The 71,570-nt window shown below is 35.1% G+C and overlaps 6 protein-coding genes across 9 annotated transcripts in view; all 6 read right to left on the bottom strand.

Moving 5' to 3' along the window:
* Positions 1-14,757: 14,757 nt before the first annotated feature.
* LOC133816790 (uncharacterized) lies at positions 14,758-15,899 on the bottom strand. The gene is made up of 2 exons (XM_062249101.1): positions 15,358-15,899; positions 14,758-15,037 (listed from the first exon to the last, which is right to left on the bottom strand). Exons 1-2 carry the CDS (start codon positions 15,893-15,895, stop codon positions 15,003-15,005), a joined length of 573 nt encoding a protein of 190 aa, XP_062105085.1. The 5' UTR covers positions 15,896-15,899; the 3' UTR covers positions 14,758-15,002.
* Positions 15,900-19,903: 4,004 nt separating this feature from the next.
* Positions 19,904-26,673, bottom strand: LOC133819759 (uncharacterized). Its single transcript, XM_062253092.1, has 10 exons — positions 26,352-26,673; positions 23,763-26,111; positions 23,333-23,668; positions 23,146-23,232; positions 22,485-22,637; positions 22,085-22,248; positions 21,850-21,997; positions 21,596-21,718; positions 21,408-21,495; positions 19,904-20,801 (listed from the first exon to the last, which is right to left on the bottom strand). The coding sequence occupies exons 2-10, from the start codon at positions 25,965-25,967 to the stop codon at positions 20,587-20,589; spliced, it is 3,519 nt and encodes a 1,172-aa protein (XP_062109076.1). The 5' UTR covers positions 25,968-26,111; positions 26,352-26,673; the 3' UTR covers positions 19,904-20,586.
* Positions 26,674-27,519: 846 nt separating this feature from the next.
* LOC133819758 (probable voltage-gated potassium channel subunit beta) lies at positions 27,520-30,529 on the bottom strand. Its single transcript, XM_062253091.1, has 4 exons — positions 29,887-30,529; positions 28,589-28,732; positions 28,096-28,260; positions 27,520-27,983 (listed from the first exon to the last, which is right to left on the bottom strand). The coding sequence occupies exons 1-4, from the start codon at positions 30,448-30,450 to the stop codon at positions 27,870-27,872; spliced, it is 987 nt and encodes a 328-aa protein (XP_062109075.1). The 5' UTR covers positions 30,451-30,529; the 3' UTR covers positions 27,520-27,869.
* Positions 30,530-35,811: 5,282 nt separating this feature from the next.
* Positions 35,812-39,297, bottom strand: LOC133819757 (purple acid phosphatase 23-like). The gene is made up of 7 exons (XM_062253090.1): positions 38,910-39,297; positions 38,624-38,815; positions 37,884-38,220; positions 37,228-37,445; positions 36,899-37,089; positions 36,437-36,718; positions 35,812-36,158 (listed from the first exon to the last, which is right to left on the bottom strand). The coding sequence occupies exons 1-7, from the start codon at positions 39,163-39,165 to the stop codon at positions 36,024-36,026; spliced, it is 1,611 nt and encodes a 536-aa protein (XP_062109074.1). The 5' UTR covers positions 39,166-39,297; the 3' UTR covers positions 35,812-36,023.
* Positions 39,298-56,036: 16,739 nt separating this feature from the next.
* On the bottom strand, positions 56,037-60,547 carry LOC133819755 (G-type lectin S-receptor-like serine/threonine-protein kinase At4g27290). 3 transcript variants are annotated; one of them, XM_062253087.1, is made up of 8 exons: positions 60,433-60,547; positions 59,025-60,280; positions 58,799-58,918; positions 58,121-58,266; positions 57,825-58,035; positions 57,483-57,720; positions 57,255-57,405; positions 56,037-56,562 (listed from the first exon to the last, which is right to left on the bottom strand). In XM_062253087.1, the coding sequence occupies exons 1-8, from the start codon at positions 60,453-60,455 to the stop codon at positions 56,251-56,253; spliced, it is 2,457 nt and encodes an 818-aa protein (XP_062109071.1). In that variant the 5' UTR covers positions 60,456-60,547; the 3' UTR covers positions 56,037-56,250. The 3 variants fall into 3 exon arrangements, 2 of the variants coding, with proteins under 2 accessions (XP_062109071.1, XP_062109070.1); XM_062253086.1 differs by lacking the exon at positions 60,433-60,547 and having other exon boundaries at positions 59,025-60,332; XR_009886449.1 differs by lacking the exon at positions 60,433-60,547 and having other exon boundaries at positions 56,490-56,562; positions 57,255-57,320; positions 59,025-60,332.
* Positions 60,434-71,570, bottom strand: part of LOC133819756 (purple acid phosphatase 23-like) — a 14,158-nt gene continuing 3,021 nt past the window's right edge. The window contains exons 7-9 of one of the 2 annotated variants that reach the window (XM_062253088.1): positions 71,302-71,424; positions 65,509-65,562; positions 65,160-65,405 (exon numbers count right to left, since the gene is read on the bottom strand). In XM_062253088.1, the coding sequence (XP_062109072.1) occupies positions 65,331-65,405; positions 65,509-65,562; positions 71,302-71,424 (252 nt within the window). In that variant the 3' untranslated portion in view covers positions 65,160-65,330. Of the gene's footprint in view, positions 60,558-65,159; positions 65,406-65,508; positions 65,563-71,301; positions 71,425-71,570 lie in introns of those variants that run through there. The other variant, XM_062253089.1, reaches the window with a different exon arrangement.

Here is a 71,570-nt window from a genome sequence, read left to right as displayed (position 1 = left end):
TTCTGATATCCCCAGAGGGGCATAGATTCCACTCGGCGCTGAGGTTCGGGTTCAAGGCGTCTAACAACGAGGCAGAGTACGAGGCCTTGTTAGCTGGACTTAGGATAGCTAGCGAGCTAAAGGCAAGCTCTGTCCAATGCTTCAGCGACTCCCAGCTCGTGGTGAATCAGGTTCTAGGCGAGTATCAGGCGCGGGGTCCCAAGATGGCCTCCTATTTGGCTAAGGTAAAATCCGAACTGTCTACGTTTGGGCAAGGGTCGATCGAACAGATACCTCGGGAGCAGAACGCCCACGCAGATGCTCTCGCCAAGCTCGCCACCTCGGGAGAGACAGAAACCCTGGGGTTGGTGCCAGTTGAGTTCTTGGAGAAACCCAGCATAGACGGAGATCGAGCAGATATTGAAATGATTGACATCAGGCCGACCTGGATGACTCCCATTGTTGAGTACCTCGTCGAGGGAAAGTTACCCGAAGGGCGCAACGACGCACGACGAGTCCTTTATCAAGCTCCGAGGTATACGCTAGTCGAGGGGGTGTTGTACCGACGTGGGCATTCCCTACCTCTCCTCCGGTGCGTTCTTCCAAGTGAAGCGAAGGCCATCCTGCAAGAAGTTCATGACGGATTCTGCGGAGATCACACTGGGGGGCAAAGCCTGGCCTTGAAGATCCTTCGACAGGGTTATTACTGGCTGACTCTGTCCAAAGACTCGATCTCATATGTAAAAAAGTGCGACAAGTGTCAGCGGTTCGCCGCGGTTGCACGAGCTCCTCCGACCGAGCTAAAAATGATTTCCTCTCCCTGGCCCTTCGCCATCTGGGGGATAGATCTAATAGGCGCCCTGCCCACCGGAAAAGGCGAGGTCCGTTACGCCGTGGTAGGCATTGACTACTTCACCAAGTGGGCCGAAGCAGAGCCGTTGGCGACAATAACATCGAAAAAGGTGCTAGACTTCGTGGTTAAAAGCATCATATGTCGATTTGGCCTACCCAAAAAGATCGTCTTCGACAATGGCACTCAATTTGACAGCGACCTGTTCACCGAATTTTGCGAAAGGCACGGAATTGTGAAAAGCTTCTCGTCCGTGGCCTATCCCCAGGCGAACGGCCAGGTCGAGGCTGTCAATAAAACTCTGAAGGCAAGCCTCAAGAAGAGGTTAGATGAGGCAAAGGGGATCTGGCCAGAACAGCTCCCCCAAGTTCTGTGGGCCTATAGGACCTCACATCGGACTCCCACGGGTCACACTCATTTCTCCCTAACCTTTGGAAGTGAAGCAGTCCTCCCCGTGGAGGTGAAGGTCCTGTCGCACAGGGTCCGGTCCTACGACCAAGACGGGAACCACGAGCTCCTATGCCACTCCTTAGACTTAGTGGATGAAAGGCGAGAGGATTCACAACTCCAGCTCGCCTGTTATCAACAGAAAATCACTCGCTACTTCAACACTAAGGTCAAAAGACGTGCCTTTAGCGTCGGTGATTTGGTCTTGAGGAGAGTTTTCCTGGCCGGGAAAGATCCCAAAGATGGGGTTTTGGGACCAAGCTGGGAAGGACCATACCAGGTCATCGAAGTCATCAAAGAGGGAACTTATAAGTTAGCTCGACTTGGTGGAGGGGCGGTCCCGCGGACTTGGAATGCTATCCACCTAAAGAAATATTATCAATGAGCCATTTGTAAGGCCTAGAAGGTCACCTTCCATGTATAAATAAAAATCAAATGTTTCTCGTTATTTGCAAGTGTAATTTTAAAGTAACAACGAAAGACCCTTTCCCAGTTACTTGGGGGGCATATGGTACCTGGATATATCCAGGTCTCCTTAACGACTTAGGTGTTAATTTTTATCTACGGATAAGAGTTATCACAAACTAAGTCCTATCCTGGTCTTAACCAGGTCATAAAACTTAGAAGTTAACTAAAATTTGTTGACCGTGGTTCTTCTTTAAAGAGCCCGGGATACGAATAAAAGTTGACGCGAACTAAGTTTTTTCAAAATAAGTTCCTGGTCTTAACCAGGTCATAAAACTTAGAAGTTAACTAAAATTTGTTGACCGTGGTTCTTCTTTAAAGAGCCCGGGATACGGATAAAAGTTGACGCGAACTAAGTTTTTTCAAAATAAGTTCCTGGTCTTAACCAGGTCATAAAACTTAGAAGTTAACTAAAATTTGTTGACCGTGGTTCTTCTTTAAAGAGCCCGGGATACAGATAAAAGTTGACGCGAACTAAGTTTTTTCAAAATAAGTTCCTGGTCTTAACCAGGTCATAAAACTTAGAAGTTAACTAAAATTTGTTGACTGTGGTTCTTCTTTAAAGAGCCCGGGATACGGATAAAAGTTGACGCGAACTAAGTTTTTTCAAAATAAGTTCCTGGTCTTAACCAGGTCACAAAACTTAGAAGTTAACTAAAATTTGTTGACCGTGGTTCTTCTTTAAAGAGCCCGGGATACGGGTAAAAGTTGACGCGAACTAATTTTTTTTTTTTCTCAAAATAAGTTCCTGGTCTTAACCAAGTCAGAAAACTTAGAAGTGAACTAAAATTTGTTGAACGCGGATCTTCTTTAAAGAGCCCGGTATACGGATAAAGTTAACTCGAACTAAGTTCATAAAAATAAAGAGATGAATTGTGACCAAATGCATAAAAATATATATGTAAAACTGGCTGAGCAAATTGTCTCGAGGCGGAAACGCCTCACATAAAAAAGAGAATTACAATAGAAAGAGTTCAAAGTACTTAAACGAGAAGTGTCCTAAGCCCCATCAGTTGGCCCTTTGGAGGTCGCGGTCTCATCCTGCTCCGTCGCGGCAGAGGCCTCTCCAGTCTCCGATGGAAGAACCTCCTTATTCAGGCGGGCTTGAAGCTGCGGCAACAAGAATGCCCAGAGGTCCGGCGGCATGAAAGAAAAGTCCGCGTCCGGATTGTGGGACCAGCAGTGATAGAACAGGTCTTGTAAGGACTGCTCCGATACGACTCGCTCGTCTTTCAGGGCGGCCTGGGAGGCCTGGGCTTCGGCCTTCGCCGCCTCAAGATCTGTCCGCGAGGCGGCCAGGGAGTTTTTAAGCTCTTGGTTCTCGGAGCGGATCTTCTCTAGCTCGGATGCGGCTAGGGAGTTTTTAAGCTCTTGGTTCTCGGAGCGGATCTTCTCTAGCTCGGCTTTAGAGGCCGCCAGAGCGTCTCTCGCCTCCTGAGACTCCTGGAGGGCGGTCTGGCGATCAGCTTCCAAACCCTCGAGCTGGGCCTTGGTCCTAACAATGCCTCTGTAGGCGGCAACAATGCCCTGCAAGAAAAGAATGATAAATTAACAAACTGGAAGGAAAAAGGCGGCGTGTGAGTGTTAAAGCCTTAAAAGAAGGGGGCACTTTACCGTTAAGGTCATGTCCATCGCAGACTCTATAACTCGGACCGGGCTCGTTGTTTCGATGGCCCGGAGCTCCTTCTCCCTGATATTGTAGAAATGGCTGACGGCGTAGCTAGCCGACTCATACACCGTACCCCGGAATGCTTCGGGCATCTTCTCCAGAGCCCGGGGGTCGACCGGGATACGCACGTCCGGGGCTGCCGCGGCCAGATTCCCGACCTCTATTACCCCGTCCTAGGCGGCTAGTGGAGATCGTTGGGGTGGCGGGTGCATGAGCCCTGTCCTGGCGACAGGGAGGTTCGCCCCCGCGACCTGGGATGGCGGGGCTTTCTCCTTCTCTTTAGCCGGGGATTTGGTGGAGGCCCCAGCCGAGCTCTTGGACTCGCGAAGCCTCTTTAACCTCGGCCCTGCTGGGTGATTCCCACCGAACACAACGCCCCGCAGACTATTCCCGGGCTGAGACATTTCTTCTGCCAAGAACAAAAAACATGGTTATTACAAGGTAGCAATCATGCAGAAATAAAGACAAAAGGTCCGAAGGCAATAAGAAAGAAAATACTAAGGGAGCCCTACCCCCCGAGCTGGAAGAGCCTAGGACGATTATCTCGCGAACTGGCGAAGGTTCTAGGTCCGGTTCTGACTCGGGGCTGGACTCTTCTACGTACTGCCTAATCCCCGGAGCATAGATGCCCCTCTGGAGCGCAGGCCACGTGCGTAAGTTGGTCCCGTACTCCTCAAAAATGACCGACCTAAAGGCTAGGGTATTATCTACTACTACGGTACCCTTAGGCCGACTCTCTTGGTTGTCCAGCACGAGCTGGTCAACGCAATGGAGCAAGAGTGTGTCCAGGTCCGGATTCCTTGAGTGACGATGGACGAGCTGCCTAGGGTTGAACCTAACCAGCCGGGGGTCTGCAGTGGCCCTATCTACGTTCTTAAATAAGTAGGAGTTACCTTGACCGGAAGGACCCGCGGCTGCTCCGGATTGGGCCCTCTCCTCGCTCATCCCCTGGGCGACCTCCAAGGTCCTCTTCCTGTTCCTCACCAGAGGAACTTCCTCACCTTCTTCCTCGCCTTCGTCGTCTGCGACCTCCTCCGCGACGATCGGTCTGTTGTCGCAGGCTGGGGGAGGCCCCCGGGGCCTTTTCAAATTCAAAGTCTGATTTGGGAAAATCAGCTTGCAGAATACCATCGTCTCGTCCGTTACGAGCGCGCGGTAGTCTTTCTCACTGGGGGGCAAGTTCGCCAGTGTATCGTATTGACCCCCGAGGGTCACAGACTTTTCGTTCCTCGCGTAGATGGCTGCAAGGTTGGTTGAAATCAGAAGTGGAATAAGGGACGAGCTAAAATAAGATAACCGTTAAAAGGCGAGCTAAATCAATGATCACTTACGAGGACGGTTGAAATAGTGATGATCGCAGTTTCGGAACCCAGTTGACATAAAAAACTGGTCTTTGAAGTCGTTTGGATGGCTCGGCAGCTCGATCATTGCTGCTGTGTTAGGGAAGCGGGTTAAGTAATAGAACCCGTCGCCTCGCCCCCGCTGGTCCGGGCTGGCTTTGAGGCAAAAGAAATATAGAATATCAGCAGGAGTGGGGACCTCCCACTCATGCTTTTGGAACAAATACCTCAATCCCGCCAGCAGACGGTATGAGTTGGGGGGGAGCTGAAATGGGGCCAACCCCACATAGTTCAGAAAATCAGCAAAATACTGATCCAGGGGGAGGAAGGCCCCTGCCTTGAAGTGTTCACCGCTTCAGGCCGCGAACGACTCGTCGAGCGGCGTGCAGCTCCGCTCCCCATCCGCAGCAGGTCGGGTGATCACGGAGGTCATCCCCAGAGGAATGTTGTGGTTGAGGAAGATTTTGGTGATCTTTGCCTGGCTGGTTATCTTCGAGACGATTCTCTCCGCCTCGAAAAACGCGTCAGGGGCCACCTCGGCTTGCTTCTCCACCGCCGGCCCAAAGTGAGGAATTGGCGAGCTGGCCACCACCGCCTTTCCTTTATCCTGCTGGGAGGACGAACTTCCCACATTCTACTGTGGCAGATTTCTCTTTGGAGCCATCTGGTCGCCTATCGAACAAAAGAAAACACTTTAGAAAAGGCGACCCAAGCAGGAGAGTGAAGCAAGTATTAAGTACACGAGCTGGGGTAAGCCCAGCCCGTGGAGAGTGGTGCCACGCGTTCCAAGGAACACGCGCCTATGCCCTCAACAGATCCCAGATTACTCGGAATTCGTGTGTCAGAGGACTCAGAGTAAAAAATTGCCTTGGGAGGAAAGTTTCAACAGGCAAGGCGTGGCAAAACCGCTTTTAAGGCGTATTCCCTAAGCTACCCGGTTTTTGCACCCAAAATTCCTAAGGATCCTACCCAGAAATTTTTCCTAAGAAAGAACCATGGAACCCATATTCTAAGACGATGTCCCATGGCAAGTGTGCCCTAATCTAAGAAGGGCTGTCACCCTCCATATCCGTGCGACCCAGAAAACCTCTGCATGTGGCTACAGTAAAAAATTTTACCTAAGCTACAGTGGCATGCTCTCAAAAATAAACAGGGACAGAAGACTTACAGTATATGGTTAGATGGTGAGCGAGGTTGCTGCGCTGGTAGGAGGTTCGTTGGCACAGTGGTCTCCAAAGTTTTGAAGGAACTCGTACGCTTAAGCTTCGTGAACGAAGAAGATGAGAGCAATGGAAATGAGGGTTTTGTTCTTCGGAAGGTCAGAGAAAAGAAGGAAATTTGAGAGGTTTTGAATGGTAAGGTGGCCCGTGCGTGGGATGACCACCCCTTTTTATACACGGGAAGGATCACGTGTAAAAGGCCCTTGGGAGACCCTCCACTCGAAATGTGAAACGACGGCTGGACAGTAGGCTAGGCCATTTAATGCAGTTCTCGTAGAGTGTACCGTCGCCACCCACGGCGTTCCACGTATCAGACGCCTGCGAAAAGCATGGAATGCGAAGGGTTGTGGGAGAAGTCTAAAAGCCCCTACTGTGGTCTCCCATATCTGACGTCATGAACCACGAGCAGGAGCTTGGGGGGCAGATGTACGCCCTGGTTTTCCCACGGGCTGTTTAGCAGGACGAGCCTCGGACTAAACATGATTTAGTCCGAGGCTCCCACAGGCCAGAGGCTCTATTTCCAGGACGGGCCCTGTTTAGCTCGAGGGGGTCCTGTTTCCAGCTCGCACTTGTTGCACCAGGAGCTGGGAATAACATCCGGCGACCACGGACGGATGAGCTCGGGTTATGAATTGCTCTAGTAACGAGCTTCTCAGGAAGCTCTGACCCTATGGGAAGTCAACACACAAGATAAACGTGCATAATCCTGCCATCACGTGTCTGATATCCCCCTGACTTCTCGGACACGCAGCAGGAACGTGCGTATTCAGACACCCACGGACGAGTTGGGCCGTGCGGCCCATTATCTCCTTCCATACTGATTAGACCACACTTGTGTGTCAGGTTTAGGAATTAATCATGAATATCACAGATTTGATATGACAAATGGTAAGGTCACGGGATGACCTCCCTACCAACTTCCAGGTGCCTTCTCCTATAAATATGGAGACCCTGGGAGTTGATAGGGGTTGGAAAAATAGTCTTTTAAGAACTATATACTTTGTAAACCAATTACCCAGAGAATATCAATAATATTGACTAGTGGAGTAGAAGGATTTTAACCTTCGAACCACTTAAAAACGTGTCGGGAGTCACCTAGTTCTTTCCACAAAGATTTCATATCTGTGACGGTTCTACTTTTAAGTACTAATCTCTTTCTCTTCTTCTCTTAATTATCTGTTGCCGAAGAACCGCGTCAACATCTTTTAATTACCTCATAATTTCCCAATTAATTCTAATATCCCAAAATAATCACCAAATAAATTCCCATTACCCAAAAATACCCGGTATTGTACTAAATTACCAAAATACCCCTGGGCTCACCCCGAGCTAGGTATTTGACCCCGTTGTGACTAAACCTCTACTTTGTTCGCTAGGATTTCCTCGTGTCGAACAACATAAATATATCCACATAATAATGTGGTTTCAATCAATATGCACACATATATACAAACATGCATTCTACGGGCTAAAATTACGAAAAATGCCCTTCTGTTAAGAACAGGCCTACATGCATGCTTAATACACCTAAACATGCAAACATAGTCATATTATAATATAACTCACATAATAATTCAATTATTTCCCTCCTGCACCCCCCCCCCCCCCCCGCCCCTAATCTAGGCACAAATTGATCTTTGTATTGTAATGAGTTGGGATTTTTATGAGAGGATATAGCAAGTTTATCATCTAGTTTTCCTAAGACTTTCCTAATTCATGCATGTCATTCAACCAATAAGACCGATCATGAATTGGTTGTGTGTGCACTCTGGGTGAATGATAAACTTGAGTGGATGGAAGATTTTTCATCATTTTTATTAGATGCATTACGGTATATTTATTTTCAATGAAATGTTCTTAAAAATAAATAAATAAATCATTTATGTTAAATATCATATTTAAAAAGTTATTTAAAGTCTTTCAAAATTTACAAAATATTTCAAAATTGTCCATATGCAAATTATTTTATTATATTTAATATAATCTAAATTAATTTATTATATTTTTATTTTGAAACTAAAACTAAAATAATATTAAATTAATTAATTGTAATAATATAAAATTAAAAATGTCTTACTCAATTTTCTTTTACCAGATAGTATCAAGGATTACAGAAGCTCCAATCATGAAATCTTGGAAAGGGAGATTACCTAGTATGATGAGATCTTCCTTGAAAAAAGAAAGCCAAGTGTTTCAGGCATTGGGTTCAAATACCCTAGAAAGAGGAGAACCAAAAGGAAGATGCCCAAGAAAAATCCCAGAAGAGGTGCATAGAATTTTCCAGTGCCTCCCCACAGAAGGTGCACAACTGGCTTTCCTCCAATTGAAGAAAAGGGAGCCTAGTTTTCGTTTTTAAATTATTGGACAGGATATTCCACCAGAAATATTTGAATCTATTGTGGATTTTGGAACCCTAAATTAGTTTCAACCGGTATCGGTAAGATGGACTGAGTCTTGAATCCCCTAAGCTACACGACAAGCAGATTTTACAAAGAATTAACCTGATTTTTCAAAGTTCCAAATCCAAGAATCAAGTCGGGGTGACAGGGGCAACACTAGATTAGTAATGCGACTTACATCCTCCCTCGCAAACTAGTCCCAGAGTTTGGGGATATCCAACGCAAATTCGCAATGAAATTCTCCACTAAACTAACACCTTGAGATGCATCTCGCAACAGAACAAGTTTGGGACTCGGGATAGGGACCCAATTATCAAACCAAATCAAATTTGAGCGCCCATTCCTTATTTTCTTACATATCCCTTCCGACATTATATCTCTTGTTTTTAAAATGCCCTTCCACACCAAGGAACCATGCTTATTGATCTGCAGCACCTTAAAAGGCTTACCCTTAATATACTTCGCATCCACAACCATATTCCACATCCCCTTTTGTCTATCACTATAAACCAAGCTCATTTAGCTAGGAACGCTCTATTTAGCACTGAATTACTTCGGAATCTGAGCCCCCCCCCCCCCCCCCCCCCCAAGAGTTTAGGCTTACATAAAGAGCTCTAAGATGTGAGATGCAGATTCTTTTTCTCTGAACTACTTCCCCACAAAAAATCTTTCAGAAGCCCATCAATTTTGGCAGCCACAAAAGAAGGAATAACATCCCCGGTGGCCACAAAATAGAAGAGCCCACCAAATGAATGAGGGTTGCGTGACCCGCTTGTGATAATAACTTCACCTTCAACCCTTGTATTCGAAGGAGAACTTTATCCACTACCTTGGCGAAGTCTTGGGTTCATTTTTTTGAATGAAGGAGTGGAAGGCCTATATACTTGACTTCATGGTGAATTCGCCTCATTCCCATCCCATTACAAATAGAAGAAGCTATAGCCCCTCCCTTTTTTGGGGGGGAAAATTTCAAATTCGGCAATACTAGTTCATTGGTCTGATCACCTTTCATATTTATTTAGGCACTCAATCATGCAGTTGGCTTCTTTTACCGAAGCATTCCTGAAAAGGATAATGTCGTCAGCGAAAAGTAGGTGAGAAATTGTTGTGTCAGTCCGATTGATCTTGAAGCCCACAAGATTCTTAGCTTCTTCTTGTTTCAAGAATAGACGAGGGAGCACTTCTAAAGCCATGATGAAAATAGATGGGGAGAGGGGATCCCCTTGTCTTAGCCCCCTCGCTGAGATGACCTTACCACATTGTTTCCCATTGATAACAAGTTTCAACTCTTTAGTGAAAATACAATATTTAATCCACTTCACAAAGGTATAGTTAAAGCTGAAAGCCTGAAGCAACTCAATGATAAATTCCCACTCCATGCAGTCGTGTGATTTTTCCATGTCACGATTAACTACCATGAAGCCTTGAGCGGATTTCCATCTTTTCATAAAGTGAATGATCTCCCTAGCCACTAGAGAATTATCATGAATAACTCATCCTTGCACGAAATTAAACTGAGTAGGGGAGATGAGAGAGGGAAACACACTTTTAAGTCTTGAAGCTATAATTTTGGAGATGATTTTATAGGAGACATTACACAGTGCGATAGGCCTGTAGTCATTGACTTCCGTGGGACTATCTTTCTTTGGAATAAAGACCAGATTAGTACTATTAATAGACATGGGAAGCTCACTGTGAGAAAAAAAAATGTTGCACCAACATAATCAAATCCTTTTTTACTGTCCCAATGATGTTTATAAAAGGCCATCATCATCCCATCGTGCCCTGAAGCTTTATCCATAGTCATACCCTTTACGGTCTTTCAAATCTCTTCGATATTAGGGATTTCTGTGAACCACAAATTCTGGTCCTCCGAGATAATCTTGGGTATCAAATCCACTAAATATGTCGCCTCTCTATCTCCATTATGGCCAAAGAGTTCAAAAAGACGATCCCTGAATATATATGCATTATGGGACTCTCATCGACCCACATTCCATTAGAGTCTTTAAGGTTCAAGATTGCATTCCTTCTTCTCACTAGGGTTGACACATGAAAAAACTTAGAACTCCTATCCCTTCTTTGAGCCATTAGCTACGGGATTTTTGTCGCCAAAATAACTCTTCTCTAAATAGAGCTTCCCTTAGCCTTTCTTTTTCGAGCTCAAGCTTAGAGGAGTGACAATTTTCTATCTTCTCAGCTTCATTAACCTTTGCCTTCGCCTCAACGACCTGTTCAAAGATGTTGCAGAATTGTCGTTTATTCCACCAAACCAAATCCGTTCTAGTTCGCATAATTTTCTTAAGGAAATTGGTCATTAGACTGGGGCACAAGTCCAAATTCCAAGCTTTCCTAACCACCCAAACACAATGCCTATCCCACATCAACATATTGAAATACTTGAACGAGCTTCCACCTTTAGAATTTTCCCCCAACGTGTTAAGGACAATCGGGTTATGGTCAGAGTACAGAGAAGAGATATTTGTGACCGTGGCCTTTGGAAACTTAAGTCTCCAGTCAACACAGAACATAACACAGTCCAATCTAGCTTTCTTGACCACCTTGTTGTTCTCAACTTCCTTAGTTTTTTTCCTCTAAGTAAAAGGAGGACCTTAGGCTCCCATATCAAGCAAGTCGCTCCTAGCAACCATATAACGCATCTCATAGGAATAAGTAGAAGAGTTACCCATTTTCCTGTAATTGATTGTTTTGTTATCTCTCAAAGTTCCATTGAGGTCTCCGATTACCAGGCACAAATTAGTGTTGTTGAGAATTTCGTTACCAAACACAGCCTAGAATTGTTGTTTGTCTGCATAAGCCGGAGGACCATACACCCCAAAGATATTCCAGCATTCCCCCGGAGGGTCGAAAGAGATTTTTCCACATATAAGGTTATTATCCTTGCAAGATATGTTGCAACAAACACCATCCCTCCAACACTTGGCAAACTCACCCAATTTTCCCTCGGGCTCTACATAAGAACAATGAGAGAAACTGAATTCGCGGGCCAAAGATGAGAACTTACATTTTGCTAGTTTAGTTACATAAAGAAGTAAGACATCTGGTTTCCAACTCCTGAGAAGGTCCGCCAATTCACGAACTACATAGTGCCTTCCCAAACCTTGACAATTCCAAGCAAGGACGAGCATGGTTGCTGTGGAGACTTTTGAGGGCAAGTCTCCATAGCTCCAAACCGAAAAACCAACACATTCTTTCCCGATTGTTGTGTCGAGCCCTGAACTTCTGAGACCACATCAGCTTCTTTTATTTCTTCAATTTGAACATTGTGTTGAATTTGTTTTTGGGCATTCATGAATTCGGTATCCAGGTCCACCGTGACATTAAAAAGATTTTGCTTCTGGTTTCTTTTGATTCGAGTGGATGCCTTTCTACTTGTGCTCTTGCAGATCGCATCTCCAGCTGGAATAAAAGAGTTTTCCTTTATTACGTAGAGAATGGAAGCAAGAATACATGAGAGATTGTAGGAGAAAAAGAAGTCTGTTTATTGAATATAAAATCGAATGATACAAAAAGAAGGCATATGCCTTTTTATAAAGCAGAGTAACAGAATTCTACTTAAGATAACAACCTGTAACAAACTTTTCCTAATTGAAAAAATATTAAAAATAACAATACAAAGTATCGTGTAAAAAATAAGAAAAATAAAATCTGATAGCCCCTCCTCAAGATGTACTGTGTATGTCATATACAGACATCTTGGAAATATGGGATAAAAGAGTGGATGAAGGAAGAGGTTTGGTTAAAGAGTCTGCAAGTTGGTATTGACTACTAACGGAGATGAGTCTGATTTTGGATGCTCGAATCTTCTCTCTAATGAAGTGACAATCAAGCTCGATATGTTTCGTACGTTCATGGAAAGTCGGATTGTTGGCTATGTGTACCGCTGAGTTGTTGTCACAGTAAATAAATGCAGGAGATGGTTGAGGAACTTGGAATGCAGCCAACAAATACTGGATCCACGTAATCTCACTTGCTGTGGCAGCTAAAGCCCTATACTCTGCTTCAGCGAAGCTTTTTGAAACAGTGGGTTGTTTCTTAGATCGCCAGGAGATTAAGCAATCTCCAATGAAAACACAGTAACCGGTTGTGGAGCGCCTAGAGAGTGAGCAAGAAGCCCAATCTGAATCTGAGTAAGCACGGAGGTTAAGAGAAGAAGAAGATGGATATAACAGCCCTTGTCCCGGTTTGCCTTTGAGGTATCACAAAAGATGGTGAATGGCCTGCAGATGTGGAGTTCGAGGTGCTGACATAAATTGACTGAGGCAATGGACCGCATAGGTTATGTCTGGTCTGGAGAGTGTGAGGTATAAGAGACGGCCAATGAGGCGACGGTATTGTGAGGGATCAGATAGAGGCTGTCCTGAAGTAGCATTCAATTTATCCCGAGGATCCATAGGTGTAGAGGTGGGTTTACTGCCTAAGTAGCCTGTGTCCTATAGGAGCTGAATGGTGTACTGTCGTTGAGTGATGAACTGTCCAGTAGGTGAACGAGCAATCTCAAAACCAAGAAAATACTTGAGTTTTCCTAAGGTTTTGAGTTTGAACTGATTGTTGAGAGAATGTTGGAGCTGGTGTAGAATAGAGATATTTGGTCCCGTAATTATGATGTCGTCGACATAAACTAGTAGAGCAACAAAGGAATCAGCCGAGCCTTTAGTGAACAATGTATAGTCAGCTTGTGATTGTTGGAAACCGTCATGAATAAGTGCCTCAGATAGCTTGGTGTGTCATTGTCGAGATGATTGACGGAGGCCATAGAGGGATTTGTTTAATTTGCAGACAAGTGGTTGACCTGTAGAAGGAAGAGAAGAAATAGTAAGGCCCTGTGGGATTGACATATAAACATCTTCATTCAAATCACCATTTAAAACAGCATTGTTAACATCTAATTGAAGTGTATGCCAATTTTTAATGGATGAAATGGCAAGTAGAAGCTTTAATGTAACCATTTTGGCTACGGGAGAAAAAGTGTCAAAGAAATCAAGGCCTTCTTGTTGAGCATAGCCTTTGGCAACTAAACGAGCTTTGTATCGTTCGATAGTGCCACCGCTATGATACTTGATTCTGTATATCCATCGACAACCTATAGGTGGCTTATGTTTAGGAAGGGTGGTGATGGTCCAAGTATTGGTTGCTTGTAATGCCGCAAGTTCTTTGTTCATTGCGTCTACCCACTGACTTTGTTGAGCAGCCTGATTATATGTGGTGGGCTCAGTATGTGTGGATACTGCAAAAACAAAATCTTTGTGAGCAGATGACAGTTTAGAATATGACAAATAATTAGATAAGGGATATGGAGTAGAGTAAATCTGTGTAGATGTGGAATTGCACTCAAAATCTTGTAAATAAGCTGGAGGTCTTGTTTGTCTAGTAGACTTGCGGATAGGATGATTGGTTGAATCAGATATAGGGGGATGAGTTGGAGGAACAATAGTTGATTCTGTAGTTGAAGCATCAGGAACAGAGTAATGAGAAGCATCTGTGGAATAGTTAGTATAACTTGGAACATTAGCAGGAGCCGAAGAGTTACTGTCATGTTGTGAGGGGTTAGTGTATAAAAAAATTTCCTTAGATGAAGTAGTAGTATTATAATCTATGATAGGAGTGTGAGAAATAGAAGTAGCAGGCAAAATAATTTGAGGAAAAGGATCTGAAATAACATCAGTATTATGTAATTTAGAAAAAGGAAATATAGACTCATGAAACACAACATTTCTAGAAATGAAAAATTGTTTTGAGTTAATGTCATATAATTTATAACCTTTTATACCTGGAGGATATCCAACAAGAATGCAAGTTCGAGCTCGGGGTTGAAATTTGGTTCTATGTGCAGTGAGTGTAGATGCAAAAGCAAGACACCCAAAGACTCTAAAAATGTTGTACTCGGGTGGTTTTCCATACAAAATTTCATAGGGAGATTTGTTTTGCAAATTAGGTGTTGGTGTTCTATTTATAATAAAGGTAGCAGTGAGAGTACAATCAGACCAAAATGATATGGGAGTATGAGCTTGAAAATGAAGGGCACGAGCAACATTTAAAAGATGTTGATGTTTACGCTCAGCTACAGCATTTTGTTGAGGTGTTTCAGTAAAAGGAAACTGATGCAGAATTCCTTTTTCAGCAAACAATTTAGTGAAAGTAAGCTCAGGCGCATTATCGGATCTAAATTGTTTGATCACAGTATGAAACTGAGTTTCAATCATAGAAATGAAGTTAGGAACAACAGTTAAAACGTCAGATTTGTGTTTTAAAAGATAAAGCCATGTAAAACGAGATTTATCATCAACCAATGTGAGGAAAAATCTGTGGTTAGAGTGAGATGGTGTGTGATGTGGTCCCCAAATATCGCAATGTATAACATCAAAGATAGCATTAACAAAGTGATTATTAGAAGGAAAAGACAAACGCCTTTGTTTAGCTTTAGGACAAATGAAACATGCTGAATTTTTATGTAGAGTAGCAGTATTACATGGTAAAGTAGAACTAATAATATCTAGGCATTTGGAAGATAAATGTCCTAATCTAGAATGCCATATATCGGCAGAAACAGAATTCACAGTAGGAACAGAAGAGTTGAGGTTTATGTCCAAAAAATATAAGCCATGCGCAGAGTTACCCTTGCCAATCACCCTCTTGGTTAGAGGTTCCTGGAACAAGAAAGAATTGTTATAAAAAGTGATTGATAATTGTTGAGAAAGGGTAAGTGAGCTAATTGATATGATGTTATATCGAAAATTTGGCACATATAAAACATCATATAAGGTGAGATGTTCACTTAAAATTATAGTACCAGAATAATGAACAAAAATTGTAGAACTATCGGGTAAAAATAACTTTGTGGACTGAGTTGGACATAAAGAGTGAAAAAGTTTAATGTTAGAACATATGTGCCTTGTGGCACCAGAGTCAATAATCCAAGAATTATGGAAATTGAAAGATGTATCATGGGAAGTAGATAGAATGATACCTGGGGTGTCATCTGAAGTAGTTGAGTTAGAAGGAGCAATACCCGAATATTGATTAGCTAGAAGATTCAGTAGTTGTTGATATTGTACAGCATTCAATTGAGGGAGAAATGTGGTGCTCTCACCATTAACAGTAGCAGGAGTTTCAGAACATTGGACTTGATTTGCGGAAGCAGGAGTTAAGGTGGTATTCCGAGGTTTGTTATAACCGGGAGGGTAACCATGGATCTTGTAACATTTCTCAATAGTGTGTCCATGTATATTGCAGTGAGTACAAAATGGACGGTTCTTGCGAGGTGGGTATGACCGAGGAATATTAGGCCCTTGTTTGTGGTTTGAGTTTTGAGAACCTGAAATTACAAAGGCCATTGAAGGGTTGGAGGTAGGATCAGATTGAGGTGTTATAGTTATGGTGCTGCGTTGGTGTTCCTCTTGAGTAACAAGGTTAAAAACCCTGCTCAAGGATGGCAAAGGGTCCATAAGCAGTATGTTACCTCTGACCTGAGAATAAGAATCTTGAAGTCCCATTAAAAAGGACATGATATACTCCATATTGTAATGTTCTAGAAGAGATTTTACTCCTCCATAGGTACACTTGTTGCAGGTACAAGAAGGGCGATAATTGGAGAGTTCTTCCCACAGAGATTTCAGGCGTGTATAGTAATGGCTGACTGACTGCAAATCTTGTTTAAGATTCATGAGGTCACGCCTCAAATTGAAGATACGGGGACCATTTCTTTGCTGAAATCTAACCTTTAGATCTTTCCAGATTTCAGCAGCTGATTCATCATAGAGAATGCTTGCTGATATGTCTTTAGACACAGAGTTAAGGATCCAAGAAATGACTATGTTATTGTTCCTAAACCATGCATTATACAATAAAGAATCAGAGGAAGAGGGTTTAGAAATGGACCCATCCAGAAATCTCAATTTGTTCTTCACAGAAATTGCCAATAGCATTGCACGACTCCAAGAGGCGTAATTGTCTTGACCAGTTAATGGTTGAGAGACCAGGACATTTCATGGGTTATCCGCATGATGAAGGTAGTATGGGTCTGAAGGGTCGTCAATGGCAGTTCGGGATATCGGGTTCTGGGCAGAGACCTGAGGTTGAGGAGTATTTGCAGTATCGCCTGTGGAATCGGCGGAGGGTGGAGAGGAGTCAGCCGTAGTAGCTGTCGACATGGTGAGAAAGCAGAGCGATAAGAATTGGAAGAAGAAACAAAGATGCGCGGGCAGAGGAACGCAAAGGTGTGTCGGCGCCGGAGATGGAACGCTGCCTCACCGGAGAACAGGGAAAGCAGGAAAAGAAAAGAAGGAGAAGAGGATGAAAGGGAAATGCCTAAGTGTCCCTCTCTGATACCATATTACGTAGAGAATGGAAGCAAGAATACATGAGAGAATGTAGGAGAAAAAGAAGTCTGTTTATTGAATATAAAATCGAATGATACAAAAAGAAGGCATATGCCTTTTTATAAAGCAGAGTAACAGAATTCTACTTAAGATAACAACCTGTAACAAACTTTTCCTAATTGAAAAAATATTAAAAATAACAATACAAAGTATCATGTAAAAAATAAGTAAAATAAAATCTGATATCCTTCTTCTTTGGTCGACCATGTCTTGTTCTATGAAGTGTAGAGGGGGTATTCGAACCAGAAGAAAAAAGAATTGAGGAAGGCTCCAAAGGCAACGCAGAGTCCTTGGGTCCCTTTAAGTCGACATTGGGAGGAGAAGGAATGTATTCTTCATCGTGCGAATTACGATGGGCCTTACTAAAATTAGAGGGAGGTGGGATCGGCACAAAGACTATAGACACCTTCCTTTTTCGTGGGCAAATTTGATACATCACGGTAGATCTCAATCACAAAATTTCGGTCGTTTGTGAGATCAAGAATGGTTGTGTTGGTACATACGTACGTAGTATAATGTTGGTTGTGGGGTGACAACTAAGAATTGTTAGCAAATTTGCGTTCTTTAGATATATATATTTTTTAGATAATCTCTTTCTTGAAAATTTCTAATAAAGTGTTTGAAATTTAAAAGGTGTCGAAAGTATTTGAAAAGTTATTTTATAAAAAAATTGTCAAAATAAAACTAGTGTACAAAATATCTATAAAAAAAAAAAAGCTATTTTGCCAAATATTCTTATTTCAACATCTTTTGGTGAAAATTTCGAAGAGGTATTTAAAAGTGTAGTGAGGAAAGCAATTTTATTTTCCCAATTGCAAATTAATTTTGAAGAAAAAAAATATATAAGAGGTGAACGCTCGTGTTTGATGCTCATTCCAACCTTATATGTGGTGATCAAACTCTTTTCTTCTTTTTTTTAGAAACGCTTTTCTTCTTTAGTTATTATTATTATTATTATTATTTGTTAGATTCAATGGGGTGAGTCGGCAGATGACAAGTGGAAAAGCCATATATGAAGGGTTGACTTAGAAAATAAAAAGGGGATATATATATATATATAAAAACAAAATAAGTGCACAAAACATCATTAATAAGCTTTTAACATTAATAATAATCAATAAGAAAGAAAACAAATGATGAGAGTCAAATGCTTTTTTGACTGGAAATTTATAAACACCACATTAGTTTAGGGTCGTAGTAATTCTTAGGTCCCAACTTCAAAATTCTGACACTTGTTAGTCATATTGGCATACCTAGCCTATCCAAAGCTAGCTGTAAAGTATGTTATATATATATAATCAAAGTTTTTAATCATTTCAAATGAAAATAATTAGGTACCTAGTAACACATGTCACATTTATTAAACTTAATAGATTAGTAAACACCCATATGATCGAATAATTCTTTCATATATATATATACAATTTTTACTCATATAAATTCTTTAGTAATTAATTAGCTAAATATTTAAACCTAATAAAGAGAATTTTCGTCTCTAGCTCTGCATGCAAATTTAACATAGAGAAAAGCTTAAGAATAATGATAACTTTGATTATATATGCTTGCATATTAGAAAACATTTTTCAACAATTATAGACATATATATATATGAGAAACCATGCATATACAAACTAATTAATATTTCATAAATGTGTATATTTATTGGTAAATATTTAGTTATAGGAGAGAGAGAGAGAGAGATGGGACATGATGATGTTTAGAATGGTTGGGTTTGCTTAGTCATAGGGAAGCTTTCATATATAATAATGGGGAGACAATAATGGTCGGACGATAAGGATAGGGTTTAGCCACTAATAATTTTCATGGATGGAGCTTTTTTTTTTCTGCACAAACCCATTTTCAATGGACAAATGGGAAATACTAGTCCATGCATGCCTAATATATATATATATATATAAGTATAATTAATTAATTCTACCTATATTCTACTACAATTTTAATTTGATCATCTTAACCATGATAAAAAAAAAAGTAAATTGTTGTCTTGGATTTATGGCACTAATATTTTCATACAAGTGTTTAATAAGTAGTTTGGATCATGGATTTTAATTTGCAAAGACAAAAGAAAGGAAGAAAATATTTTCATATTAGTTTTTATTTCAATATAGGAAGTTCTCTTTTTTAAAGTTGATTTTTTTAATGATGATTCAAGTTTCTCTAAAAAAATTTAATCCAAACACTAAAATCTCCAAATTTTGTTCTTTCAATTCAAGCAAAGAATCAAGTTTAGGACTAGGAGAATCAAAAAGTAAGTCAAAACACTTTTTTTTTCTTGGTTATTTCTGATCTCTATATGTATTTCTCTTTTGCTAAATCAAGCGAGTGCCTAATAATTTTAGTTCAATTTTTCATAATGTGAACACATCATAATTATGGATTAATTGAGAATATGGAATGTTGTTGAGCACTCACAATTTTTATATTATGTATTGGAAAAATGTTATTATATATACAAAGTTAAGTTAACTTGTATTGAAAGTAAGTGTAGCCAAGAGAGTTGGTTTCAAGGTGGGTTTGGACTATAGCTTTTGGGCAACATCTATATCCCACTTAAAGTAGATAATGGTACGATTGGTTCGCAATTAGAAAATTGTATTTTTTAAAAGTGGGATTCTGAAATGAAAATCTGAATTTAGTAATTAAAAATATGTTTCTGAAAATGTGATTGGTTCAATGTCAGTAAACTGTTTTTTAATTTTAAAAAACTGAATCTGTGATTGATATTAAATTTGAAAATATAACAGAAATTAAATGTGCGATTTTGGAAAATAATTTCACAAAACTGAGAAAACGAGATTTTCTCGTTTTCAATTTTCCTTAACAAATTTTGGATACAGATTTGAATTTGATTTTCAAAAACAAATTTTTATTGAAAGAAAAAAAAACTAAACATTAGTAACTTTGTGGTTCTAAGCACTGATATTTCTCTAAGAAAAGAACAAGAAAACTATTGCATTATAATATATGAACATTTTTAGCAACCAAACAAAATCCTTCAAAGTTAAAAAAGGGAAATTTTTGAATATTTTGTCTATAATTTCTTTCTCAAATACATAAGCTCTCTAAAATTGACATATCTATCTAAATTATGTCAAACAAAGCAAACTAAATCAACTCAATAATGGTGTGGCCAACTAGTGCTGTACTCAAAATATCAACAATTTATGCTCCTCACATGTCCATTATATATATATATATATGTGTGTGTGTATAAATATTCTGTAACATATGTTTATATAGCAAAGTCAACCCAAAAAATATCAATGAATGATAGGAAATTATTGAAGTTAAGACTATAGCAGCTTCAAGTTCAGCTACAAAGCAAAGCACTTTAGCCTTTTGCAAGGTGAATGACATGCATTATTTTCTGCACTTGATCAACTTGCTAGCAGACACATCTGATCACCATCACACTTATTTGATTTCAGACTGGTCTAAACCATTCTTCATCATTTTGCTTCTTCTAATTTTCTTTTTCGCTTTTAGTTCATGGATTCCATCTTTTCTTTCGTGTACTTCCACTTTCGCAGAAGTCAAACACAAATTTCCAATCTCAAAAGGACTTTCACTTGCTTTAGAGTAAAGATTTCAATGAAATGATACAAGGTAAAAGAAAAAAGAAAGAAAAAAAAAACATTCATAACAGATCACTACATCAACTTTATAATTTAGTAGCATCTTGTAATCGATTATGAATCTATTCACGTATTCATCAATATACAAAGGTCAAATTCTTACAAAGAGTTCTTTTTGGTTTTGGAATATAATTAGCTATCTATATGTTTGTGTGAGTAACATTACTTACATGAGGATTCTAGGACTCGTCTAGTTGAAGGCTCCTGTCTTTTATTTTTCTGAAGTGATGTTGACATGTCGCGCAGTCTTTCTGTTATGTCTGTAAACGATGGCCGAGCTGCAGGATCAGCAGACCAGCATTCTTCCATTAGCCTTTTCCACTCAGAATCGCAACGTTTAGGAATAGCAGGCCTCAGTGTGTTATTTACAATCCCCCCTTCAAAAAAGTTAAGAAAAGCAAATGTTCATATCCGAATTTGTTTATAGATTATGCCATCTGAAAGTATACTAATGCAATAACAAGGAAACATGAAGCGAAGAAGTTGATAGGAGACAGCTTTCACGACAAACAACATTGTAGAACATGTCTAATCATATGGTAGAAACATAAATTGTCATATCAATTAAAGTAGTAAATTCATGAACTGGATACTTGTCATTTAGATTTAAAATCAAAATTATTTATCGATTTCAATTTAGAATAAGGCCATGGTCAATTGAGATTCACCAACTTCCTTATGATTTCAGACAAGATCTTGTAATGTGGCCAAAGATGGCTGTGTGCTAGAAAACTTAGAACAGGGGTAAGCCTTTTTTTTTCATATTCAATAGATTGAGGACAATGCTGATGATAATGCATCTTTAGCATTGTCTGATGCTAGTTCTCCAAGGAAAGCATTCTTAATTAAGGTATTTACCAAAAATAACTTGGATATTCTTCAAAGACCATACAAGTTTAAGAGAGTTTATTGAAAAATTTCGACAACAGAATTAGATGAAAGAAAAAAATTCATTGACCCAGCTACTACTAGAAAAAGCTTACCTATTATAGCACCACAGTGCATGTCAGCATAAGGTTCCTCCCCAGTTAGTATCTCCCACATTACAATACCAAACGAGAACACGTCAACCTGAGAAAAGAAACAACACAAAGGAATCATGTTTAAGCATTTTTCAGATTTGGGTTTCCATTTTCTGGTGTCTCAGAATCCATGATAAATATTAGATAACCTTCTCAGAGACCCGGCTGCTGCTTCCATTTAATAGTTCTGGTGCCATCCACGGAAGAGTTCCACGAACACCACCAGATACGAGTGTGTTTCTTTTGATTCTTGATAATCCAAAATCTCCAACCTACAAAGCAGAGAATCAATGTCAATGAGCTTTCAAAGATTTCACATTATAAGAAAACAATTTCCAAAAATGGTTAAGGGTACAATATAAATAAAATAAAAAGTGTTTATGCTCATGGAAATTCTAATTACCTTGCATACTGGTCGTTCAGGGTCCCTCAAATTGACAAGCAAGTTGTCACATTTCAGATCAAAATGAACAATATTTTTCAAATGCAGATATTCCATGCCAAAAGCTGCATCCATTATAATTCTGAGCCTCTTTCGACGATCAAGCACTCTGAATAAAAATTTAAAAAGAATTGGTCACTGTGCTCAGCTAAAAATGTGTCTGCAGATTGAACAAGCAAGATATGGATCAAACTACCTCTCCTTTTTCAGCAGAACATGCCTCAATGAACCATTCACCATAAACTCAGTTACAGTTGCCAGCGTTCCCCCCGGCCCATCAGGAACTACTCCATAGAATGCTACCACATTTGGATGGTGAAGAGTTGACAGTATCCTTGCCTCTCTCCAGAAGTCCTTAATCTGAATAAATGAGTGGAACTTCAATTTTCATTCATACATTTTACAAAATGTAACATATATATTCGAAACATAGTTATTCTAAAAATGGAGATCTCATTGAAAAACCATGCACAGAAGCGAATAGCTTTGCTCTTCATTTTCTAGTTGGAGAAGTGAGCAAACAAAACAAAATACAGATATGACTAGTCTGATTGGAATTGGAAAAGCTAGGAAATTCAGATATGCAAGCAACTCACCAGCCGCTCTTGTTCTGATGATCTTCCAGAGAAACAACTCTTTTTAATTCTCTTAATAGCTACATCCGTGCCTCGCCACTTCCCATGATAGACAGTTCCAAATGTACCAGAGCCCAACTCTCGCTGTTCTTCAAGATCAGAATACTTTATGATCTACATATTATCCAACATGTTGCAATCAAGTTTCTTGATACTTTCCCCTTTTTTCATTTCCCAATAGGAAAAACAGTTATATGGGAGCTTTAAATGGAGAAAAGAAAGATCAAAGAAATCATTTGCACATGAACCATACGAACACCAATTGTTTAATGATGAACATAAACAAAATGAAAGTAAATTATATTGATATACATCATAGCTAAGCATAGTAGCCTTGTAACCTACAAACTCCTAAGTTTCTAAGATTAAATTGACAGAAAATTTCTGATGCACGCATATTCTTTTGGCCTTTAAAGAAAAAAAAATCAAATTCAAAATGGTAAAGGCAGGTGTTCACTTATGTTTATGAGAATATTAAGCACAAATAATAAGGAAGTTGGGGGTGATTTTGCATATAATAAAAATCCAAATGTAAATGAAAGTCGCCAAAACTCTCAAGTTAAAGAAATAGATCCAGCATTATGAGAAAGAAACCATCAATATAGGTATGATTGTATTGAACCTGTAAACCATAGACGCCAGCTTCAATCTCAGCTATTGTAGCATCACTCATGGAGTCATTCCTATCTGTGTCACTACCATCTTCATCCTAAAAAATGTGGGAGGAAGATCAAATAGACCGCCTAATACTATAAAAATAAATAGAGTCGACTGTGAAACATCTAAAAATTAAAAGCAAACATGTTTACCTCACCATCTGACACCATACTCTCTACCTCCCCGTCTTGAATAGATTTACATTCATCTGTAGCTTCATCTTCTACATAGAGGAGCGTGTTAGAAGAGGAAGGAATGTCATGAGGTATACCATGAGTTACATCTTCAATAACAACTGTCGTTGATTTTCTCGCCTCATTGTCATGATCAGTTTCAAAGGACCGCGCAGAGACAGCATCATCAAACCTAGTCATCTCATTGAATTCTCTGCTAAAACTTGACTTTCCAATTTCATGATCTGTACAATTCAGCTGATCTTTATCAAGGCGAGATACTTCATTATCTGAATAAAAAAGTGAATCTGATTTCTGAAACAAGGATCCAAAGTGAGAAAGGTTACTGACATTAATACAAATTTTGGATCATATCAAATAACAACTCCACGACAAGATTATTACTTACAGTGCTTTGGAAAAAGGATTCCGTGCCACCAAGTTCATTAGATGCTACAGGTAAAAGTTCATGAATACCATCAAGAACTGGTTGACTGCTTATTCTCTTGATTGTAGGACAGAACTGAACCTGGTTAGAAGGTTGCCTCGTGGTATCAGCAGAGAATTCCATTGAAGTGACGGGTGAAGGGGACACCAGTCCTTCAAGAACTTGTACACAGTTGGTCTCTGGTGAATCATTAACTTCCGCAGTTTTTGTATAAGTTGAAACTTCAACATTTTCTCCAATTTCTCTCCTAAGGTGATCATCAAGAGCTTTATTCGTGTTTGTCCAATTCAGTATCTCCTCATGTTCTCTTCCATTATAACAATGTGGCGCCCTGGCCGACAATTGAATCTCATATTCATCCACTTGGGGCAGATTGTTGGCTATCTTATCCTGTTGAGTTGGCGAATCTTTCGAAGAACCAGATGCCAGATGTAATTTTTCTCTTTCAATATTCAATAAAGGCAGGGTGAAGACTCCCTCAGAGGATCTCTGGTGAAGTTCCTGCAACTTTGAATCAGAAAGTGCATGCATTATTTTGTTCCGAGAACCATCTTTACCATTTGTTGCAGGCAACAAACCAAGAGGGTCTTCAGGGTAAGAGATATATTTGTCACAGCAGAAATCACCTTCCTTCATCACTGGTCTCCAAGATTTCATACCACTTTGAACATTCATTGCAGAAAAGTCATAATCTCCACTTCTGCTGCGTTGGTGAAATCCCATTTGCTGGGGTCCGCTAGGCTGCTCAGAATCCACCATATATTTGTTATAACCATGGAAATTCATCTGTGAAGGCCCGTTATAATAGTAGTCATTAGCATCAACATAATTGGAATCTTGACAAGAGAATTTTCCTGTAACAAAGGGATTAGTCCCTTCACCATTACCAACATTATATGGTTGATCCATATAATAGTGCAAATTAGAATTCTCAGGTTCCAAGTGCTGAACTGGAAAATGTGACATGGAAGGGAGATGATTGTAGGACTTGCTTGGAGGAAGTTTAGGAGAAAAGTGAGAAACAGGTCTTCCAAAAAATCCCACTAAGTTTGAAGAATTTGGACTGTTACATTCCTTATTCTCCACTGCATATGCTGCCGTAGGAGAGCCTCTACAACAACTTGGACTATAATCAGAGTTATTGCCAAATTGGCTAGATTGGCTTGCCAAACTTTGCCCGCTGGAACTCTTCCGTGGACTCGGGTCCAGCATGCTATTGACAGCAATAACATACTGATGATAATCACTACCGGTTGGCTGCATTGCCCTTGCTTCAGCAGAACCCGGGCTCTCAGTTTCATTTAGAGATACAAGAAAGATCCGCAGCCTTTGAGAACACCCATTTCTCTCTTGTTCTTGATACTCCTCAAACAAATTATGAAGGTCTTCATCTGAACAAACAGATATAAGCGAATCCATATCCTCTCCAGGAAGTTTGTACTTGATTGTGTGAGGTTGGTTGCAGATTGCAGAAGTCTTCTTCACCAGTTCCTCCCATGTCATGTTCTTCCTGATCGATAGAATCCTTGTATCTCCGCCAACATATCTAAGCTTCCCATCATTCGGCCTATGTATAATTCTTCCCCCAAAACTGCAAAGAAATTTCACCTTGCCAGATTTTGGAGCTTCACAAAATCCAGGAACATACATATGGTATGACTGAGGTGATTCTGCATAATAATGTGGAGTATTTGGCCCTGCAGCAATTCGATCACGATTTAAATCATCACCAACATTGCCTGATGATCCCTTTCCTGCAGCACCATACTCCCAATGGTATCTGCTCAAATTGTTAGGATAAACCTTATGATCTAATTCAGCCATATATCCTGGACTAGAACCAAAATCTAAGGCTTCTGAATTGTAGTCAGGATCCATTCTCCTAGGATCAAAAATGTTCACCCGATCCTCATAAACTGGTTCATGATTTGTTGTATTAAGATTAAAACCAACTCTCCTCGAGGAGCGCTGATTAACATTAGTATTGACCGGCGTTAATCTTCTTAGTGTAGCAGGATCCTGCATAAACTCAGCTGAGAATTCCTCGCCAGTCTGAATCGAAATGTTGTTAGCATTTCTGTTCACAGCAGCCCTTTCTCCTGACCCAACATTTGCTCTGCCTTGACAGAAATATTGGTCAGAAGTATCAGAAAACTCACCGTTCATGGTCTCAAATGAAGTTGGCCCTCATTTACAGAAGAAACCAATGAACAATCTGTCTTTTCATTTCATGTAAATTTGCAAAACAGAAAAGTCCACACAATAAAACTTAGTAGACTTTCGATTCTGCCTCCTCTTCTCACCTCTTAGCTGCATAATGAAAAATTTAGATCAAAATTTGTGCAATCAAATCAATAAATGAAATATCAAACCAATAAAATAACCTGCAGCGTTATGTTATGATCCTATAACATTTCTTTTATTGCATTAAATTTCATGACAACAAATTAATCATCATATAGAATGAACACAAAAGATAACCGAAAGAACCCAAAAATACAAATTTATGCAAAAATATAAAAGCTTTGCAAAAAGGGTATTGAGAAGAACCTTCGAGAAGAAATGTGGTGAAAAGGGTGTCTGTAAAATCGTTCAGCTCAAAAGAAAAACATTCAGATTCTGTGTTCTGTGAAAAAATGAAGCTTTTTTTTCTTCTTCTGTTTTTTGCATGGAGATTCTGAGATGGAATAAGCAAAGAAAACCAAAAGAGGAAAACGGGTTTTCAGTTTGGGTTATTAGTTTGTGAGATATATGGTTGGTGGGAGAAGAAGATCAAAGAGTGGAGGGCATCCCATGAGCCTCGGAGTTTAAACGGTACACGAACACAGTCTTATATTACGCGCCAACAAGGAGGCAAGATTTGGGGGCCTAACTGCAAAAACATAACTAATTTATGAAATAATATATATATATATATAAATATATCAGATTGATACTGACTCAAGTTCACTACTTTCATAGCTATAATAAATAATGTCCACTAAATATCTCTGTAAAATTAATTTTGGGAATATGGATAAGCAACTTAAATAGTTTATAGCAGTAGGGTTTCAATTCAAAAATCAAAACTTTCAAGGTAATTTGTATGCTTAAAAATTTATTATAACTTTTTTTTCTTTTTTCTTTTTTGAGGGGGTAAATTTATTATAACTTCACTCGGAAACATTAACAACGTTATGAGATTCTCCAAAATCTGAAGAAAATAAAGCTTTTAAGCTTTGGCTGCAAAGATCTCTATGGCAATAATTCCACTGATTAGGATTTCTCAAAGAAGCTTTTTTTAGACCATATTTATTAAAATAAGTATTTATACTTTTTGGACCATATGTTTTATTTTATTACCTATATGTTTTATTTTATTACCTATTTGAACTTGTGTCTTGATAAATTACTCATCAAAATTAAATATAACAACACAGTTTTTAAACAGAATAATTTTATTTTTGTTCTAAATTATTAATTTGATAAATTATTTATAATTTTAGTTAAGAAAACATTAACCAAAATCGGATTTAGGGTTCTATTTTAACTATTTTACAAAACATAAAATCCAAAAAATAATTTGTCAAAACACAAAGTCCAAACAGGAAATGAGAAAATAATTCCATTAGGTACAGCCACATTTTCATGGTTTCGTGGGAATTAATTATCAAGTGTACGACATGTCGTTTTCTGTGGTTTTACTAGAAGAAAAAAGTGCAGTCACCAGAGTGATATCTAACACAGAAGCCAACAAGTCCAATATCCAAATCAATGAGAGGGAAACAGAAAAAGGGAAATACAAATGATTCATTACAGTACAGTTCAACGTAGATCACTGGTCCACTATCAACATGCTCTTCTTTCCCATTGTCATAATACCTCAAGGGAAAGAAGAAAACACCATGAAATTGGAGAGAACAAGACCAACCATGTGTAGTCCAAAGCAAAGCAATGTGAAAAGAACAAAGACCATACAGCATTACTAATAGAAATGGCATGAACTTTCTATTTCCTAAGATGTTGGAAGAATGGAGCCTGCAATGTGCAGAAACAAACAAAGGGACTCGAACAAATATGATCATGCGTCTACCTATACGATTCTGGGCGCTTCGGCTTGGTTTGTACGACGGCCTCAATCTTCTCCATCACAGCGGGAGTCAGCAAAGGGATCACGTCAACAGCTTTCATGTTCTCTTGAATCTGCGTTGAGAAAACCGTAACTTGGATGAGTGACAAAAGATATTCCAGCTGGTAGCTACAAAAATTATATTGATGACATGTGACAACGATGTTGTATAGGTTGATAACTAACCTGAGATTCCTTGGTTGCACCCGTGATAACCGATGAGACATTAGGGTTTGCAGCGCACCATGCAATTGCAAGTTGAGATAATGGAACACCTAATTCATCTGCAATTGGCTTCAGACCATTAACCTTTTTCAGGACATCATCCACCAGTGACCTGTTGGCAAGATTCTACAAACAAGGCAATGATAGATGTGAGCCCAGAAACTGAAAGAGCAAATGTTATCAATACTGTACTATAGAGGCACCAGAATGAGCTCAAAAACACAGGATCATATAATCTAATATCAATTCCTGCTATGTAGGGGCATCTACCCCACTACATTTTACAGGCAATGTATACTATTTTTGTTAGGAGAAGAATCCACACTAATTTTACATTGAGCAATGACTTCAGCGGCACAAACAAACACGCGCACATCACATGATGCAACTTGTATAGCCAAAACAAACAGGTATGAGAACTAACACAGAATGCACAAAGTCAAACGAGTATTACTTTGTAGTTCTCCAATGCAAATCGACTGTCGGGAGGAATAGTGCCCTTGTTGTATTTTCCAGTGAGCACTCCAGAAGAGAGTGGACTCCACGTGGTGAGACCAATGCCATAGTTGGTGTAGAGAGGGAGGAACTCAGACTCAACCTGCATCCATAAAGCACAAGGCACAACAATTTCTAATTAGAATTCATGCCTAAACAAAACCCATATCACAGCTGGAAAAGGGGAGTTAATGCTTATTTAAATAAGGGGTTATAACATTTTGGACCATGTATTTTTTCTAATGTAAAATGGTTCAAATATACTACAAAACTCAATTTTGATTAACCAAAAATTGAATATAACAATTTGTTTTGAGTTGTTAGTTTGTTGAATGATTTGTGATTTCATTTATTTTAGTTAAAAAACTTTCAACAGAATCAGGTTCAAATGGTCCAAGTAATGAGACTGTCATGTCCAAACAACAAGTAACAAGCCAAAACACATGACCCCAAATAGTATTAAGCCAAATTCATTGTCAGGAAAACAGTAATAAGAGAGGCTATGAAAGAAGTTAACAACTCTAATCGAAGGGTCTGACTAAATCATGTCCCTTGATATATTTGTTAGGTTAAACATATAGGCCTCTAATAGACCTTGTAAATCCCAAAAAGCAGATCAAAATATGTGATCAGCAAATAAATCAGAACTACCCCAAAATCTAAGGGAAGCGATTTCCAATGGTACCATCATAAAATTGATTCGAATGACGTACTTCAGCATCAAAACAAACCGTACCATCCCCTTTCACCCATTAAATATCTGTCCCATCTAAAAACAAATGATTCAAATAGCGCAAAAACATTTGCATTAATGAACTATGAATCACATAACAGATTCATAACTGGATCAGGTATAACCAACAAGTTTGCCCCTTTTAACAAAAGCACAGGGCCAAATCTCATATACCAGATTTCCACTTACAGGAAAAGAAGAGAAGTATAAGAAAAATACTCATATGAGTACATAAGAAAGAATACTAAATCTCTAACAAACAACCCCAATTCACATCCCTGGAAGAAACGAAAACTATCAACAAAAAACAAAAACCTAAATAAAAATCTAAAAGCCCAATTCTTGTATACCAAAACAATCCAAAAATGTACAGTGAAAACTAAAAAACAAGAAACCCAATTCCAATTTCCCGAAAAGAAAACATATAAATTTCACACAAAAGTTATTCATCTGGGTAAACAGGAAAATTAACAAAACCCATAAACAATTATAAACATATCAAGGTAGAAAATGAATTGGCTGACCTTGTGCCTGGACAGCAAATTATACTCAGGCTGCTCAACAACAGGACCAACGAGATCTAATCTATTGGCGACCCCCCAAGCCTCCGTGATCTGCTGTGCAGACCACTCACTGGTACCCCAATAGAATGCCCAACCCTTATCGATGACGTGGTTCATGGCCCGAACAGTCTCCTCGATCGGAGTGGAGGAATCTGGGCGGTGACAGTAGATGATGTCAACATACTCCATATCCAATCTCTTGAGCGAAGCCTTGGTCCCTTCGATGATGTGCTTCCTCGAGAGACCCTTGTCGTTTGGGCCCGGGCCACCCCAGAAGATCTTGGTGGAGACGACGATGTCGGAACGGCGCCACCCCAGTTCACGAATAGCCTGGCCCATGATCTCCTCTGCCCGGCCGTTGGCGTAGACCTCGGCGTTGTCGAAGAAGTTGACTCCATGGTCACGGCAGCACTGGAGGAGGGACTTGGCCTCTTTCACGTCGAGCTGGTTCCCGAAGCTGACCCATGAACCGTACGAAAGCTGGCTCACTTTCAGACCCGAGCTTCCCAGGTTCTTGTACTGCATGGCTACTTCTGATCGAACCTCTGCTCTGTTAGCTCCGATTGAAGATAGATAGAGATGGAGAGAGAGTGAAGCTTAGAAAAATGGTGGAAATCTACTATGCTGGTTATATAAAGTTAAATACCATTTTTAGCCCTAATAATTATCCAAATTACATTTTTGGCTCATACTTTTAAACTATTTCAAAATTGATCCACATATTATGACTTTAATCTCAGTTTAGCCCTTATTAGATATGCAACTTGTAATGTATGAGGAGATGTACAAATGTCACTTAATGAATATAGTGTGTTTATGGACAACCCTATTTTATTAAAATTAAAAATAATCAATATAACTACGGTAGTGTTGTTTGATAATATTTTTAAAAAAAAATTATTTAATTAATTAAAAAGTTGACAATTAAACATGTATTTGGTAACTCTATTTTTATTATTATTTTTAAAAATTTAATTAAAATTCATTAAATTTTAAAAATAAAATTTTCACTTTCAAAATTTTTTTAAACTATTTTTTTACTTTTCATTTTTTTTTATATATTCTTCAAATCAACAATTCATTTTATATGGTTAAATAAAAATAAAAATTATCATACGTATTTATTATTTTTTATTTTTAAAAATAAAAGATAAAAATAATTACCAAACATATATTATTTTTTTAAAATAAAAAAATAAAAATAAAAATAATATTTCCAATTTTATATTTAAAAGATTCAAAAACAAAAACGTTACCAAACATAATCTATAATTATCAAAATTTTCTTAATTTAGATATCAAAATTGAAATTTATATCTAAATTCATAGTAAATCAAAATAATAATCAAACAAAATTAATTTGTAATGTCTTTATAAAATTTTAAATTAAATGTAATATGTTAGGATACTGATAAATTGAGTTTGTAGGTCAATAATCTGTAACACTTATTAAACTTTTTCAATGAGACACAGATTGAAAATGAAATATGTTTTGAAAAAGTAGACAAAAATGTAATTTTTATTTTATGAGGGATTGAAATTGAATTAGAAGGAATCTGGTTTGTGATTAAAGTTGATCGGACGGGCCAGAGCAAGAGAGAGAGTACTACAACTACAACAACTACAAGCAGCTTTTTCTGAACGAACATGTGTGTATCAGTGGATTTGATTACGTGGCTTCTTCTGCGATCGACACGTGTCATAAATATTCGTAAAGTCTCTGGCGGTGATTACAACTGGTATGTACGTTAAGAACAACATGTTTTTATTATTATTATTTTATTTTATTATTTGAAATAATTGATGAGAGAAAAACTGAAAAACAATAATGAAAGAGTGCAATTGAATTGAATGAAAGCTGATTTTCCCACTGCTGTTTTTGAGGTTCAATTTTGAAAATGACTAGCCTATTTATTTAGTTTAAGGGGTAAAATAGGAAAATAAGCACAATATAACATTCACATGCCTAACTCATAAATACGTGGAACCAAAATATATAATTAAACATGCAACCATTCATAATTATCAAAATTCTAATTAATTACTTAAAAAAATAATATTATTTTATAATATTTAAATGCATGTTCAATAATCTAATAAATATCATACCTTTAGAATTCTAATTTTTTAACAATTATTTTTATATATTTATGGGTCATTAGATAAAATAGTCTATTTTTTGAAATTATTTTATACTTTCGTCTAGTTTTGATAATTTTTTTTGTAAAATAGTCTCCGACACTACGGATAGTTAGTCAAAATTTTAGTTAAATATCATTTTATAAAATATTATCAAAACTGGCCAAATTGCATAATAATTTTTAAAAAAAAAGAGTACATTTTAACTAATAACTCTTTATTTATTTATTTATTTATTTTTAAGCATAATTTTATTGTTCATTTTATTTATTTTTCGGTTACAACTGTACATCTCATCTGGTTTGTCCCATGTTTTTATTTTCAGTCAAGTTTGGTGGGTCCGAGATTGAGTGTGAGGGGATTGCCACGTGTCACTTCTCATTAAAATTGGGAATAGATTTCAAATTCAAGCAGTTTTGTCTTTTTTATTTATTATTTAAAAATTTATATTTGACCTATTTATTACAGATAGAAGTTTAATACTAAACTCATTTTTTCAACAAAAGTACACGTAGATGTTGTGTGGATTGAAAAGATACTTGTTGTAGTTGGTCTAGGTGGTAAACATTTTTAAAATAACATAAATTAATTTTAAAATAAAAATATATATTTAAAATATAAAAATAATTTATTACCCGAAATTCCTCTAATTTAAACCTAGAATTCAATCTTCATCATCCTATAATTTAAACATGAATTTCAATATTTATCAAGAACACTTGAAATATAAAATGTTTGTGGCGAAGCTACTTAATTTTTAAAATTTTAACAGTTAAATATTCAAAAAAAAATTATTTTATTTGTAGTAAAACTATTCAAAAACTCTAAAACATTACTTTCATAGCTACCCAACCAGCTATTAATAGTGTCAAATTGTGCAACGTGACACTAAAATCGACAGTTATTATTGGGCTTGTTTGGCGGGACTTCTATTTTAATTTTTAACTTCTTTAAAAGTTCTTCTATGAGAAGCCACTAAAACTAATTTATTGCAAAAAAAAAAAATTAGAGCTAAAAGTCAAATTACACTGAAAATACAACTGATTTTAGAATTTCAAAAGCCCAACCAACCAGCCTCTTGTCTAATTAATCCAACTTTTCAATTATATTTACAATTTCGACCCACAAGTCTTTATTTCAATGAAACACAAGATAACAAGTTTTTATTTCGCTAAAACACAAGATACCAAATGAGTATTTACCCTTTGAATAGAGTCTTTATATAGTTTTTAACCTTGTGTTTTACTTGATTATCTGTTTAGATCTTGTATTTTGAAAATTTACATTTTGGACTCTATATTTTGTAAAATTATTCAAATAGATCCATAAATTTAATTTTGATCAGAAATTTTTGAACTAAAATCACAAATAATTTACCAAACTAACAACTCATAACAAAGATATAATTATTCTGTAACAGTTGTGTTGTTATATTCAAATTTTTGTCTACCAAAATCAGATTTATGGTTCTATTTGAACTATTTTACAAAACACAAGATCGAAAATATAATTTGTCAAAATACGGGCTCCAAATAAGAAATGAGACAAAACACAAAATAAAAAAAGTATAAACCAAAGTAAATATTAACAAATTACTATGGTCAATGATGAGAACTTTCTACTTATTTGATATAATAATGACCCATTAAAAATTGTTAAAGATGAACATTATGCAATTAAATATGGGTTTAAACCAAATAATTGATTGCTTAATTATCCTAATATTGATTATTGTCAATGAACTAATTAAGTAGAAGTTGCCATTTTACTTATCTATTTTGTGTCATGTTGGATGAATTTGTAGTATGTATTAATTAACCAGAAGAGACATCACCATTCATTTTTTATGGTAGAAAAAAAAAACTCAATTCATGATCTTAACACTTGATATCAGAAATTACTCAGCAAGATTTATCTATTATAATTTTTTTTGATGAAATTACAACAGTGTTATCTAATTTTTTTTATTAATTAATTAATTATGAGAGGTTGATGTTTTAAAATGTGTGTATATACATCAAGTGGGATTAATTTTTTATTAGAGTACAAATATGTATTATTATACACACATGCCCAACGGTACAATAATAATGATAAATAATTAGTAATATAACTATTTTCCAAAAATCAACACAAAACAAAAACATAGGATCCCTAGTTAGGCATAGCCAGCCTGCAATCAATCAGTGTGTGTATATATAAATATATGAATTTTTTTTTAGGTATGAGCATCACTTTTGGTCGTATCGAATGGATGTTTTTTATTTTTGGTACTTGGAGAAATTATAACCTAATTTTTTTGAATAATAATGTACATTATAATTATAACATGCTTTTAGTCAATTTTCGAAAAATTCTAAATAATTTACGGTGCCGAAATCAAAGTTCAAATAATTAGTTGTACTCGTGCCTAATTTTTTTTATACGCCTGGAAAACAAACTATTTAAACTCTGATTTTGACACTGCAAATTATTCAGAATTTCCAGAAAATTGACTAAATACCTACTATAACTATTATGTACGATATCATACAAAACAAATTGGATTATAATTTTTTCAAGTACAAAAAAAAAAAAAATATCCCTACAATATGGGCAAAAATAATACCCTCATCTAAAAAGCTCCCTGTAAATATATATACATGAATTAATCGATTATAGTGTGAGACTTCTTCATATTTAAATAGCACAATAATAAATTTTCCATTTGCAAGGGTATAATATTTCTCACCACAAGCTTCATCATAAATTACATATTAAAATGGCTTTACATTTTTTAAGCTTATTTTGAATGTACAAGTATAACTGTAAATTTAGTTTTTTCATTTTTCCGATTATTATTATTATTATTATTATTATACGAGTAATGCTAATAAAGAGCTAATGAGTTTTGTTAGACATATTATAATATAGTGATAAGACTCAAATAAAAATAGATTATCAACTTAATATATAAGTGGGGCAATAGAAAATTGGTATTAAGTCCATACATAAATAATAATTTTCAAGTTTTAAGTCTTCAGATAGAATTTAAAGATGGAAAAAATTTATTCAGTCTCAATTAAATGGAGAATGTAAGAATTTCTTTAAATCATTAATGCTAAATTAGGTTGGAAAATATCCAAATGAGTAACAAAATATAAAAGAAAGAAAAACATTTAAAATTATTGGGAGTATACCATTAAAGAAAAAAAATGATCAATGGTCATTTTTTTTTTTAAAAAAAAACTACACGCACCAAAGGGAAAAAAAATTGCTAAAGAGCTACTGGTGTCTAACACCACAAGGAGGTGACATAATGCTATTGGTGCAATCTAATATCGGGTCCCACACATTTAAATTTAATAAGTATTATGGGGTATCGCTAACCAACCATAAAGTGACAAATAGCAACACTCAAAGAGAAAATAGATTTGCCAAAGGGCATGAGAAATATGAATACTAAGAATGGCAAGGAGAGAAATCCCCTCTGAAAAAACAAAAACAAAAACAAAAAAGTTGTAAAATTAGCAAGGCTTCTTTCCCAATACATAATAACATTTCAAAAAGAGAAGAAAAGTGAGGGAGCTTACCAGAGAATGACAGTAATTCACAGACAATGTAGGTAATGAGTTAGTCAATGGGGGCTGTTCCAATTGAACAACTTCAACTAAGAAATCAATGGACATGCAGAGATTTTAACTATATTTCTGATCAAAAGTTTAACTATATGGTTGGTCTGCAGAACTTTTTATAATTGAAACTCAATACAGAATTAGAATTTCACTTATAAAAATAAATTAACATTGTTATGAAAAAAGAAGAAAATAAAAAGATTAAAGAAGAACAAGTTTGAGGACCAAAACAAATTATGGTCTTTAAGAACCAAAACAAGACTTTGCTGGTCCTAGAGAAATTCTTTTGTAACTGGTGTCATATATATAGTAAAATCTTGTTATTCAAAAGGGTCAATGTCAAAACTAATAACTTACTATTGATGATCTAGAGCACAATTCAGGCTGTCGAACAATGTATATTTGATCACCACAACTGTTTTCCTTATATATATCTTGATTTCTATGCCAAGTCCATAATGCATATGTAGAATTCACTACCTACACAAACCAGTAAAAAATTTCAATGAAGAGAAGATGACTGATTCAGACATTCAATAAGAAAGTTTAGTTTTTCATGGTTTGTTTCAACTTGGCATTATTAAATATATAGATAGTGATTTGTGAAGCTTCACCATATGATCATGTGGAGTGCTTGAAGGACTTTGATTAACTGAAAGTTGTTTCAAATCTAATTTGAGAGCATGAGAACTTATTTCTGATTATGAAGGATTAGCTAATACAAATCACCACTGGTTCAAAAGAAGCTTAGAATGTACCTCAAGTATTCCATGACCAAAGCTGCTCTCTCTGAAAGCACTCCATTCCGGCTGTTTGTCCCAACAGAACTTGCCTTTGGCTGGACCTGAAGTAAAGTTCAAGTGACATACACCTCCAAATTCCGGTACATTATCGCTTGCTGATGGACATTTCCCAGGGTCATCAGCATAGTCAACAACAACTTTCTCAATGTTTCCACCATCTCCAACAGTTATGTAAACAGGGCCACATGGATCCAAAGTATAGTTAAAAACTCTGTTCATTCTCTCATAAGCATGCACCTGAAAAGTAAACAACAGGTTACTAATTCATCCAAATCTGAGTACAATTTTGAAGGAAATGAATATCCCAAATTCCTGAAGGCCACACAGACACATAAGCACCTAAAAAATAAGATTATAATAAAACCATATGCTGATATGGTATGTAAGTTGGAGAAAACAGAATAAGCTTCAGCTTACATGACCCGAGAAAACTATATCGACGCTATACTGATATAGAAGTTCTTCCATTTCCTGCCTCATGCAATCAAACTCCTGATAGTGAGAAGCATAACTGTTGTACCAAGGTGGATGCCATGCGGCTACCAGCCATGGGGTCACAGACCGATCCACGTTATCTAGATCTTTCTTTAACCAAGCATACTGAGCACCTGAAACAAACATTAAATGGTAAACACTAGTTGCAACTTTCTATAGTGCTGATAACAACAAAGCTAAAACTGTTAACATCAAAGATTTTGGTTTCCAAAATGATCCATGAATAAATAAAAGGAGAGTATATAAGTTACCAGTGGCATTGTAGTCAACATATGCTCCTAACATGACAAAATGTACTCCTCCAGCATCGAAAGAGTAGTAAAAGTTGCTTTTAGAGCCACTCTCTTCTGAGGGGACTGCAAATCTAGTTTGATATGACTTGAAAGTGATTCCAGAAACTTGAGGTTCAATCTCATGGTTTCCTTCGATGACCATCATAGGAATTCTTGAAATTAAAGGCTCCATGAACCTGAAATTTCATTACATCAATGTTGCTCGTAAAAATCCAGTTTTGATACAAGTTAGATAGACAATCACAATTCTTACACTCGTTTTTATCATTCACCTTAAGTTCCTACTGCTTTGACATATATTGCTAGTGACTTTGGTAGTCTCTTTACGTATTTATAAGGGAATCTTCCCTTGATTAACTGTAATGAGCATATCAACATATTACCCTCTAAACATCAGAATAAATGCCCCCACCCCACATCAAAGGATAAATCTGTCATTCTTACTGCTAAGTAACAAGAAATATTTCTTTATCAACATTTAACTTCATCTATAAAATGCATCAAAGGAAAATGAAAACAAAATCCTTAAAAGTAGAAAATTTGATCAAGGTTCATAAATCACCATTCTCAGTTTTTAATCTATTTCACTTTATTGGAGTTCCTAGCAAGGTTACCTTCCCCACCCATCCCAACGGGGTTGATATGTCTCTCGAATAGGTGCGTCTGGAAATGCACATGAGAAGCATGATGCTCCTTTGCCGCCAGTTGTACGATACTGATTGGCATAACTAAGGTCTCCCACCATTAAGATCATTGAGGGATTGTTTTGAACCAAATGATCAATGGTTGTGGTAGTATTGCTGGTCAGTCCCAAATCTCCAACAACAGCTATCCGGTGAGGATATGCATCTGGGCTAGGCTTTGGTAAAGTTTCAAACATGTGCTCCTCACTCAAAGCTGGAAAAGAGCTATCCCCACACTTGTAAAAATATTTGGTTCCCGGTTCAAGACCTACACCAGAGAAAGATAAGTCCCCACTTTTCTCTTTTCTTTCACTAATCATCTCTTAGGTGTTCAAATAATCTAATAAACAAGTCCCATGCTCTGACTAATTTGTAATTTATCACATGACACTATTCTTTTTCATATGCATACAAATTTCTCTCAGTGTCACTGTTCTAAATATCATATACAGATACAATACATATCATGAAGTGAAATAATTTAGAAGAACAAATTTTCATTCCTAGTAAATTAGATAGATAAGAACTTGTGAGTGCTTGCTTACAAGAGTTTGAATGATCAGCAAGCAGAACTTACTATGTCTTGATTATTATTAACCATGAAAAAAAAACTCCTTTTTTGAAGAATGTAGTGAACTAGCTACCATAATTATACACACACACACACATACCCTCAAGTTTGACATGGTGAATGATCCCAGAGGTATAATTTAGTAGTCCTTCAAATGGATACAATTGACTGTAAACAGTGGAAACCCCTTTCTGTACATTTGTATACTTGCCACTTCTTTTGCCATACCACACTTCACTGGCAACCAACGAAGGATCAATAGGTGTCACATTCAAACCAATCTGTGCATCCCCTGAACCAATTCAAACAAGCCCAGTTCACCAAATTAGCTAAACTACACAAACCAACAACAAAAAAATGGCAAGACAAGAGATGAGAAGTAGTACCAGTAACCCAAGAAACCCACATGGAAGTTGGAGAAGACAATGCAATAGCAATCTGTTCTGGGAAATTTGTGGTGACATTTTTCTTCAACCTGGGATGATCCATGGGCAAATCATCACTACCCCTCCGAAGTGATGAATCAAACCGTTGAGTAACGGGCTCAAATGGGCCTTCTAAAGTGGTGGGAATATGGGCTTTAGTCACCATTGTTACCATCAAAACGATGCTTAGGTGAATCCATGAAGTGGAGTCCTTCATGGGTTTCTTCTGATGAACTCTCTTGATATGATTATGCTTATGATTTGATTTGCTAAAGATGAATTAAACCCAGTTGTGGAAAAGCTCATAAAAATCCGGACTTGTTTTGGTATCTTTGTAATGAAAACGGAATATGGCACCGTAGAACTTTAGTTTGATGAGATTCGAAATGTGGTAGATTATTGACATTATTTATTATTTAAATTAGGAGTATTTATTTGCAGTTAAATATATGTAGTTTTTGGGATACTACATTTTTATACCGGGTTTGTCTTACATAAAATTCAATTAGTGATTATGTGACAGGTGTCACATTATTATTGGTCCACCTCATTATTTAAAAAAATCGTTATTAATTGATTTTAAAATGTAAAAGACTAATTAAAACTATTTTATTAACAAAATAATTGAATAAATTTTTTTCTACAAAATATAACATTGGTCTATTTATTATATATAAAAAAATTGATAATTTTAGAATTTAAAAATCTTTTATAAATTAAAATAAAATAACATCTTTAAACACTGGATAAACTTTTTAGCTAAGAAAGAAGTATTTTGGAAGCAAAGATCTAAGTATTGATTGGCTATAAAGTAAATATTTTTACAATAAATAAGAGTCTTACATTATACCTTCTTTATATATTTCTCTACATTATTTAAATATTATATCTTTAAACATATTTTATTAATTAAAGTAAAATAAAATAATTGAAAAAGAAATAATAAATATATTCTAAAAAGGAGAGAGAAAGCTTATAAAGAAAAATAATAATATTAAAATATTATATAAATGTAATAAAAGATATGTAAATGTTATGTAAATGTAGATATAAATTAATTGGAGTTTGTGTATAACTATTATAAATATATGTATAAAAGAGCTGATAGAATATGTTTTGTGAATTTTATCTAGATATTATAGAGAAAGTGTATTACAAAATACATCACCAAACATAACTTTTTTATAATTTACATCAAACTTTTACAATATATCATACATGAGCTTATCTATGTTTTCTCTGCATCATTTAAATATTATATTTTTTGAAAATATTTTATTCATTTTAAAAAATAAAATAATTAAATATATTAGTATCACACTCATATATATATAAAAGTTTATAAGAAAATAATAAAATATTTATAGCTTGATGAATAGTGTTTCACTACATATATGGAAATACTATTCATTTAGGTAAAAAAAATATAAATTTACATTACCCGTTGGAAGATGATTTAACAATTTTTTCTCTACATTATAAAGAATAAGACATTTTACATTTTCCATTGTGAGTGCTCTTGTAAACCTACATTTATATAAATATATAAATTTAAACGTTATATTGGATCTCAGCCATTTGAATCTTGTAGTTACATATAGGTGAATACTATGGATCATATAGTAATTACTATTTAAAGTTAAGCATCTTATTATTATTATATATAAGCAAAATATTCACTAAATTATTCATTGTCTCCTAAAGACAGAGACGACTTTTTTTTTAATATATTACAATGTCTTTTTAGGGGACTTTGGCTAAACCTTAAAATGTTCAAATTAATTATTGATTTTTCTTTTCAATAATCACGTGGCCACTTTATGATACCCATTTGGAGGTTTTAAAAGCAATCTTTTGATATTTTAAAATGTATGTTTAGATTAATTATATATTATTATTTTCAAATTTAAGGGAATAAATTTAGTCTTCATTTACATTCTTGGTGATAAACCAAATTTAGTCTTGTTTAATTAATTATTGTATCGACCCCCCAATCTTTAAAATGCTCTTGCAGCCACCCACCAAACGAGATGTCCCCTATTGCAACAACTGGTAGACCAGCAAGACGCCAGCAAGCCATGGCGAAAGAGCAGCCCACCAGACAGTGGGGAATGGTTTCCACATATCGCGAACACCTTGGACATAAAGAAGAAGGGAGCGTTATCTTGCGACAGCCAAGTTGGAACCGAGTTGGGAGGCAGTTTGAAGCAGCCCTCCAAATAAGGTCCTTCACTTTGGGTAGAATTTTTAGATTCCATAAGTCCCTCCAGAAACCAGAATTATTATCTCTATGAACAACCCCTTTCAGCTCCTGAGTAATGCGATAGACACTCTTGACTGAGTAGATACCCGAGTGTTCACCCTTCCATTGCCAACAGTCTTCCATAACAGAATCAAACAAGGGGATATTCATAATTAAATTTTGTTCGTGTACCGTGAACATGTCTTTGATTAGATCTTCATCCCAAGCTTTTTGCTCAGTCTTCATCAAGCTATTAACAAACCTCCCCTGTAACCCCGGATGAGTAGACAAAACAAACGGTTGAGCACTATCCGGGAGCCAAGGATCTCCCAGAATACTAATGTTATCTCCTGAGCCAACAGCCATTGAACCACCCTTCCGAATCAGTTCTTGAGCTGCATGGATAATTTTCCAGATGAAACTAGGATTATTTCCCAAATCCGCTCCAAGGAAAGAGCCTTTAGGATAGTAACGAGCCTTAAACACACAGCTGACCAACGAGTCCTTCCGAACATGGAGTCTCCACCCTTGCTTCCCTAACAGAGCAATATTAAAATCATGTAACCGTCGAAAGCCAAGTCCTCCAAATATTTTTGGTTCACATAAACAATCCCATCTCATCCAATTTATTCCCCTGCTTTGTTTGGAATTTGACCTCCAATAGTAACTGCACATTAGCTGCTCCAACTCATGACACATTCCTTTAGGCAACAAGAAAACACTCATAGCATAATTCGGAATCGCTTGAGCTACTGTTTTTATAAGTATTTCTTTCCCTGCCCGAGATAAATATCTCCCATTCCAATTTTCTATCCTTTTCCTCAATTTATCCTTGAGAAAGCCAAGCACAACAAACTTAGAGCGACTCATCGTGTTAGGCAGTCCCAAATATAGACAGTGGGCATCGGCCTCCCTCATACCCAAGATGGAACACAGCCGAATTTTAACACCCTCCTTGGTGTTTTTGCTGAAAAAAATAGAGGATTTAGAGAGATTGATCTTCTGGCCTAAAGCACGTTCAAAACACTTGAGGAGACTCAAGACCTGAATAGCTTCGTCCTCCAACGCACGATAGTACAAATAACTATCATCCGCGAAAAACATATGGGATATACTGGGTGCACCTCTAGCAACTCGACACCCATGAATCAATTGTCTATGAACAAAATTATTAATAAGGCCAGATAAACCTTCGGCACAAAGAACTAAAAGATAGGGGGATAATGGATCCCCTTGCCGAATCCCTCGAGTAGGAATAATAGGTCCCACTGAACAACCTCCGGCCTGAATCCAATACTTCACCGATGTAACTGAACTCATGATCAGTCTGACCCACCATCAATCAAAACCCAATTTCAATAACATAGCTTCCAAAAAAGGCCACTCAATCCTATCATAAGCCTTGCTCATGTCGAGCTTCAACGCCATCTGACCAACTTTTCCAGTGCTCTTTCTTTTGAGATAGTGCATGATCTCAAATGAAACCATAATATTATCTGTAATCAAACGACCCGGGATAAATGCACTTTGAGAAGCCGAGACAATAGTATCCAGCACCTTCTTCAGTCTATTTGCAAGAACTTTAGAAATTACTTTAAAAACCACATTGCAAAGAGAAATAGGCCTCAAATATCCCATAGTGATCGGGGTCTTCTTCTTAGGGATCAAAATCAAGTTCGTATCATTTAAACCACTAGGGACTTCGGCTGTTTGAAAGAAGCGTTGCACTAGTTTAACAACATCAGTACCTACCAAGGACCAACACTTTTGGTAGAAGCCCAGGGTCATCCCATCTGGACCTGGGGACTTATCAGGGTGCATCTGAAACAGAGAAAGGCGCACCTCTTCCTCAGAAACTGGACTCAACAACTCTGTGTTCATATCAGTGGTAACAGAGTGCTCAATACAGTTAACGACATCAGAGCAATCCGTAGCAGAGGCCGAAAACAAAACAGAGAAGTAGCAGACCATAAGCTCTTTCAACCCCGAATCCCAGTTAAACCACCGACCCTGTTCGTCTTGTAACTTATGAATTGTGTTATGTTGTTTCCTAGTACTCGCAGAGGCATGAAAGTACTTACTATTCTGATCCCCTTCTTTGAGCCACAGCTGTTTAGATCTTTGTTTCCAGAACACTTCACGCTTGGTCAACATCTCAAAAAGCTCTTTCTCAGTCTCTTCATACTGCCTCAATCCATCTTCATCCTTCCTCCCTTTGACACGCTTCAAGCTAGATTTGCAATTAGCAATTTTACTTTTAAAATTTCCAGTGACTTCCTTTCCCCAGACAGCAAGAACTTCACCACAATGGCGAATTTTCCCTTGAATACTTGCATCGATAGCCCAGCAATCCTTCACAATTTGGGTATAAACCGGTTCTCGCAACCAAGCATTCTCAAAACGAAAACTCTTAGTTCCAACAAAAGTATGTTTTATAACAGGTTCTAATAAAATTGGGCAATGGTCCGAAGAAGAAAAATCAAGATTAAACAGCCTAGCAGATAAGAACACATCGGCCCAAGACTGAGAAGCTAAAGCTCTATCCAATCGAACTTCTATCCAACCAGGGGTACCACGACCTTTTTCCCAAGTAAAAGGATAGCCACTCAACTCAAGATCAACTAAATTGCAGTCCAAAATAACCTGGTTGAAACCTTGGATAAGACTGTGAGGATATGGTCGTCCACCTTGTTTGTCATTCTGGCTAGTAACATTGTTCATGTCGCCTATAGCAATCCACGGCCATCGACTATCCTCCGCACAAACTCGTATTAGCTGCCAAGTGTGAGAACGCAGGCTCCTCTTTGCTTCTCCATACATTCCTACAAGTTTCCATGCTGGCAAACCAGGCACGCGAGTGAGAATAAAGATATGCCTTGTAGAAAAATCAATTAACTCAGCCTCATCCTTCTCTTTCCACATCATAGCCAACCCACCACTATGACCTTGGGCATCCACAGAAATCAAACCCTCATAGCCCAATTTAATTCGGGCCCTTTCCACAGTGTCTTTATTACAAAATGTTTCACATAAAAAGATAAATCTGGGCTTCTTTTGGATAATTAAATCCGCAAGGAATTGTAGAGCCCGTGGGTTCCAAAGCCCACGGCAATTCCAACTTAGTGTAGTCATAATCCCTGGCGGGCTTGGTCGCCAAGGCCCGCCTTGCTCAAGTTTTTTGAAAGATCAGTACTCGAAACAACATTGTCCACTGACTTGTTTAGAGGAATACTACAATCCAACGAAGAAGGTCTACCAATGGGCTCTGCATTAGCCATCCGTTTCCTCTTTAATTCCATCATAGTCAATTGGAGATTCGATCCCCCAATCACGTTATCCTCTGAGCTGTCCATAATCATAGGGATATTCTCCACATTATCATCCACAAAATCAGGGCCATGTTTTTTCACTAGAACGGTTTCTTGATTCCCACGATCTCCTCCACTACTATTAACGTTTAAACTTCCCGCTGTAGGACTCATCGGAGCCCTCCCTGAACCGTCACCCACTGTATCGGAACCACTGCCCGAAAGACTACCGGCACTGAGATCACCTGTTTTTTCCACCCTTCCCGACCGCAACCATTGTGAGCCAATAAGGTTCTTCTGTCGACGAGGGACATCCTTCATGAAGACCCCATATGGTTTCTCAATTTCGTCTAAAGGAGTATCAAAGAGCTTCCCACAAAACCGCTAAGAGTGGCCAATAATCCCACAGATGAAACAGAATGTTGGGACCGACTCGTACTTAAAATTTACCCAGAACCAATTGCTGCTTGCGATCCTCCGGATCGTCATCCATCGTTTTGATGGTTTATCAATTTCCAAGGTAACTCTAGCTCTCAGATACTCACGCCAAACCCCAGAAAAATTATTAATATCGGATTCAACAAATGTTCCAATATAGTTCCCAATACTCTGCACGACAGAGAAAGAACGGAACCCATGTTGGATGTCAAACAATTGAACCCATAAATCCAGTTTATTAAGGACCACCGTTCGTGGATTATCCCCCACCCTCAGACGATGGAAGATAAGTTGTTTACGCTCATAGGTCCAAGGACTCCCAGCAATAACTCTTTGGATATCAATCTCATGATAAAATTGAAAAAGAAACAGGTTTTTGCCTAATTCCTTTACATAGATTCCTTTACCTGGCTTCCACAGAAAAGCCATCATGTGTTGCATTTCTTGAACATCGATAATCCCTGCATTAAGAAAACGACCCAAGAGACACCAACGCACGTCGAACCCATCGTCTTCCTCCTTTGCCGCCAGTGACAATCCTCCCACCTCCTCATCTTCCAAAACAATACCCGCAAAGTCATCTTCCAAACCTTTATTAGTGCTTGACGAAGCCATAAGGAACAAACGGACAAAGTTACACTTTACTTACAGAGAGAAAGTCTGGAAGGGTTCAAATAGATCTGTGACAGATGTTATTGCATTGGCTAGAGGTAATTTTGATCAATGGAGATATGCTCATGATAGAACTTTCATCCCCTCTCTGTTACTGCTACATCCAGGGGAAGGGGCTGAGCATTGGTCCGCACCAGAAGCAGACAAGGTCAAAGTCAACGTTGATGCTGCTATCTTTCCTGATCTAAATAAGTTTGGTTATGGTTGGGTGGTTAGGGATGCCTCTGCTACTCTCCTCAGTGCTCATACAGTTAGCAAAGTTGGGAATATTGATCCTACTCTAGCTGAGGCGATTGGTGTAAGGGAGGTTCTGAGTTGGATTAAAGACACTGGCCTATCTGATGTAGTTGTCGAGACTGTCAGTTTAGTCACAGTTCAGGCGTGCAGAAATGAGGTTAAGATGCATTCCATGTTTGGTTTCTGTAATGATGAGTGCAGGGCACTAGTCTCTAGTTTACATAATGTTTCTTTATGTTTTGTTTAGCGATCTGCTAATCGTGTTGCTCACCATTTGGCTCGAGCCTCATGTTTGAATGCTGGTTGTAGTTATTCGTTAGCTTCGGCGCCGAATAATTTGATTGATGTAATTTTGCTTGATATGGCTTAATGAAATTGCCGATTTACCATTCAAAAAAAAAAAAAATTAATTATTGTATAAATAATTTGTGTTTGTGTTCATACTTGCTATCAACTATTAAAATAATTATTTTATATTAGATTTTTATTAGAATAACGCAAGCTGCTTAATAATGAATCATTATTTTAGATCCACAAACTTTAATATTATTATTTTATATTTGATACTTAATAAGACTATCTTGCTCATAAATTCAGATCCATGTGTTGCTTTAAATCAGAATTTTGAAGTCAACTTCCCCCCCCCCCCCCCACCAAAAAAAAAAAGCAATTGGAACTAATATTTATTGAAGACTCGATTGGATCCTATCGCTTAAATACGAAAGTTTTTTTTATGGCAAAATTACATTCTCAACACAATTTGTTATTTCGTAAGTATTGATAATAGTAATTTTAATTATATATTCTTAATTTTGTTATGCATAAAAATGGTTAGTTTTTAGTTATGTTAATGATTTTAATTTTGTTTTTGTTATTTTGTGATTTTTGAGTAATAAAAATTTTTATGAGTTAAAATACACATTTATTATTCTAAAATTAGAAAATATAATTGTATTTTGCGCAATTTTTTTTTGTAATAATTAAAAAATATATATTTTTTAGATTGTATAGTTGAGATTCATTTTTATCCTACTCGTACAACATGCTTCTTACATGAACACATGAGTATGTCCTGACCATAGTTTTTTAATGATGATGTTCATTGTATAGCAAATCTATTGTATGTTTTCGAAAAATTATGAATAATAAGAGTTATTTTGGCCAATTACCAATTTGGATCATTTATTTTTTAAAATTTACTTTTAGACCTCGTATTTTGTCAAAATGTTAAAAATAAGAATAGAAATATCGATTATTTGAACACTATATATTGGTCGACCACCCATTTTGACACTTTATTTTTAAAAATTACCTTTGGACTATGTATTTATTCAAAAAATTAAAAATTCTTTATAAAAAGCAAATTATATAAATTTATATAATTTATATTTTCCGTAAGGATTCACACCATTTTGAACATTGTATTTTAGCTGATTACCCGTTTGGACCTTTTTAAAAAAAAAATTAACTTGCGGACCTCGTGTTTTGTCAAAAGGTTAAAAATATGAATAAATAGGTAGATTATTTGAACCACGTACATTTTTGTCGATTACCTGTTTAGACCACTTATTATTAAAAACTAACTTTAGGACTACGAGTATTATCAAAAGTTAAAATATAAAAATAGGTAGATTATTAGTATTATTATATATAGATATTTTTAATTGACATATATTATAATTATTATTAAAATAAAAAGAGAAAATAATAAGAAAAAAATAGAACCTAAAACGGTTGTATTGTACCAAATCACAAAGCCAACAAATCAAATTTTGTTTAGTTTTGCTTTTCGTCTTTTTATTGTTTTTTTTCCCTGCAATATTTAAAATTTGTTGGTTGGTTCTTAGATCTCCATTTTTTTTAAATGGAACAATTTGGTAGAAATATTTATTCCAGCAATAATTGTTTTTTTCTTAAATGTAGAACGGTTTTGTATAGCCTTTGATTTCATATTTTCCTCATGAAGAAAATCTAAGACATGGTATAAAATGATACCGTAACATACAAATCAAAGGCACTTGATCTGATGGTGGCACAATGCTTTTGGAGATTTGAGAAAGTATATGATTACAAACAACATCATGTTAACAATCCCAATATCACCCACACCACATAAACATCCGATAACATCTAAAACATGATAGAAAAATAAGATGAATATGTTAGAATATAAAGATCAATAATTTAAAATAAAAACTTTAAAGATTAACAAATATTAATAATTGAATAAAAATTCGAGAGAATTGTGTTATCGTTAACACATAAATCAATCAAATTTTGAGATATGAATTGGAATTGATTGAAAATTGAAATTAAAAGAGTTTAGAGAGAAGAAGAGAGAAAAAAAAATTAGGGTAGAGAAAAATATGAGATTAATATAGAATGTTTATAATATATATAGATTCACAAAGAGATAATTATATATATTTAAATAATAATTTCATATAAATATCTCATTTAAATTTTAAAAATTACATTTATTATTATTATAACGTGTATGATAATTTATTAGTGTAACTAATTTTTTTTTAAAAATTAATTAATATGGTAAATATGAAATAGGAGAAAACGTACCTAAAAAATGTATGATGAGTTTTTAATTTTAAATATTTATAGATATTTATATAGTTTAGATATTATAGTTTTTTTTTAATTATTAACTAATAATTTTATAGATATTTAGATAGTGTAGATATTATAGTTTTTTTTAATTACTAACTAATAATCGTAAATTTGAAAAAGAAGAATTAAAAAATGTGAAAAATTTAGAAAATAGAACTAGTGATTTATTTTTTTTAAATAGGAAATATGAGAAAACGTACCTAAAAAAACGTGTGAAGAGTTTTTAATTTTAGATATTTATAAATATTTAGATAGCAACTACTAATATTTCAATAGTATGATTTTTTTTATATAAATTTAAAAAATAATTATATGTGAAAAATTTAGAAAATAGAAAGAGTGATTTGTTTTTTTTTTAAAATAATTAATATGGTAAATGGGAAATATGAGAAAACTTATCTAAAAAATGTGTGAAGAGTTTTTAATTTTAAATATTTAGATAGTAAATACTAATATTTTAATAGTATGATTTTTTATATATAAATTTAAAAAATAATTATATATATTAGTACTTATGATTTACTTATAAATAATTACATAAATTTTTATTAAATATTTAATAGATAATTCTAAGCAGATTGATAATAATAATAATTATAACAATTTGACATTTAAAATTAATAAAAATAAATAAGAGTAAAGAGTAACAAAATAAGAGTTTTTCTAAGAAAAATGGAATTGATTCTAAAATATGGAATATGGTAGAGTAACCATTCTATAGGAGCAGAACATTTTCAAACATTAATTACTTCAATACAGCCATAACATTCAGAAGAAGATATTTGCATTTTTACTCAGAAAATGCCAAAATTGATCATCGAAGAAGACATGAATATGACTCTCTCAAAGGCCTTTTCCTCTATTTTTGCTGACAATTGCTGTGATTTCTCCCACATTCATACTTGATTATATTTCTGCTCCAATAACAATAACATATACACAAGAAAATTAGATTCAGTTTTAGGTTTTCAATTTAAATAATAATATTACTTAAAACTTTTACTACCACAAATCTTACCTAGAAAGTTGGAGAGAATCCTCAATATAACAATGAAAAGATGTAAATATGTATAAACCAAAATTGGGTACATAAAACACTTCATGAAAACATATATAATATCATTTAAATACTCTGTTTATGTTAATAATTATAAATTACAACATTTTCCTATGAAATGTTGTACTAGTCTAATTTTGCTATATATATATATAATAATAATACTTGTTAAACTATCATCATATATATAAAAATGATCATTTTATTATATTTGACAGTTGACATATTATTGATGAAGTACTTTCATCTTTTGTTTTGCACCTCACTGCAGTTATTAATCTCATTTATGTTTATATTGTTGGGTTTTATATCCTTATAAAATCATATTTTTTATATAATTTATTCATTATCAATAAAGTAATAAAGTAACAGAAATCATTTTGTTCAATTAAATTGCGTTGTCTACATATTTTATTACATGATTAATTATTATTAATACAAATGTCTATAAAATTCTGAACATATGTATAGTTACAATTATATCGACTCGGTTACAGTGGATTATAATTGTAATTATATGTTCAAAAGTATTTTGTCCTAAGACTAAATCAGTACACTTGATTTTTACTGATTCGGTAGTCTATGATAAAATCTACTTACACATTTGATGTGATGTCCTATCTAGGACATTGACCAAGTAGATAAGATTAGACGTATTTTGTTACATTGGACTGGACCGATATTGATTATTGATAAGATAAGTAAGTATCATTAATTATTATATAATCTAATCACATCACAATGTTGCCCATAGATCAATTCAATCTTAATTCTGAGTGATTAATATTCTAATAATTATATTATTCATGTCTTTTGATTTGTTCGTTATCAGCTTACCCTACGGAATAGCTCATACTTACAAATTGGAGATTTGGTAGTATAATTGAGTGAGAGTATTTATCATAAACATGAAATATATAGCTTCTGATTAGGAAGTGAAACGATGATTTCCTTATAGCTTGGTTCAAGTATTAAATGATAAAGTACTCATTTCTGTAATTAAATTTACGAAAATATCATTTACAAGGAACTTTGTGGGAGTTAAGAATAAAATATCAATTAGGGGTAAAATGGTAATTTGCACCTATCTCATTAGTAGATCATCTATAAAGGATTGAATAATGATTGTGGTTATAACAATGGATAATGTATTTACATTTTGTGTAAAACATTTGATGAATTTAAGAGTGCAATTCTGAGTCTATAGTGGAGTTTTGTCTTTTTATTTATTATTTAAAATATTAAATGATTCAAAAGTTTACATTTGACCTATTTATTGCAGAGTGAAGTTTAATACTAAACTCCTTTTTACAACAGAAGTACACATATATGTTGTGTTGATTGAATAAATACTTGTTGTAGTTGGTGTAGGTCGTAAACATTTTTAAAATAACATAAATTAATTTTAAAATAGGGATATTTACGGTATAGATTCCAATGTTTTACTCTTGTTATAGTTAAATATCTAATTTTTTATTTTTACGGCAAAAATATTAAATGTTCAATATATGTTAAAGATAAATACCTAATCATTTTTTGTGCAGCAAAAATACTTAAAGCTTTTAAAACACTATTTTTTTCAATATCTCATCTGTTGGAGTTGTTAAGTATTGACTCAACATATATGTATCTGTTGACGCGGTTCTTCGCCAACAGGTAATTAAGAAAATAAGATAAATGGATTAGTGCTTAGGTTGAACCGAAACAGATAAATGATCTTAGAAAATGAAATGGTGACTCAAAATATGTTTTTTAAGTGGTTCAAAGGTTAAAATTCTTATACTCCACTAGTCAGTATTATTGCTATATACTGAGTATTTGATTACAGGGTCTTTCTTACAATCGAGAATCCAACCTCTATTAACTCCCAAGGTCTCCACATTTATAGGAGAAGGCACCTGGGAGTTGGTAAGAAGGTCATCCCGTGACCTTCTTACCTATCATGTCAACTCTGTGACATTCATGATTAATTCCTAAACCTGACACATAAGTGTGGTCAAATCAATAGGTAAGGAGATAATGGGCCGCACGGCCCAAACCAGTCGTGGGTGTCTGAATACGCACGTTCCTGCTGCGTGTCCGAGAAGTCAGGGGTATATCAGACACGTGATGTCTGATATATGCACGTTTATCTTGCGTGATTGACTTTATAAAAGGTCACAACCTTCAACTCCAGCTCGTACCACGAGCTGGATGCTTCCCTCGACTTGCGGCCTTCAGAGTCCAGACTCAGTCCTTGAGCAATCTTGGTGAACCCTTAGGTTACCTTGAGCTAAGGAGGCAGGACCTTATGACAGCAGCTTCGGTCTTGGGGATGTCCATATGGTAGTCATGATTAGGCCGTATCTCAGCTTGCTAATCAGCCTGTGGGAAAATCAGGGCGTACAATATCACTCTGTAATTTATGTATTTTTGTTATCAAAATATATATTTTTTAAATTTGTATTAATTTAAAATGTCTTTTCGATTCATTTTTCTAATTTAAAATATTTTTTTAAGAAAATAAATATGAAATTGACCGATTAGAGAGTGACAAATATCTGCTTAGTCAATATGCTTAACAGTTCCAACACAGGAAGTACTGACAAAAGTAATGTTTTAGTAATTTTAGGTATTTTTGCCGCAAAGAAAAAAGATTAGATATTCATCTTTAACATATATTGAACATTGAGTATTTTTGCCGTAAAAATAAAATATTAGGTATTTAACTGTAACAAGTGTAAAACATTGGGTATTTACGCTGTAAATACCCCTTTAAAATATAAAATAATTTATTATCAAAATCCCTCTAATTTAAACGTAGAATTCATTCTTCATTTTCTTATAATTTAAACATAAATTTCAATCTTTATCAAGAATACTTAAAATATAAAATATTTGTAGCGAAACTACTTAAAAAATTTAATTTGGACACTTAAATATAAAAAAAATCTTTTATTTGTGGGAAAACTATTCAAAAACTCTAAAACATTGTTTTCATAGCTTCCAGCTATTAAAAGTGTCAAATTGTGCAACGTGGCACTAAAATCGATAATTATTATTAGGCTTGTTTGGCCGGACTTCTATTTTAATTTTTAGCTTCTCTAGAAGCTCTTCCTTGAGAAGCCACTAAAGATAGTTTATTATTATTATTTTTTTAAAATAGAGATAAAAGTCAAATTACATTGAAAATACAACCAGCTTAAAAAATGTTTTTAGAGCTTCAAAAACTCAACCAACTAGCCCCTTGTCTAACTAATCCAACTTATCAATTATATTTTTAAAAAATAATATGAATTTATTTTAAAATAAAAAACAATTAAAATTAAAACAAATTATTGAGTAGCCTCTACAACATCGTGCATTACCCCATGTTGTAGCTTGAAGCTATGAAGTCGGACAATGCCTAATGCCATAGAGTTATATGGCATCTAGCCCATATCTTGGACGTACTACATCATCAGCAATGGGATAAGAGACATGTCAGTCGACGCAATGACAATATGGACAATAACATTATGAAATCTAAAAAATGAGGGAAATCACAAACAAACACAAATAAACTGAACCTTGTCAGACCCACACCTTTTGTATGCCCAAATCTTCTAATTACCTAGATCTTTCACCATCTCAACCATGGTTGCACGCCACTCACCCTCCATGCCATCCTTGTCAAGCCTCCACGTTCTCACCCCTAAAGTCTCATAAAAGATCGAAATGGGAAATAAAACGAAATGCACTCGATTCAACCTCCACATCATCACCAACCACCACCAAACACTGCCTAGCCACCATCGAACGCCGCACGTCACTTAGGTTCCATGTTGTTGCCCCAATTAGGGGTGCACACGGGTCGGGTTTTCGAGTTTCGGGTGAATTAGGTTTTGCAGGTTTCGGGTGGAGGAAAGTGGTACTGAATCCGGTCTGAAATTTTCAGGTTTTGGGGTGATTTCGGGTGGGATTGGTCAAAAAATGAGTTTTGGGCCGAAAATGGGCCTTGGTAAAAAAATTTCAAAAATACCATTTTTTGACACTTTTTATTTGTTTTTTAACTTTTCACATGTTTTTTTTTTTAAATTTGTTGTTAGTTTGGTAATGTTAATTTTTTACAAATTAGGCCTTAGTAATTTTTTTTAATTATATTCGGGTTTGGGTTATACCCGAACCTGTGTGCCTTTAATTTCAAAATCCGAACTCGACTCGAACCATATCGGGTTCGGACCGAATTTCACCAGAATTTAACAGGTTTTGCAAAAATTCAAATTTTTGAATTGCAGATCGGGCGGATTTGCAGGTTTTTCGGGTCAAATGTTCAGCCCTAGCCCCAATCAATGTCGAGTGTCACTCATGCTCTACCATTGTTGCCCATGCTATAATGAGTTTGCTTCTTTGATTGAGATTTTAGAGATTTTTGTTTTTAACTTTTTTTTAGTTTAATTATGCATATGTATAAATATATATTAAGTTTTAGATTTATTTTATTAAATTTCTTGTTTAAATATTTATTTAATAAAAATGAATTTTGCTTTTATTTTCTTAATATTTTGTTAATTGTTTTTTCTATATTTAAAAATCAATTATTAACAATTTTTTTGAGTTGGACTAATAATAGCATAACACATGTCAATCTATCTAACATTTAACATAGTTTTTATGGCCACTTTTTTTTTTTTTTTTTTTGACCTTTGAGTACTTTTCTCGTTTAATAAAAAAAAGAAAAGAAAAAAAGATGAACAGTATGAGTATTAAACTGTTACGTTTCATAAAATTTGGACATTTATTATGTTGCAAATAATTATTTCAAAAATTATATTTGAATAAGGGTAATTAATTATTCCATACTTTATGTTTTATCGAAATTCAAAATTCAATAACACTCATTTGATATTCTGTAATTTAAAATCGTACATATTTGATGTCATACACTCAAATTTGATCAATAAAATTTACTCAACATAATCAAACTATCATCTTTTATACATAATTAAGTAGTTATATTTGAATTTGAAACTCATATAATTGATACCATGTACCACATTCTACTTCTAAACCACTTTCCACATTCTAACATAGTATCAAGAGCCAAAGAAAGCTCTAACGAGTATGTATCTGATCCAAATCCAAAACCGGTCCAAAAAGAGAGCGAAAAAAAGCCCATTGTGATTGGGGGAAAGGGACATTTATAAAAACATGCTAGTGACATTTATGAAAAATGGTGTCATATATAAAGTAAGATCTTGACATTTATGAAAAATGGTGTCATATATAAAGTAAGATCTTGTTATTCAAAAGGGTCAGTGTCAAAACTAATAACTTACTATTGATGATTTAGAGCACAATTCAGGCTGTCGAATAATGTATATTTGATCACCTCGACTGTTTTCCTTATACATATCTTGATTTCTATGCCAAGTCCATAATGCATATGTAGAATTTACTACCTGCACAAACCAGTAATGAATTTCAATGAAGAGAAGATGACTGATTCAGACATTCAATAACAAAGTTTAGTTTTTCTTGATTTGTTTCAACTTGGCATTATTAAATATATAGACAGTGATATGTGAAGCTTAACCATATGATCATGTGGAGTGCTTGAAGAACTTTGATTAACTGAAAGTTTTTTCAAATCTAATTTGAGAACATGAGAACTTATTTCGGATTATGAAGGATTAGCTAATACAAATCACCACTGGTTCAAAAGAAGCTTAGAATGCACCTCAAGTATCCCATGGCCAAAGCTGCTCTCTCTGAAAGCACTCCATTCAGGCTGTTTGTCCCAACAGAACTTGCCTTTGGCTGGACCTGAGGTAAAGTTCAAGTGGCATACACCTCCAAATTCCGGTACATTATCGCTTGCTGATGGGCATTTTCCGGGGTCACCAGCATAGTCAACAACAACTTTCTCAATGTTTCCACCATCTCCAACAGTTATGTAAACAGGGCCACATGGATCCAAAGTATAGTTAAAAACTCTGTTCATTCTCTCATAAGCATGCACCTGAAAAGTAAACAACAGGTTACTAATTCATCCAAATCTGAGTACAATTTTGAAGGAAATGAATATCCCAAATTCCTGAAGGCCACACAGGCACACAAGCACCTAAAAAATAAGATTATAATAAAACCATATGCTGATATGGTATGTAAGTTGGAGAAAACAGAATAAGCTTCAGCTTACATGACTATGGTCTCTTGTGTCATGCTTCTCATACGTGGCTCTTCCAACTCTGGGTCTGTGCTTTGGGTTTAGGAGCTTGAGCTCAACAAGCACACCTTTTGATTCTTTTTACTAAAGGGTGCAACGCCTTCACTCTGAGTTTGGCAGAGATGATGGCGTATGCTATTGCACCCTCGTCTCTGCCAAACTCATTATTGGTAGAAGGAGCGAGCAACAACAGTGTGTCAACTGGCTAAGTAGGAGGTTCCCTTCTTGTAGCTCTCAGCTAGTTGTTTTCTAAGCTAACATCAACATCGCATAGGCAATATGATTGTTTTTCTAAGCTAACAGCTGGATTTGAGGACCAATAATATTATTCATCAAGAACAAGTCCAATAATCACTTTTATTGTGTTTTCATTAGTTGATTATAGGAATCTAAGAAGAATCATTCATCTAGGTTTGAATTTTGGCTATAGATTTATTTATATACTACAGAGAATGATAATAACAATGGACATTACAATTTTGAACCAAAAAAAATAATTGCAATAATTTTTTACATTCTCTTGTATGCTATGTCCGATCTTATCGCGCTTCTACATCTGTTATGTTTATATCAAATGTGCAAGATGGTAGAAGCTTACTAGAGGAGGAATGATTTTCCCACAAATCGGTATGGGCGAAATAGCCTGGTGGTTTGGGCTGAGGCAGAACACTCTCACCACCACACAACATCATAACAACAGATGACATATTAGGCCTATCAATAGGGCTTTGTTGCACACATAAGAGACCAATGTGAATACAACGCAATATTTCTTTCATGCTATCGTATGAATCCTTTAAGCACTTGTCAATAAATTCAACTGCATTGCCTTCCTTCATCAAAGTCCATGCCTAACAAATATATTAGTGAAAGAAAAAGAACAAAATGTTACTTTATTGTGACATATTTATCCAAATCATAAGATATATGTGTATATAGGGGTATTTGCAACATAAATACTCAATGTTTCACACTTGTTATATTTAAATACCTAATCTTTTTTTTTACGATTCAATATATGTTAAAGATAAATACTTAATTTTTTTTCTTTGCGACAAAAATACTTATAGTTACTAAAGCATTGCTTCTATAAGTACCTCATCTGTTAGAGTTGTTAAACATGTTGACTAAACAGATATTTGTTTCTCTGCAATCGGTCAATTTCATAATATTTTTTTTATAAAAAATATTTTAAATTAGAAAAATGAATTAAAAAGACATTTTAAATTAATTCAAATTTTAAAAATTCATATTTTGAGGACAAAATACAAAAATTATGGAGTGATATATATCTGGTGAGTCAACATGCAACAACTTCAATAGAGGAGGTACTGATAAAAGCAATGTTTTAGCAACTTTGGGTATTTTTGCCGCAAAAAAAAATTAGGTATTTGTCTTCAACATATATTAAACATTGGATATTTTTGCCGTCAAAATAAAATATTAAGTATTTATTTGTAACAAGTGTAAAATATTGGGTATTTATGCCGCAAATACCCCTATATATATCAATAGATGATTTTTTTTTCATAATTACACTTACATATCCAATGAGGGTTGTGCCATTGTTTTTGTAATAAAAGCCTCTACTTTTCTTTCCGCTTATGATCTCCAACATCAATATGCCAAAGCTAAATACGTCAGATTTTATTGAGAATAAGCCACCAAAAGCATATTCTGGTGCCATATAACCACTACATTCAAAAAACACTTTTATTTAATAAAAATTTATATTGAAATAACTACAAGGGTTTTAAAAGTGATGACTTACTAAGTTCCAACTACTTTCTTTGTATTTCCTTCTAGTTGGTCTCCCCCAAAACTTCTAGCCAAGCCAAAGTCTGAAATTTTTGGATCCATCTCTTTATCAAGTAACACGTTACTAGCTTTAAGATCTCGATGTATAATCCTCAACCTAGAATCATGATGGAGATACAAAAGGCCCTTAGCAATTCCACATGTAATTTGAAAGCGCTTAGGCCATTTTAATTGTCTTCCTTGACTTTGATCTGCAAGTGTTGCTTCCAAATTAAATAATAATAATAATAATATGTTGGTAAATAATATAGAACATAAGATGTACTACGAAGGGGTAAGGTAAAAAGATTCTAACCAAAAATGAAATAGTCAAGGCTTTTGTTGGGCATATACTCATAAATCAATAGTTTCTCGTCGTCATGAATGCAACAACCAACTATTTTGACTAGATTTCGATGTTGAAGCTTGGCAATTAGTTTAACTTCATTTTTGAACTCATCGACTCCTTGTCCAGACCACATTGATAGTCTCTTCACAGCAATTTCTTGCCCTCCCTCCAGCACACCCTAAAATATCACATTTTCCTATTTTAAGCTTCTCTCGACATTAAAATTAAAAGATTTTTCGCAAATAGGTTATTGGGAAGCTCACTCTATATACAGGTCCAAAACCACCTTGTCCAAGCTTATTGTCCTCTGAAAAGTTACTAGTGGCAGTACTAATTTTTTGTAGGTCGAACAATGGGAGATCCAAGTCTTCTTCTTGGCCTTTATTTCCACTTATAATAACATTTCTCTCTGTAATTTTTTTGAACATATAGAAGTAGAAATCAACCAATGAAATGAAAAGATGCAAGTTTTGTTTGTGAACAAAAGGTCGGCATGAAAGCAAGCAAAACAGCTGATACAATTATTACACAAAAGATTCTTTTTCTCACTTTAAGAGATAGAATACAAGTATCAAGAAAAATGCTATGTATGTGCATGTTAAAAAATTCCCATCCAATTCACACAAACCATATCTTATGGTCGATTATAAAATATATTCACAAGTTCTGTTCAAAATTTCCAGGTATGCATAAAAATATCTATATTGTACGTGTCTTCAAAATCAGTATTTTCTGTAAGTTCTGTTCGGTTTCAAATGAAATTTAATGTTATGCCATGAATGTTCGCTAACCCTCAATGACAATTGTTACTTTGTTAGAATAAAAACTTGTCAATTTCTTTATAGACCATATACTTCTTGGATTTGCAAGGTCAAAATATTACTTAGCTAAAATATTATATTACATTAATATATGAATGAAGTAAGGGTAGAGACTGTTACCATAAAATGTTCTCCACTTGCAAATGTAAAAGCCAATTAAAATCATCCCACAAGCTAATCCAATCAGAATAGCTATAATTATCACTGTTCTCTTCACCTTAAGATCAGCTCTTGCTTTTCCTAAATAAATTTTTGGAGCAAGTAAAGCAAATATTAATGAATTAAAATAGAAGGAAAAGCATTTGAACTTGATATGGAACCAAAATTTTCAACCTGTAATCTCTACCTATTTCTGAAGCTGACATTCGAACAAATAGATCTTGTCCGCCGGAAGGAAATTGTCTAATATCATAAAGATCTCCAAACCAGACGACGCAGCCACTGCCTTCTCCTCTGATATCTGAGTTTGTATAAGCCGTGCAGGAACAGTTGCTGAGGCATTTAGCCCTACATTCCCGTAGATTCATACTCTTGTTCACCCATGTATGTTGAGCATCCGGCAATTTCCAACCAGAAAATTTCAAAAAGCCATCTTTCCCTTGATCATGGCAACTCAGTGGACTACTTCTTACACACCCTTCAGACCAGTCCATCGAATTCCAATCCTGTAGAGACTTAGGCTTAAAACCTTTTAAACATCGACATATTGGACTCTCTGTCATTATACACTCCGCATTTGCCCCACATTGGCCATAGTTGTCACACTGGTCTCTAGGGCCTGAAAAGTAAGGCTTCCAAATTTTCTCAATTTCAATCCATGTCAAACGCTGACGAGCACTTGCCGTTTGGTTGATGACAACTCTTGTGATCACAGACTTATTCTTGAGGGTGTAAGAGTAGTAAACTTCATCATCACTGTAAACAAACTTGTAATCGTAAAGCGGGTTTGGTCTCAACTCAGGACAACCACTGTAACGCAGGCCATTCCATGGCCCAGTTCGATAAAATTTTGCAGATCCTTTCCAAAGTATTGGTTCAGGGTACGTACGGTGTTGTGAATCGTATTCAATCCCATAAGTGAAATCTCCATAACAGGGATCATTCAAACTTTTCCATGATGACCACCGCCTATTAAGACCTCTCTTCAAGTCCCATCCAAATTTCATTCCAGACAAGAATGTATCACCAGGGTAATCAAAACTTTGCCACAAATAGTTCTCTGTATTCTCATCTTTCTCATCTCTCAGAACAAAGTTACCATTATCCAAGAGTTGAGCCAATGGTTCCCGGGCTTGTTTCAACGAGCTTGTAGACCAAACCACACTCTTATTCTGTCCCAAAAGCTCAAGATTTCCGGTGTTGTTTATTGTCAACGATCCAGAGGAATCGTTGATCGGTTTACACCGGTTTGCAACCCAAACCACAGTTGAACCGGGGATGTTTCGATACCAAATTCCCAGGTAACGGTTCTTTGAACTGCCTGGGGTAAAGAATCCCAGTTCAAAAGTTCCTTCACTTGAAACCAAAGTTGTGCCATCTCTCAGAAATTGCAACGGTCCAAGCCTATCAGTTACAGCTAAAGTTGTTCTAAACAGAAAAACTCTAAAAACAACAAAGATAAAGAGAAAAGAAGTGAACCCCATTATTATTTCGAGTTCATAATGATTAGCAACAGAGCCTTTTGAGTAAGCTTTGTGATGATATAACGTGTGAAACACAGCAATGGAAAGAAAAGTTTAATCTCTCTCTCAAACCTTGTTGTTTTTTCCTCTTGCATGTGGTCTGAGTCTCTCCCGATCTTCGAGTCTCTGACTGTTGCTTGCCGACTCGGCGGCGACCACCGCTGTCTCCTCGTTCCTCTATGTATGTATATCCTTCACTTTAATTGTTTACCAAGATTTAGTTTTTCAAAATTGATGCTTTAAAATTTTCTTTTTGTTGTTGATGTAATGATATCCTTTGAGAAAACTCTCGCTCGAGTTTTGACTTTTGAGTGGCGTCTCTATGCGAGTTCATACTTTGGTGTTTGAAAAAAATTCGCAAATGAATACCATGTGTTTTTAAATTTTTATTTGCGGGCTAGAAAGTTGCTTAGCTGTTGACATTAATAATAATTTTAATAAAAATTAGTTGATTTTTTTTTAAAATATATGTATATATAATTGAATCAATTATAATTTTTTTTTAGTATATATAAATAATTTATATATATAATATGATACTGAACAATACAAACATCTATCTATATTTGCTTAGTTTTATTTATAAAATTTGTTAATTATTTTTATTAAATTTATATTAATGTCATATAAATTTTGAAATAAATATGCTATTTTAATTAAATAATTTATTTATTTTTATTTAAGTTTATGTTTGTTCTCATTTTTTAATTTGGAGCAACAACAAAAAATTATATATTATATATTTAATATAATATTAAATATTATTCGTCGATTTTAAATTTAACTTTCTTGCTAGTTTTTTTATATATAAAAAAACAATTTGTATCTAATGCAGAGTAAACTATATTATATGTTTAATATGATATTATTGTAATGAGTGAGTTAAAGTTTAATTAAATTTTATTTAAGTTATAAAACGTATGATTTTATTATTTTTAAATAACTATCATGCTAAAATATCTCAAAAATATCATATTTTAGTTTGTTTAACTATTTATTATTTTAAAATAATTATCATTGTAAAATATCTGAAAAATATTATATTTTAATTTGTTTAATTATTTATTATTTTTAAATTATTATCATTGTAAAATATCTCAAAAATATCATATTTTAATTTTTTTAATTATTTATTTTATTTTATTTAAGTTTAAGAGTTTACAAACTAATATGAAATATAAGAATATTATGTTAAATATAAGAATATTCCGTTAAAGTTAACATTAAAAAAATAAAAAACCGTTAAAACAAAAAATTTCCGTTATCTACACACTTATTATATAGAAAAGATATTTACATAAATAAAATAATATTTAAAAAGAAATTAATAATATAAATAAAATAATAATAGAAAAAGTAATAGTGTAGATAGTAGTATATATGCATCAACTATTTTTAGTTTCTAATATATCTCGCAATATCTTTTGATGAATTTTATGTAGAAAAAAACTCCAATCACTTGATAAAAAATAAACTATCACACAAATTTATAAGATAAAAAAAATAATATGTTTGTCTTTATTATTTTTAAATAAATATGATTTAATTATTATAATTATCATAAAATATCATATTTTAATTTATTTATTTTTGGTTAAGTTTATGTTTGTTCTAGTTTGTAAATTAAATGAAGGGTTTATACCTTTTTGGACCTTGTATTTTTTCTCATTACCTGTTTGGACCCTGTGTTTGGACAAATTAATTTTTGGACCCTATATTTTGTAAAATTGTTAAAATAGAACCCTAAACCCGATTTTAGTCAATGTTTTCTCAACTAAAATCACAAATAATTTACCAAACTAATAATTCAGAACAAAAATAAAATCATTCTGCTTAAAAACTGTGTTGTTATATTCAATTTTTTCTTCATCAAAATTGAGTTTAGGGTTCTATTTTAACTATTTTACAAAACATAAGGTCCAAAAAATAATTTATTAAAATATAGTCTAAACAAATAATGAGAAAAAACACAGGGTCCAAAAATATATAAACCCTTCATTTAATTTGAAACACTCTCTAATTAAATTATCATAAATAGAGAATTAAGGTTAGATTTTTTTCTATTATTTTATTATATAGAATTGTATAACTATAAAGGGCCGCATCTCAGTTGTCACCCATTTTGACTAACATTAATGAAATCATCTAACTGCCGTGCCCGTAATTAGACTTTTTCTTTGGAGGGTTATTAGAACTTTGAAAATTTTGTTAATGGGTTGGATTTAATAAGGTGTTTCCAAGTAATTGGTGAATAGCGTAACCATTGTGGACTTTGTTTCATTGTTAATTATCAACTTTAGCTGAAAAATGACACTGTTGCCACCAAATATATTGGCAATAATAATATGTTCCAAGTCATGATGATGATGGCTAAAGTCAATAAATTCCCAGCAATTAATTATTATAATAATAGGTATGAGATAATCTTAATAGATACTATTAATTATTGGATTAAGATTAATGATTCATATTTATAATTATTTATTAATATTTCTAAAAATAAATTTTAATTTTTTTAAACTTTTGGAAAGACTGCCTAATAACATGGCGGTGACATATTTATTAATTAACAAAAAATAAAAAGAATCTTATTTAATATTCATTCTTCATTTTTGATTCATTCTTTTAATCCATTCTATGAGAAAAAAATTTATTTTGGAATTAATGTGACCATTATCTTTCCAACTAATATTTATTGTCTAATTAATCTAAAAAAATCAAAATTATTGATTTTATATATATATATAGATTTATTTTTATCATCATTATAATCATTCTTCATCCAAAATTTGTTTAGTGATTTATGGTAACTATTCATAAGTAATAATTATTGAGAAGTCTTATTAATACGTATATTATGGTGCGAAAGTTCTATATTAACAAATTATACCATTATTTTATAATTAGTAAATATAGCTAGGTTTTGCCCCGTGTTTTACAATAATTAAAAATTATATATATGCAAAGATTTTAATACTATACAAAGAACTCTCACTCAAATAGTGTCTAAACCTAGGCACTAATTTTTTTTTCATTATTGCATGTATTAGATTTTACTGTGACAAAAACAATACTACACTATTTTATAATATAATAAATGAAATAATTTTTTTTTATAGAACTTCATCATTGAAAATCATATACACTAATTAATATTTCATTCTTCTCAGTTAGTAGACTCCAACGGTTTACAATAACCTTTATCACCAACTATCTATCAGTATCATTGTTCAAATCATGAAGAAAATAACTCCATGAAGCAAATAATAGTCAAAGTTCAAACAATAAAAACACCATAATCTTTGTGTAGAAAATAAAACAAATACAAGAATCATTCAATGCTTGGTATTTAAAGAATATAAAGAACCTAAAAGAAACTAAAAAAAAAACAAATACAAAATAGATAATATATAATACAAAATAAATTAATGCATAATTATAATAATAATAATAATAATTATTATTATTATTATTATTATTAGCAAAATCAACCTGTTGGGTTTAAATTGTAATTATTATTTAAGTCAAAAGTAAGGTTTCTAAATCGTCTTTTAGTGATATGAGAAACAATGAGCCCGTTTGATAAAATATTTGTTTTTGAATTTTTTAAACACAAAAATATAAATATAATTTTATTTTTGTTTTTTTTAATTTTTAAAAAATAAAAATATGTTTGGTAACTATTTTTGTTTTTTGTTTTAAAAAAAATAATAATAAATGTGTTTGATAACTTTTATTTTTATTTTTTATTTAACACTATAAGGTGTTGATTTGAAGAAGAGAAGAAAAAAAAGAAAGGAAAAATTGAAAACTGTTTAAAAAAATTTTGAAAGTGAAAAAATTCTATTTTCAAAATTTAATAAATTTTAATTAAAATTTAAAAAAATAATAAATAAAAATAGAGTTACCAAACACATTTTATGTTTAATTTTCAAAATTTTAATTAATTAAATAAAAAACTATTTTTTTAAATGTTACCAAACAACACCAATATTATTTTTAATATTAATAATGGTTTTTGCAATTATTGTCATTATTATTATTAATATTAATGGTTTGTGTTGACTGTCTTTTTCGTTCACTACTACAAAAATGAGTTTTCTAGTAATATGGACTTTTATTTTCGACACTTGGAGAAATTATATCTTTTTTATATGATGACGTATATTATAGTTATAACAGGCTTTTTCGTTAATTTTCAAAATTTTTTGAATAATTTACGGTGCCGAAATCAAAGTTCAAACAGTTAGTTGCACGTGTGCCTGATTTTTTTTTTACGCGTGGAAAACAGACTATTTGAAGTTTGAACTCTAATTTTGGCACTGCAAATTATTCAGAATTTCTTGAAAATTGACGAGATGCTTACTATAACTTTTATGTAAGGTATCATACAAAACAAATTGGATTATAATTTCTTCAAGGATCGAAAATAAAAAGCGCCCCTGCAGTAGGGAGAAAATTAATGCCCCTACCTAAAAGCTCATGAATTAATCGATTATAGTGTGAGACTTCTTCACATTTAAATAGCACAAAATAAATTTTCCATTTGCAATTAAAATGGCTTTACATTTTTAAGCTTATTTTGAATGTATTTTTCCGATTATTATTATACGAGTAATGCTAATAAATGGTTAATGAATTTTATTAGATATATTATAGGGAAATTTTAAAAAATATGACTTTTATACCATCAATGTGCAAAAATATAAGAATTATATTCTTCTTAATTTGTATTGGAAAATTTATTAAAGAAAAAAATTAAACTATTGGAAAATTAGTTTTATGTGCATACATAAATAATAATTTTCAAGTTTTAAGTCTGCAGAAAGAATTTAAAGATGAATTTTTTTTTTATTCCGTCTCAATTAAATACTGTTATTGGTGCAATCCAATATCGGATCCCGCACATTTAGATTTAATAAGTATTACGGGTTATCGCTAACCAACTATAAGATGTCAAATAACAACACTCAAAAGGAAAATAGATTTTCCATAACGAGGGCATGAGAAATATGAATACTAAGAATGGCAAGGAGAGAAATCCACTATGAAAAAACAAAAACAAAAAAATAAAGGTTTAAAATTAGCAAGGCTTCTTTACCAATACATAAAACATTTCAAAAAGAGAAGAAAAGTGAGGGAGCTCACCAGAGAATGACAGCAATTCACAGACAATGTAGGTAATGAGTTAGTCAATGGGGGCTGTTCCAATTGAACAACTTCAAGTAAGAAATCAATGGACATGCAGAGATTTTATCTATATTTCTGATCAGAAGTTTAACTATATTGTTGGTCTGCAGAACTTTTTAGTCCTTAAACTAGCTAAATGAAATGTTATATTTTGTTTTCTAATACTAAATAATTAAATTAATTATTCTATTAGTCCCTAATCTATCAAGACCAACTCACTACAATCCCTAAGTTTTTAAAAATGTCATTTTGTTCTTTTAGGCTTCTAAAACTTTTATGTTATAATTTCATATAGTTATGATTTTCATTATATTGTTCACCCCAAAAAGGCATTACGTGTATTCATTTCTTCTTCTTATAATTGAAACTCAATAAAGAATCAGAAGTTCACTTGTAAAAATAAATTAACATTGTTATGAAAAAAGAAGAAAATAAAAAGATTAAAGAAGAACAAGTTTGAGGACCAAAAAAAATTATGGTCTTTAAGAACCAAAACAAGACTTTGCTGGTCCTAGATAAATTCTTTTGTAACAGTATCCAATTGCTAGTGACATTTATGAAAAATGGTGTCATATATATATGTGGACAGTTGGAAGAAAATAGGGTATTAATGTTTGATCTTTGGGATTCATATATATACCTATATTCCTAGGTTGTACAAATATATCAGTGAATAGAAATATAGCAAGAAAGATTTTTTCCTCACCATTTCATCATGGTATCAGAGCCATAAGGCTCGATTCTGTCCCCCCTCAGTTTTCCTCCATTTTTTCCGGTGGTCGTCCCTCCTTCCAGTTGCAAACTAGTCCGGCGACACTCCAGGCCTCCGGCGAAGCCATTTGGCACCTGCTCCGGTGCTCAACCTCCAGTCGCTCCTCTCCGGCATCATCTCCAGCGTCTCGGCCAGTCCAATCCGGCAGCAGTCCAGTCCGACGGCGCTTCAGTCGGCCCTCGTAGCCCTCAGTCGCTCCACTCTCGGCTCTCTCCCTCACAACAGCCAATCTCTCTGTGATGTCGAATAGTGAGGAAGTTACCTCTCAAAATATTGGGCCTCACTCAACCCAGCCCAATGAAGGTAACCCTAACCCCAACTCAGCCCACACTCAGCCCAGTGGGTCTATGGGCTCTCTTTATAACCTTGATAGTGGTTCACTTAATATTACAGCCCATAAACTTGATGGCAAAAATTATTTACAATGGGCCCAATATGTCAAACTTGTCATTTGTGGTCGTGGTAAACTAGGATACATTACTGGTGATCTCCCTGCACCTCTTTTCAATGATCCTACATACAAGGTATGGCAAGCTGAAAATTCTATTGTACTTGCATGGTTAATTAATTCAATGGACTCAAAAATCAGCCGCAGATATCTGTTCTTTAAGACTGTTAAGGAGGTGTGGGACGCTGCCCGAAAAATGTATTCTGACCTTGGTAACGCCTCTCAGATTTTCGAAATTCGTACCAAGCTTAAAGAAATCAAGCAAGGTAATCAAACTGTTACCCAATATTTTTCCGACTTACAAGACTTGTGGCAGGAGCTCGATTTGTATCTGGATACCACACCACTATGTGCTCACTGCACTACAATCCAGCGGCAGCAGTTAGAGAAAGAACGAGTTTTTGAATTTCTTACGGGGTTAAACAGTAATCTTGATGAAGTTAGAGGTCGTCTGGTGGGTCGTGCCCCATTTCCTGACACTGAAGAAGCCTTCTTTGAGGTTAGACGTGAAGAAGCACGTCGTCATGTCATGCTCGCTACTCCTGACCTGCAACCCATTGAAAGCTCAGCTCTCGTATCAAAATCTGGCCCTCCACCACATGGCAGATCCACTCCTGACCCTCGACCTAATCGTAAGGGTGATCGGCCTTGGTGTGACCACTGCCAACGTCACGGTCATACTCGATCTACTTGTTGGGTTATCCATGGTAAACCACCCAATTGGACCCCTCGCCGCCAAAATGAAAGAAAGGCCTATCAAACTCAAACTGAGAGTACCAATGATCAGAATAGTGCTGGTACCCCTTCATTCAGTAAGGAGCAACTTGCCCACCTATACACTCTTTTGGGTTAATCATCCATAAAACCCAGTTCCGGTCCTGAGACTCATAGTGCCTCTGTTGCACACTCTGGTAATTTTTCTTCCACTTCCAACACACCATGGATCATCGATTCGGGCGCCACTGATCACATGACAGGTTTACCACATTTGTTTGATACTTATTCTCCATGTTCTACTAAATCTAGTGTCACAATTGCAAACGGCACCCATTCTCCTATTGTTGGAATAGGCACTATTAAATTATCTGTTGACCTCATTCTTAAATCAGTACTTTATGTTCCTTCTTTGAAATGCAATTTAATCTCTGTCCAAAAATTAACCAGTGATAATCATTGCTTCGCTAAATTCATGTCAAATTCTTGTCAATTTCAGGATCTATCATCGGGGAGGATGATTGGCAGTGCTAGGGTTCGTAACAGACTTTATTTCTTTGAAAGGCAACATCCAGTTAACGAGCTCTCTTCTCTACTACGTTTGGGTTCAAGTTCTATTTCTAATTCTTGTTCAAGTTCATCATTTGTTTCAAACTCTGCTTCAAAAACAATTATGTTATGGCATTGTCGACTTGGGCATCCAAGTTTTTTATATTTAAAACACTTATTCCCATCGTTTTTTGTAAATAAGAATATTACTGATTTTCATTGTGATATTTGTCAATTTGCCAAGCACACACGAATTTCGTTCCTTCACAAAATATATACACCTTCTAACCCACTCTCTCTGATTCATAGTGGCATATGGGGACCTTCCAAGGTCAATACTTCTCATGGTAAGCGATGGTTTATCTCTTTTATTGATGATCACACACATCTCACTTGGGTCTATTTTCTTAAAAGTAAGTCTGAAACATGCCAAATTTTTCAGAACTTTCATCAAATGATCCAAACACAGTACCAAACATCTATAAGAATACTTCGTACCGACAATGGTACTGAATATTTCAATACCACTCTTGGTCCCTATCTTCTCAAAAATGGAATTGTCCATCAAAGCTCGTGTGTTGATACTCCGCAACAGAATGGAGTTGCTGAACGCAAAAATCGCCATCTCTTAGAAGTAGCTTGTGCTCTTATGTTCACTATGCATGTCCCTAAACATCTTTGGGGCGACGCTATCCTTACTGCTGCTTATCTCATTAATCGCCTCCCTAGTCGACCCCTTCAGTTCAAAACACCATATTCTGTTCTTCAATCTCTACATCCTCACATCTCTACAAATACTCTACCTGTTAAAGTATTTGGTTGCACTGCTTTTGTGCATGTTCACTCCCACCATCGGAGTAAATTTGATCCTAGAGCCATCAAGACTGTGTTTTTGGGTTACTCTCCTACCCAAAAAGGTTAGCGGTGTTATTGTCCCATCACCAAAAAAACATTCATCTCATGTGACGTCACATTTTTTGAGGATATTCCTTACTTCACTCCCACATCGCTTCAAGGGGAGTCCAACCATCACCAGCAAGAAGCTCAGTGGTTGTGGGGGTTAGAATTACCCTTAACAACTCTTTTTCCATTTACCTCTTCCACTCCACTTTCTTCTGAACCAGATATCCAGACTCTCCCTCCTGAACAAGAAAATCCACCAACCTCTCCTAAAAACACTGAACCAGAAGGACATCCTCAAGACCAAAATGTACAGAAAGAGATTCGGGTGTATTCCGGGAGAAATAAACAAGTTATGAATCCTCAGCACAGTCAAACGCCCAATCCGGTGATGGAACTGCTTCCCTCAAAAGATCCAGGTATTCTCCCATCTAACAAACAGTTAGATCTAGATAATCCTATTGCATTAAGGAAAGGAACCAGATCATGTACCCAACACCCCATTTCAAAGTTCATTTCTTACTCAAAATTGTCATCTCCATTTAAAGCTTTCACCTCGAATCTATCAAATGTTGTGATTCCCAGGAATACCGAAGAAGCTCTTGATTCTCCTCAGTGGAAAGCAGCAGTGCTTGAAGAAATAAGAGCACTTAAACATAATGGAACGTGGAAATTAGTATAGTTACCACCAGACAAGAAGGTAATAGGGTGCAAATGGGTGTTCACCGTCAAATTCAATGCAAATAGATCTATTGAGAGGTACAAAGCTCGGTTAGTTGCCAAGGGATTTACTCAAACCTATGGAATGGACTACACGGAAACATTCGCTCCAGTTGCCAAACTCAACACTATCAGAGTTCTACTCTCACTAGCGGTTAACATGGATTGGGAATTACATCAGCTTGATGTAAAGAATGCGTTCTTGAATGGGGAACTTGAAGAAGAAGTGTATATGAGTCAGCCTCCGGAATTTGAAGAATCTCTCAAGACAACCACAATTTGCAAACTGAACAAATCTCTCTACGGCTTGAAACAATCTCCCCGAGCATGGTTCAATCGTTTCCTGAAAGTTGTCAAAGGGCTTGGATACATACAAGGCCAGACTGATCACACTCTCTTTGTCAAGCACTTAGGAAGTGGAAAAATTGCGGTACTAATCGTATATGTTGATGACATAATTATCACTGGTAATCACATTGAGGAGATAAACTCAATCAAAGAAATGTTGGCAAAGGAGTTCGAAGTCAAAGATCTCGATGCTCTCAAATATTTTCTGGGTATGGAATTTGCTAGAAGTAAAAAAGGTATTTCCGTGTCCCAGAGAAAATACACTCTAGATCTTCTAAAGGAGACAGGAATGCTCGGAAGCAGACCCAGCAAAACTCCAATTTAGCTCGGAGACAAAAAGAAAATGTTTGAAGGAAGTCCAGTTGACAAGGGGAAGTACCAACAGCTGGTAGGAAAACTCATCTACCTCTCACATACTAGACCCGACATTGCTTTTGCAGTGAGTCTAGTCAGTCAATACATGCATGATCCGTGTCAAGGACATCTCAATGCAGTGTATCGAATTCTGAGATATCTCAAGCAAACTCCAGGAAAGGGTCTTTTTTTCAGGAAGACAACTGAGAGAAAGGTTGGAGTGTTCACAGATGCAGACTGGGCTGGTTCAATTGATGATAGAAAGTCTACATCTGGATATTGCACAATGGTATGGGGGGATGTAACCACATGGCGAAGTAAAAAGCAAACTGTGGTTGCAAGAAGCAGTACAGAAGCAGAGTATAGAGCCATGGCTCATGGAGTATGTGAAGCTATATGGATCAAACGTCTACTAGAAGAATTGAAGATTAAATATGAAGCCCCTATTCAGCTCTACTGTGATAACCAATCTACTATCAGCATTGCACATAACCCTATACATCATGACAGAACCAAACACGTGGAAGTTGACCGTCACTTCATCAAAGAAAAAATTGACAGAGGAGTTATAAGCATTAGATATGTGCATACTAATCAATAGCTTGCTGATATTCTCACAAAGGGACTATCTGAACAAACATTTGATTTTCTTGTAAACATGCTTAGACTCATCAATATCTATAGTCCAGCTTGAGGGGGAGTATTGATAGTTAGAAGAAAATAGGGTATTAATGTTTGATTTTTGGGATTCCTAGGAATAGGAATCGGTTCCTATTTCTGTATTTAATGTAATTATTTCTGTATTTCCTATATATACCTCTAGTCCTAGGTTGTACAAATATATCAGTGAATAGAAATATAGCAAGAAAGATTTTTTCCTCACCATTTCATCAATATAGTAAGATCTTGTTATTCAAAAGGGTCAGTGTCAAAACTAATAACTTACTCTTGATGATTTAGAGCACAATTCAGGCTGTCGAACAATGTATATTTGATCACCACGACTGTTTTCCTTATATATATCTTGATTTCTATGCCAAGTCCATAATGCATATGTAGAATTTACTACCTGCACAAACCAGTAAAAAATTTCAATGAAGAGAAGATGACTGATTCAGATATTCAATAACAAAGTTTAGTTTTTCATGATTTGTTTCAACTTGGCATTATTAAATATATAGATAGTGATTTGTGAAGCTTAACCATATGATCATG

This window comes from Humulus lupulus, chromosome 2, assembly GCF_963169125.1.
Source record: "Humulus lupulus chromosome 2, drHumLupu1.1, whole genome shotgun sequence".
In the NCBI taxonomy this organism is placed as follows: Eukaryota; Viridiplantae; Streptophyta; class Magnoliopsida; order Rosales; family Cannabaceae; genus Humulus; species Humulus lupulus.
This window is presented reverse-complemented; position numbering and strand designations above follow the sequence as displayed.

What these genes read in the sequence shown, in the direction of transcription:
- LOC133819755 (XM_062253086.1), bottom strand. Translation starts at nt 60,321, where the DNA reads ATGGGGTTCACTTCTTTTCTCTTTATCTTTGTTGTTTTTAGAGTTTTT. An exon ending in GTTTTGGACCTGTATATAGA is followed by an intron (nt 58,036 to 58,120) that starts GTGAGCTTCCCA and finishes GTGATATTTTAG; the next exon opens with GGTGTGCTGGAGGGAGGGCA. An exon ending in GCACAACCCTCATTGGATAT is followed by an intron (nt 56,563 to 57,254) that starts GTAAGTGTAATT and finishes TATATTTGTTAG; the next exon opens with GCATGGACTTTGATGAAGGA.
- LOC133816790 (XM_062249101.1), bottom strand. Translation starts at nt 15,895, where the DNA reads ATGTCCTTTTTAATGGGACTTCAAGATTCTTATTCTCAGGTCAGAGGT. An exon ending in TACTTCAGATGACACCCCAG is followed by an intron (nt 15,038 to 15,357) that starts GTATCATTCTAT and finishes TTCTTGTTCCAG; the next exon opens with GAACCTCTAACCAAGAGGGT.
- LOC133819757 (XM_062253090.1), bottom strand. Translation starts at nt 39,165, where the DNA reads ATGAAGGACTCCACTTCATGGATTCACCTAAGCATCGTTTTGATGGTA. An exon ending in GTGGGTTTCTTGGGTTACTG is followed by an intron (nt 38,816 to 38,909) that starts GTACTACTTCTC and finishes GAATTGGTTCAG; the next exon opens with GGGATGCACAGATTGGTTTG. An exon ending in TTGGTCATGGAATACTTGAG is followed by an intron (nt 36,159 to 36,436) that starts GTACATTCTAAG and finishes TGGTTTGTGTAG; the next exon opens with GTAGTGAATTCTACATATGC.
- LOC133819758 (XM_062253091.1), bottom strand. Translation starts at nt 30,450, where the DNA reads ATGCAGTACAAGAACCTGGGAAGCTCGGGTCTGAAAGTGAGCCAGCTT. An exon ending in TTGCATTGGAGAACTACAAA is followed by an intron (nt 28,261 to 28,588) that starts GTAATACTCGTT and finishes CCTTGTTTGTAG; the next exon opens with AATCTTGCCAACAGGTCACT. An exon ending in GTGCAACCAAGGAATCTCAG is followed by an intron (nt 27,984 to 28,095) that starts GTTAGTTATCAA and finishes TTCTCAACGCAG; the next exon opens with ATTCAAGAGAACATGAAAGC.
- LOC133819759 (XM_062253092.1), bottom strand. Translation starts at nt 25,967, where the DNA reads ATGAACGGTGAGTTTTCTGATACTTCTGACCAATATTTCTGTCAAGGC. An exon ending in GCAGCCGGGTCTCTGAGAAG is followed by an intron (nt 21,496 to 21,595) that starts GTTATCTAATAT and finishes TTCTTTTCTCAG; the next exon opens with GTTGACGTGTTCTCGTTTGG. An exon ending in GCACTGTGGTGCTATAATAG is followed by an intron (nt 20,802 to 21,407) that starts GTAAGCTTTTTC and finishes ACTTTTTTGAAG; the next exon opens with GGGGGATTGTAAATAACACA.